This window comes from Fukomys damarensis, unplaced genomic scaffold (assembly GCF_012274545.1).
Source record: "Fukomys damarensis isolate Sample0158 unplaced genomic scaffold, DMR_v1.0_HiC HiC_scaffold_15, whole genome shotgun sequence".
In the NCBI taxonomy this organism is placed as follows: domain Eukaryota; kingdom Metazoa; phylum Chordata; class Mammalia; order Rodentia; family Bathyergidae; genus Fukomys; species Fukomys damarensis.
The window spans coordinates 61,509,056-61,579,656 of NW_022900927.1; the positions used below are offsets into that span (position 1 = coordinate 61,509,056).

Below are 70,601 nucleotides of genomic sequence, written 5' to 3' on the forward strand. Positions count from 1 at the left end.
AAAAAAAAAAAAAAAAAAATCAAAGAACGTAAACGGGAATTCTGTGGGGGCTGGGGATTTAGCTCCGTGGCGCCCCTGCCTAACTGGGAAGTGCAAGGTCCTGAGTTCGAATGCCAGTACCAGAGAAATAAAAAGGAGTACTGTGAAATGCAATGCTATATCGCTTTCCTCTACTCAGTTACACATTTCGCTCCTTACGCGCATCCACTCTTTAATCGGATTTTTATAAAAAGATGATGGAGCACGAACATTCCGAGCGTTTTCCTTTGAACTTGAGCCACGCGTGCAGCCGATGGTCCGGACAGTCTAGGGCCTCTGTTTATCGATGTCGCAGTGTGTCCTGCAGACATCGCCTCCCGCAGGCCAGAGGTTGTCCTTGTTTCATTCGCTTTTTGTTTCAGGCCTGTCCTGCTCTCCCCGGAGTCCATGGTAGCAATTCTTTAACAAGTCCCTGGCTTGAGGGAAAAATTCTCCAGCGTTGTAGGTTAGGACACGGCAACTGTGCTGTCCTTAGGCGCTGCCTCTTTTTTCTTGGTTTGTTTTGTGTCCTCTTTTTGTTTTGAGACAGGGTCTCACGATGTAGTTTGGCCTGGCCGTGAACTACTGTGTAGCTCAGGCCGGCCTCGAACTCACAGCGATCCTCCTGCCTCAGCCTCCTGAGTGCTGGATCAGAGGTGTGCACCACCACGCCCAGCAAGATTAAACCACTGTGAGCTGTGCTGCTGTAAGCACGGGTCTGTGTGCACCACTGTGACAGAATGGCTTAGGCTCCGGAGAAGACACCAGCAGCGGAAGGGCTGGCTCCAGTTTCAGCTTGGTGAGGAATCCACATCCAGGCCTCCAGTGGCCGTGTGCCAACCTCCCTGGCTTTCCCCGCCGCACCTAGGCCTGTGTGCGTGCAGACACGCGTCCGTCCCACCAGAAACAGACTCAGCAAACCCCGCCCGAGGTCAGGATGGCACAGCTGGCTGGGAAAACCCTCCCGTGTGGCAGGGAGAGACATACACAAGGGTCCAAGTGGCTGACTTTGTCCCTTAGCTGCACAAACCAAAAGTTGTCCCCAGAGCTAGAATTTGGTCACCTGGAGCCGGGCGTGTTGCACACCTGTCACCCCAGCACTCGGGAGGCTGAGGCAGGAGGGTCGCTGTGAGTTCAAGGGAGGAATGGGGGTGAGGAGCCAGGGATCCTCTGTGCTGTCTGCCACGTCAGCACAGCTGTGGTCTGAAGCACGGACCCAGCAGTTCCTGAGTGTCACGAGTTGCTCTGGGACCCATGGGACCCCCAGTCCAGGGAGGGAGGCGCCCTCATGTGGTGCAATTAACTTCCACCTTTTTTGTTTTCTATGCCAGGAATTGAACTCAGGGCCTTCACACTGAGTTACATCTCCAGCCTTTTAACATACTAAAAAAATATGAGAGAGGGCCTCATTACGTCACTAAGTTGCCCAGGCTGGCCTTGAATCTGCGATCCTCCTGGCTCAGCCTCCCAGAGTGCCGGGATGACGGCGGGTGCGCCGGCACATGAGCTTTACTTCATGCTTCGCAACGACTGCTTAGCTAAGACGAACAAACGTCAGGGCAAAATAAGAGACGGATAAGAAGACACAGATCTTTTGCAAAAGGGCAGGGACCAAGGGATAGAGGGAGGGAAGGGAGGTTTCTCCGGAGTCTGAAGGGGTCCGAGTCTCCAAGCCGGCAGTTTGCAGGAGCGGACGGCAGGGGGCGCTGGGGGACCGCAGAAAGGGAAACCGAGTCTGCAGCACCGCGCCGCCCTTCCCGGCCTGCCGCCGACTGGAAAGCTGCTGGGACCAAGGCCTTTGATTGTGAGACAAACGCGGGACACAGCCAGATTAGAGGCATCTTCCGCCTTTTCCCTTAGGGATGGAGACTCACAGAAAGCAGCTGCTTTCCCGTTCACAAAGGGCTTGCACACGCTCTGGGCAGCCACACTTCCGGCAAGTTCTTACTGAGCCTGGGGGCGGTGAGGAAGTTCTTCAACAGCGCTCTGGTTCTCAGGAAAAAAAAAAACCAGTCAAGCGTACTGGCGCGCACCTGCAATCCCAGTGCTCGGGAAGCTGAGGCAGGAGGATCGCTGGGGGTTCAAGGCCAGCCTGAATCACCTAGAGAGAAAATTTAAGTAAGCAAAGGAAATTTTACACGGGCTCTAAACGTTTTTTCTTCACAAGAATATGTAAATCAGCCAGGCCTAGCGGTACATTCACTCTGGGAGGCTGAGGCAGGAGGGTTGCAAATTGAAGCCCTGCCTGGGCAACTTAGCAAGATCCTGTCTCAAAACGGCAGTGACGCGGGGAGTGGCTCCGTGTGCAGGTCCTGGGTTCAGGCTCGAGGACCCCCAGCAACAGAGGGCCGGAAATGTCTTCCACCTGGAGAACCCTGGAGCGACTTCCTCTTCCACTAGTGCTGGGGGAGACGTAATACAGACTCATCTGCCCCAGCCGCCTCCCACGGGGGAGAGAACGACGGTCGCATTACCACCCGGAGTCCGGGCTTGCAGTACATACGGTCGCTGCCTGGGGGATCTGGCCATGTGCAGTGGGCCCTCGACGAACGCAGTTCAGCCTCCAGGGCTGGTTTTAACTCAAGTCAGTGAAGGCTCAGGCTCCTCTCCACAGCCTTCAGAGTCTCTCTCCTGCACACAGCAGATCTCCGCGTCCTCACAGAGTCGCCGGCCCAGGGCTTCTCAGGGAGCCCCACACAGGAAGAGGATGCAGCCATGGTCCTCCCAGAGCTCTTTAAGGGTTAAACCTGTACCTGAGACCGTCTGGAAGCACAAGTGGCCAACATTCTGTCCTAGCTCACGGCTTTGGTGGTAGGTTTAAAAAAAATTTCTGGTTGTAACCCAAGTCACTCATACATCAGGCTGGTTGTAACTTGAGGTCACTGCACACAACGCACCTTCATCCTCTCCCTCCCTGGCCCTCCCTCCATCCCCCACCCCCTTCCCTTTTGTCGAAGGTCTCTCCACTTCCAGTCCCTGCTCTGGCTGCTTCCCGCCGGGTGGCACTGTGCACGGCGAGACAGGGTCTCGCTATGTAACCCAGGTCGATCCTCCCGCCTCAGCCTCCTGAGTGCTGGGATTTCATGTGTGCGCTTCCCAAGCCTCTTAGGGAAGAGTCTTCTTAACGCAACAACCTCACTAAGAAACTTTCATGTTTACTAGAAATAAAGCCTGGGCCGTTCACGGATCACCCACGTCCAAGTCCTGCCACGAGGGGCTGCTTTCTGAGCGCCGTCCTGGTCACAGGAAAAGCACATTCATGCGTCATCTCAGCGTCTCTCGCATCTACCCCAGCTCTTCTGCCTCTGTTCAGGCGGCGTTGGGGTCTCCTGGCTCCCAGACCTCTCCTCAGCTGAGTGGCTTCCTTCTTCACAGAGGCACACGCCTGTGACCCCAGCACACTCAGGAGGCTGAGGCAGGAAAGCCGTCCCGAGTTGGAGGCCAGCCTGGGGTGTGTAGTGAGTTCAAGGGCAGCCTGAGCTCTACAGGAGGTTGCTGGCTGGCTTCGTCACTTTGCTCTCAGCGGGACAAAGTGAGCGGGAGGAATTTATTCGGGCTCCCGGTGGAGGTGGGTTCAGTCCCGGCTCAGCGGCTCCGGGAAGCGCCCGCCGGAGGAGCGCGCTCACCGCTGCTGTGCAGAGAGGCAGCACAGGGCTCTGCCGCCCGGCTGCGATCGCCCACAGAGGCACGGGGGCTCCAGGCGAGGTGTGCAGGCCCGCAGGAAAAGCGCGGCCCCTGTGTGATGTGGGGAGCGTCCGGGCGGAGAGCCAGCCCTGCCGGAGAGAGAACCCCGGAGGCGAGCCCTTGGCATAGGCCTGTGCCTCCCTGAGCAAACCCGGATCTTCTGAACAGGAGGAGGAAGACGGCTGTTGCTGCTTCGGGGAGACGCGTGCTTTCACCGCCGTGAGTTCCTTTCTCACAGGCTGGCGGACGGGCTGGGCGACACCAGGGGAATGCGGGTGCCCACCCCTGCAGGAAGTGTGGCAGCCGCCTGCCTTCTGTGGCTCTGCCCCTGGGTCTCTAGAACGGGGCCGGGCATGTAGCTCAGCGGCACCGCGCCTGCCTGGCAAGCGTGAGGCCCCGAGTTCAATTCACAGTACAAAAGGAAAAAAAAAAAAAGAATGGAAGCTCCAGGGCCACCAGAGGCAGAGTGGCCCAAGGGGCGGAACCTGAAGACCGTCCTGGTGAGAGGGTCCTGGCCTGAGTGACGCTGGTGGCTGCATCTCCTCCTGCGAGCAGTAGGAGGCGCTGCGGCTTTGTAACTCGGATGGATTTCTGCGCCCTGGGCAAACCTCTTGTCCTCTTCCTCAAATTGAAGGAGCTCCCTGAGAGGGCTGGGTCTGCAATCTCCTGGCCAAATTTGAACCCATGAACTTGAGGTACCAAGGATAAAGAAACCTAGCATTTCCCAGTGAAGGGCCACATGGCCCATCTAACTGCTGGGTATTTGCCAGACACTTGGCTAAAAACTACAAGGGGGGGTTTTGCCACTTATAACCCTGACAATAAAGTAAGCGCCCTTTAGGCCTCCACAGCTTAGTGGGGCTGTGTGAACTGTTCACGATGACAGAGTGGTGCGGCCCAGGGCAGGGAGCAGCGCATCCAGACCGGAAGCCCACCAGACCGGAAGTCCGCGGTGTGTTGACTGCACCGGAAGTGAGGCCTGCAGCCTCCCTGGTGCTGCTCCTCCCAGTGCTCCTGCTGTCCAGCTTGGCGCTGGGCCCTACAGCAGGCTCCAGTCGTGCGAAAGCAGGGCTGTGCGCGTAGCAGCAATGGGTACCGAAGTGCGCTGTGAAACCGCGAGGTCCTGCTCCAGCTCAGGGAAGGAAACCATGACCTTGGGCGGTTTGCGCTTTTGACATTTCGCATTCAAAACAACCATCTCCAGGCCTCCAAAAACAAAAAATAAAGTAAAACAAGCGGCGTTTGTTTTCTGATCCAGATGAATCGCGGTGACATTCTGTCACGTGGTATCAGACCCCTCTGTACTCACTGCTGCCAGTACTATTACTCGGTAGACGAGGGAGCAAGAAATCCCGCTGGGCTTCAGAGACTGAAGTGGGTTCCCAGCACCAAAATGATTTTGGATTATCTATTTGGCATAGACCCTGAAACATTCTCAAGTGAGTGTTTGGCAGGACAGTATGGCGAGCCATTATGGTGAGCCTTGACACAGGCCTAGCCATGATTGAACTTCGAGTCACCTCGCTGGCACGGACGTGCTCTCGCCCATAGCCACGGGCGAGTTCAGCTGGTAGCAGATGTAACCCATAATGGTGGTTATTGTTTCCCTCTGGAATGTGTGGGCGGTACCCTCGCTCCCGTGTAGCCCTCGCTCCCAAGCAGCTGGAGAGTATAAAAGGGAGAGGTTCTGTAATAAAGCAAGCAAGGAACATGAGAAGAAAAGTGCCTCCCGTCTCTCTGTCCTCGTCCTTTCCGGTTTAGGACCTGCTGGCAGGATCCTGACGTCGCGGCTCGCGACAGGACAGGATACTGAAAGAGAAAATAACCAGCACGCACACACGCGCACACGCGTACACACGCACATACACGTGGGCACACACAACCTGGCAGCCTCAAAGCCTCTTCCACATAATGGATTCCTTATCGATCACATGGGTGGAATTGTGAAAGAAGACAAAGCACTAGAAGGAATCTTATTTCTTTAAACAAAATATTTTTTTAAAAGTTATTCCTTTGAGAAGTCAATTTTTCTAAAGGGACTAGGAAAACCAAAACCTAACATAATAAAACTCTTAAAAGTGTGTGTAAGCAGCACAATAGGAGACCAGGATGAATGTTGCTAGGCAAACCCATGAAGCCAGGGAGAGAGCTCGTCTGTGCTCTGCCAGGTGACACAAAGGGACAGACACAGAGAGTCACACTGCAGGTGTCAGTGCATGGCAAAGGGGCGGGAAGTGTGCACATGCGACTGGGGAAGAACTTTCTAGAATGAAGAACTATTTCTAGGGCCAGGGATGTAGCTCAGTGGTTCCACAGTCTGCCTTGCAAGGGCAAGGGCCCAAGTTCAATCCCTAGTACAAAAAAACCCAAACTATTCCTATCATATTCTTACCGCCTATGAATGAAACCTGTCTGTATTATCCTCAAATTAATTGTTCAAATTATGGCACCCCGGCCAATAATCCACCAGGAGTTCCTTCGTTCACAACTTTTCCTGATCCTTGGAGCGTCTCCATTTATAAAGCTGTTCCGAGACAGCTTCTTCCGTCACAGAGGCTGGATCATCTTGGGACTCGGGAGGGGTGGACGCCCCGGGCCAGGACAGCGAGGTTTCTGTCTCAGGGGGCGCTCAGAAGACGGAGGAGGCAGGAGGGGTCTGAGCACTCCTAGACTGGGGGGCTTGAGCCCTGGATGCAGATCTACTGCGAGTGGTTGAGGGGCCTCAGAGTCACCGACCTCACCCAGCAAAATGGCAGAAATTCAGCGGAAATGTACACAGGCCGGAAGTGCAGCCCCTCTTGTGGGGGTTCAAGGTGGTAGTTTAGAGAAAAATAAAAGGGAATTATTTCCCAGAGAAGAGACATAGGCTAAAAATAACCATCCCTGAAAGATTTATCTGGATTTCTTGGTGCTAAGTCTGGTAATTTTCTTAGCGGAATGCAGTACTGTGAGGATGTTTCTTAGTGATCCTCGCGGGGGCGCTGGGGAGAGGTAGAGCTGCTCTACCACTGAAAGCTGTTTAAAGACACTCGGGACTTCTGGAGGCCCCGAACTGAGGTGCGTGGCAGGTGGGGCTGGGGAAGAAGAGAAGAAGGAAAGAGAATGAGCTTTGCCATCCGAGTGCCGGGTGAAGCCTCCTTCAGTAAGGCCTGGGTTGCTGTCCACCTGGTCGTCCTGAGAGCTCATCATGCTCATCGGTGGGGCTTTGGGAAGGCTGCGGATTCTGAGAGTTCACAGCTGACTGGGTTAGGAGGCTGTCGTCCTGAGAGCTCATCATGCTCATCGGTGGGGCTTTGGGAAGGCTGCGGATTCTGAGAGTTCACAGCTGACTGGTGGTTAGGAGGCGGGGCCGAGGGGAGGGCGGGGCCGAGGGAAGGGCGGGGCCTGGAAGGGTTTATCTTCCTCTCCGGCTCCATCCTCCCTCTGCTCCCCGGGCCCGCGCAGTGAGCCTCTGTCCTCCGGCCGGCCGCCCCGGCTCCCTGCCTTGGAGCCAACCGACTGAGGACAGAAAGCCCTAAAACTGAGCTAAGTAAACCTGTCCTCTTGGAGCCGTGGGAGTGTGATACTGTGCCTCAGCAATGAGGGAAGTCAGCCAGATGGGCAATGAGATGAGCAGCACACTACCTACGGCGTAAATAAATGCCACGCTGGCCCTAAGCACTTACCGTTCTGTCCTCTTCGTCACGTTTGCTCCTCAGAGTAGTCCCACGGGGTAGGCACCGTCACTGACGCCACTTCACGGGGAAAGAGCAAATATCAGCGAGGCGGGATGCTGCGCCCGCTGCCCAGTCCACCCGGGGCGGGAAGGGACGTAAGTGCCAGCTGTAAGGGAGACGGGCCCTGGGCCACACGTGTGTGCCCGCGCACGCACACGCACGCACACGCACGCATACATGCGCACACGCACGCACACGCACACGCGCACTCCTGCAGCATCACGCACCACCGAGGGAAGATCTGCACGCCTAGAGCCGGGGTCCTGACCGTCCCTGACCCGGGGCGGGAAGGGACGTAAGTGCCAGCTGTAAGGGAGACGGGCCCTGGGCCACACGTGTGTGCCCGCGCACGCACACGCACGCACACGCACGCATACATGCGCACACGCACGCACACGCACACGCGCACTCCTGCAGCATCACGCACCACCGAGGGAAGATCTGCACGCCTAGAGCCGGGGTCCTGACCGTCCCTGAGACCCACGTGCTGCAAGCTTCGTCCCCAGGGTGGCGTCACGGGGCAGGGGCTCCCGCGGGGTTTCCGAGGTCCCCGGGGGAGGGGCAGTGCTCCCTTCCTCTTCTGCTTTTCGCTTCCTGTGCTCCGCGCTGATGCGCTGACCGCCACAGGACCCTGGGAGCCCAGCACACCTTTCTCTGTTGTCAGTGTCTGAGTATTTTGTTACAGTGGTGAAAAGCTAACACTGGTGCAAAAGCAAGGACTCTTTAGAGACCACAAACTGAGAAACGTTCTCATGTTCATGGCCGTCTCCCCGTGTAATGCAACATGTTTTGATTATTTTTTAAACATATTTTTTGGTTTTTTTTGAGATAGGGTCTTGCTATGTATTCCAGGCTGATCGTCAGTTCACTATGAAGCCCAGAGTGGTCTGTGGTGATCTTCCTGCCTCAGCTTCCTGAGTTCTAGGACTATAGAAAAGCGCCATAACCACACTGACATATTATTTCTTTTTTAAAAATTACTAAATTTTATTTTATTTTATCCCATTCCCCCAAGACCCCTCCCATCCCTATATACAAAAGCTGTTTCCATTTTTCCTCGTTTCACTTTTTTTGTGTCCCTTCCTTCCTTCCCCCTCCTCCGTTCCCCTTCCCATTTGCACACTTTCTTCCCGTTTCCCAACATCCATTATCCATCTCAGTCTTATTTCCACTTTCAGTGTCTCACACCAGAGAAACAATGTGGTATTCACACCTGTGTGTCCGATTTATTTCACTTAGAGAATGGTCTCAAGACCACTTAGCATAAATGTCTGATGTACCAGGGATCGAACTCAGGACCTTGTGCTTACAAGGCAGGCATGGTGCCCCTGAAGCCCACCCTTCTTCATGGCAGAGTCATACTCCATGGTATAAAAAACACATTCTGTGTCCATTCACTGGTTGATGGGCACTTGGGCTGTTTCCAAGCTACAGCTATTACAAACTGTGACTGGCACATGATTTCTTGAACTATCACAAAAAGTAGATCTGCTAAAGTTAAAGGTCTTTCTGATTTTTAAATTTCAAACTTGTGGTATATTCATGAAAACTGAGGCTCTCTCTCTCCCGTGTGTGTGTGTGTGTGCGCCTGTGTGCATGTGTGTGTGCAGGCTGAGGCAGGGCAGGGCGGGGCGAGACGAGAGCCTCGAACAGGTCCCGGGCACAGACTCGCCCGCCTGCGTGAGAGGCCGGACGGAGCAGGAGCCTCAGTGCAGGCCTCAGGGAGGAGGAGACAGGTTCACCTGGCTCTGAAGTCTGCGTAGGACTGAAATAAGAGACTGAGAAAGAAGACGCAGGGAAAACATGAACAAGGGTGTCCGTAAACAGCAGCAAGGGCCGGAGGAGGTGGGGAGGAGGGTGTAATAATGAGGCTGACGATCGGATGATGGGAGCCGTCCCGGCACCGCCTGCAGAGGAGCCTCAGCCCCACTGGGAAGCCGAGGACGGAGGTGGAGGCCGTGGAGGCCCAGGCCCAGCGGTGCTGCTCAGCTTGGAAGAGGACAGATGAGCTTGGGACAGCAGGGTCCCCGCGGCCTTCTCGGTGCTGTCTGTGGGGTCCTCACCGGGCCCCCATTGCCTCTGTCCTCGCAGAACCTCCGGGGAAGGCAGGGAGTTGGAGGTTGTTCTGAACTCTGCTGAGCGACACCAACGTCAGGTTCTTTTCCCAGGACGGCAGTGCCTGTCTTTCCATTTGCGAAATCCATTCTCTTTCTTCGCATCTTAAGGAAAGCCAGGGTGACTGTTGTCATTTTTTTTCATGTAAATTACCAATATTTCGAGCCCTGTCAGGGGGATGAAATAAAAGCAGACGCGTCCCTCTAAGCTGGCCTCAGTAACAACACATTGGGAAACAGTGTTTTCAAGTCTTGTTAAACCTATTTCAAGGAGGTGAATGTTTGCTGCCCACAAACAAGGACAGAGTGTGGCCTCTTTACCGTGTATGTAGAATTTGGTGCCGAGGAGCCCCCGGCCAGAGAGCTGAGGACCCAAAGTGAGCCTGCAGCCCGTCGGAGTCCCTGCCTGGCAGGCCCTGTGCCCACCTGCAAAGCTGACTGGGGCGGTGGCCACCATCTTTGTGTCCCCCGGTCCAAATCCTGCAGTTCGCTTTGCCCCATGAGCTCCCCTTACCTCCTAGACCGTCTCCGCCCTGTGGATCTGGGCTGGGCGTGGGATTTGCTTTGGCTGGAAGAGCTGATGGTGGGTTTCCAGGTCTCAGGAGACTGTGAGCTTCTGCCTGGCCTACTGGAAATCTACAGGCGCCACGTGGTCAAGCCCGGCTGCCTTAGTCCACTTCTGCCGCTGTCCAAGATGCCCAGGACTCTGTTTAAGAGACAGGGACTTTGTCTCCAGTTCTGGAGGCCGGGAAGTCCCAGTCGGTGGGGTTAGGCTCTTATCCTTCCAAGCTGGTGTCTTCCACACCACTTCCTCTGGGAGGGACGAGTGCTGTGTCCTCCTGTGGTGGCAAAATCCTCCCCTACTGGGTCATCAAGGTATTCAGGAAGGCCTCGGCCTCCTCGCCTGACCATCACTCCAGGCTCCTTCTCTTAATACCTCCTGATGACCAAGTTTCCGCGCAGGACCTGGGGTGGAGGGGACACAGGCTGACCAGGGAACCAGGCCAGCCTGATAAAGGGTGCGAGAAGACGCCAGTTACTCCCACAAAGCCGTCCTGGGCCGGCTGTTCACTAGCCAACCCCACGTCTGCACAACCCAGCCCTAGTCATCAGAGCTCAGAGAGAGGCGAGACCAGTCAGCTGCAAAGAAGGACGAAGCTGAGTCCTCTGAGGAAAACGGATGCACCCTGAGGCCACGGTGCTCCGTGAAATAAAGCAGACGCACGAGCTTGATACCACTCGGCTTCTCTTCTGTGAGAGACCCAGAGTGTAGATAAGGAGCAAAACAAAAGAGGGACCATAGGAAACAGAGGTAGATCTTTCTCAGATGGGAAGGGGAACAGAAGAGGGAGGGGAGGGAACAGGAGGGAGGGGAGGACGACAGGAAAAGAACTGAAATGTGCTAAGTCCGTGCAGCTACTCCCCACGAGGGACGGAAACTGTATGGTGAACGTGCACTTCCCCACTTCCCTGTGGTCTTGTGACCAATAATATAGACTTGCCGTCTTACACAGAGTTTAGCGAGCCTCTTTTCTTTCTAAAGGGACTGGTCACGAGCCGTCCAGGCTCCTCAGGAGCGTCGCAGCTCTTCAGGGCTGAAGCAGTCACAGACGACACACAAAGGACACATGGCTGTGTCCAGGTAAAACAGGCATCTGCCGCGAGGCTATAGTTTGCTGGCTTCTGTTACGGGTGTGTATTGCCACACCCAGATATTTTAGTGCAAAATTGTGACGGCAAACCCGGTGTCTGATTTACAGCTCACACTACTTTGATCAATTTCGGGGCTCAGAGAGGAATGTACCAACAGCAACAAGGGTAACCAGGCACTGGCACTTCACACGGGACACTGCACAGAAAGTGCTCAGTTGGGGCTCAGCACAGAGTCCTCGTGTAACCGGCTCATTGGGCACCGGCTAGACTACATTTCCCAGCATTCCTTGCAGTCAGGCCACGTGGCTATGTCCTGGGCCTTGGCACTGGTTAAGGATGTTGTATATATGAGTTTGGCCTGTAAGATTCCTTTTGCTTAATCTGTATTCTCTCTATTTCATCTGTGCTAAATAAGGAGAGGGTCCTGCCGAGCTAGAGGAGGAGGAACCACAGGCTGCAAGGAGCCAGGGCCTGTGCTGCTGAGGCTAGGGAAGGGAACGTGTGACGTCCGAGATGCCCTCATGTGCTGCAAACATGGACTAACAAGAAATAAAACAAGAATAAAGAAGACGCAGAGTTGGAAGGGTCTAGTGTACATAAACCAATCATTTTCATCAACCCAAAATGGATCTTTATTATTCAAATTTTGATATGCCTTCAGAAAAAGTCTAAAATTTGGTTGAATTATGCAAAAGATTTAAAGACATTAAAATAATATGCTTGTTTTGCCTACATTTCTAAAATTCTAAAAATTCCAACAATAAAGTCCCTCATACCACATAAATATACACTGAAGATTAATCTTTTACAGTGTCAGGTGATTCAGTTATTTTATATAGTGATGATAAAACTTCTGTGTTTTCTCACAAAGAAAATTAAGTGTAATTTTTACTATGTTTAAATAACTTACATTTTAAAATTGTTTCAAGGTTTCCACTGGAGCAGAGAAAATTCTTGACAAGCGGATTCAGAAGTAAAGGTTACTTTCTGTACCTTTCTTTATTGCCCAGAAAAATGATCTTTCAGACCATGAGTAGCCCCCACGCTCGTGAGCTTCCTGGACACACACATCAAGGACCGTGTCCCAGAAAGCGGTAGTCATGACCGTCAAGATAAAAAACCGTTTTTCAGTTCTGAAGCCACACAGCGGAGGAGCCTGCGTCCACCAGTGACTCTCCGTGTCTCCCTGACCTCTGACCTCCAAGGGAGACAGAGCCCCGTTCTGCAGCGGAGGGTGGGGAGAACAACGGCGGGGAAGATCCTGTTTCCAGGTAGGCGGTGCTGCCCGAAGCAGCTGGTGTCACCATGAAGGGACAGCCACTGACAGACAGAGGGCTGCGGACATCAGACACCAGCACAGCAAGGCTGGCTCAGCACAAAGCCAAACTGTGGTAGAAGTTCAGTTTGTTATGTGAAGTAGGGAAGTGTTTACACTGAGCAGGTCCTTCTGCTGATGATTATGTCTGTTTACAATATGTAGATCCGTACGTACTTCTGTCTGGGTAGGCACTCAAATGTAAACAGATGGAAACTCTAATTTGGCCGGATGATCCTGGAAGGACGTTCTCAAACTGAAAGTAGGACGGGTTGGTCAGCATAAAAGGACCGCGGTGGGCAGAGATGCTGGTAACTGAATAGAAGGCGGCCCAGGCAGTCACACAGCCAACGAAGAGAGGAAGTGGACACTGTACGTGAAAGTACAGATTACTCGAGGGCCTGAAGAGATACTTAGCCTACAAAAATGAAATCTCTCATTAAAAATGAAACCTCTAGAATTAAAGCTCACAGTAAAAAATACAAATATTTTAAACCATGACAACGGAATGGATCAAACCCGAGAGATTAGGTCCTTCAGGCGTGGAAAACCTAATGATCATTTCTACAAAGGACATCAGGCCGAACTGATCATTTTACAGTGCAGAAAGCGGCTCAGAGCTCCAGTGCTCGGAGAGGCACACACTGGGAAGCCTGGGCCTGTGCTGTACCACTCCTGGCTTACGGCCAGGGCGCCCACCCTTTTCCCTCCAGCTCCTGGAGTCCAGCTTTAGGGGAGCCTGGGTCCCGAGAGTGAAGACTTCCCACCCCAAACAGCGCCATGGACCGGGCCAGAGCTGAGCAAATGCTCTCTGAAGAGATTCTAGAACTTGTTTCAAACATTCCTGACACTTACATGTGTTTTTTGTTTAGTTTGATTTGGTTTTTTGTACCGGAAATCAAACTCAGGGCCTTGCACTTGTCAGGCAGGTGCTGTGCTGCTGAGCCACATTCCCGGCCCCTTTCTTTGGTTTGTTTTTTTGAGCCAGAGTCTCGCTTTGAACCCATATGGAGCCCAGGCTGAACTTGAACTCATGGTGATCCTCCTGCCTCAGCCTCCCGAATGCTGGTATGGCAGGTGTGCGCCACGACACCCAGTTTGTCCTCACACATTGAACACAGGTTCTGTGCTGCTTGCTGTGCACAGCCAGCACCTTCACCCCACTCCCGCAGACATTCCGTGCGTCTGCCTGGTTAACGCATACATTTCACAGGTGCCGACTCACACCAGCTCTAGGAACACAGGGGAACCAGTGCCGTGTGGTACCCATATTTACTAGGATACTTTTCCAGGGCTGGGGACTGAATGCAGGGCTGCACATGTGCCAGGCCAGTGCTCTACCAGTGACCTACGCCTCCACCCTGGTGCGCACGATCTCCAACACTGAAGCCTACGGCACTCTTGGATCCCTGCCCTCATCTCCCCACAGGTAAAGCGCATCATCGTATGAAGGCTGCCAGGGAGAGTTGGGATCCCGCACAATAAGCCGCTCCATCCCAGGACCGCGTCCAGGAACGCTAATGTGATTAGCCTGCTCAAGTGCTAGGTGTCAGAACTGTGCTGCACACAGGCCTTCAGCACCGTGCTGGCCCCTGGGAGGTTCTCAAAATAGCCTTGAATTGAAAGCCAGAGGAATAGCCTAGTAGGGCTACACAGAGTCCGGAAATGGCTGGGAGTGGGGGCTGTTGGTAGTGATACTGCTGGATCCTGGTTTGGACAATAATAGGTTCAGAAGGCTGGATTTGCTCTGTGCTGATATGAAAACAGCAAGCAATGATGTAAGTCTTAAATACCTGTTCCACAGCAGTAACTTCTGCAGAATTAGACTCCAGCTGTAACATTTATTGTGCAATATAATTAACCCATCTGCTCAAGCCATTGGGCTGCACAGCCGATGGAACACACATCTGAGGATAAAAAACTAGAACAGTCCTCAGTTTCAAGTGAATTTCAAGCGAATTCAAAAACAAAGTAAGAGAAATGACAAAATTTCTCCATTCTTTCCCACCATATGGGTTCTTTTCAGGTTTAATAATAGCAGCAGCCAGGCATGGCGGTGCACGCCTATAATCCCAGCACTTGGGAGGCTGAGGCTGGAGGATTGCTGAAAGTTCAAGGCCAACCTGGGCTCCATAGTGACTTCAAAGCCAGCCTGAACTGCATAGTGAGACCCTGTCTGGAAAAAAAAAAAAAAGGAAAGAATAATATTATAAATCAAGCCACTTTGAGGTTAAATACAAAAAACTGAGCAAAATTTAGAGACATTTTGAAAAAGCAAAGATTTACTCTGGTGTTGTGAGGCTTTTAGTGTAAGACACAAAACAGCAAGAACGCATTTGTTCTGTCAAGAAAGCATAAATATTGTTACTTTTTTCCCTGAATTTTTGAGACAGGGTCTCACTATGTAGCCCAGGTTGGCCTTGAACTTGTGGCAATCGTCCTGCCTCAGCCTCCTGAGTGCTGGGATCACAGGTGTGTACTACCACACCCAGCTCTAAAATATTGACTTGCTATGAGGTCAGCTGGACCTCAGCTGGACCCCAGCTCGGCACTGTTAAAAAGATTCTGAAATTCCCAGAGAAGTACAAATCAATTTCAGCTATATAAGTTCACATATAGATTTGCTGTATTTTCTTCTCACCAAGGAGTTGGGAACAAAATATTTTTCTGAAAGCGAATGCATGCAGGTCACCTCGGACTGCACGATGAATGCTTGAACGGCTTCCAGAACTGGGCTTGGAAAAGTTCGGGGTCTGCGCAGCCTGTCAATACATTTCATTATTTGGCCAGAGAACCACGCGGAGTGACAGATCGGAATTCCGAAGGCAGCTTGTATCACATTTCTGTTCCCTCAGAGCGCCCTGGACGGCTGGCTGTTTTCGCCTTTTCTTGCCCTTTTGGCAAGAGCTCATTTCTCAGATTATATTAAAAGTCCGTTCTTTCTATGAAAGCTTAGCACGAGCTAAGTGACTGTGACTTTAAGCCCAAGTCAGTACGTGCAGTGGGGTCTCGAGGGGCTCCGCTCACGCGGCCTGTGCGCGGCTCTCTGCTGCCATTTCCCTGCTGCTCACGTGGCTCGGACGAAGAAGTGGGCGGGACGTGGATTTTCTGGGTTTTGTGAGGGTCCGTGAGAGACGCTGCACCCTCCCCACGGCTAACGCCGGAGGACGGGGATGTTTTCTGTGAGGTTTAGGACTTTGACCTCCAACGCCTCCCCGGAAGACGCTAGCGCGGTCAGCCCAAGGGACGTCCGAGGGGCAGATGGACAGAGTGGAGCGGCCAGGAGCGAAGGCTTTGGCGTGGGGTGGAGTGGATTCAAATCCTGCTTTTCTCATTAAAGGCTGGTTGATTTGGGGATATTTCTCTGAAGCTACTTTGCAGCCTTTGTTTCCTCATCTGCTCGATACAAGTTTTGTAAAGATTAGAGAAAATAAGGTCTAGGAGGCACCTGACAAGGAGGGCCAGACACACGCTTGGGCTGGTGCTGTTTCAGAAAGGAGGTGGCTTTCCTTTCCTTCCTGGGGTGCATCAGCTCAGGGTCCGAACTGCTCCAGTGAGCCCTGAACCCTGAAATAGTTTGACCCCCGAGCTGTCCTCCACAGCAGCCCCAACTAAACACCACGCCAAGCTTTTGTATGATTCTTCGGAATTATTTGTTTTTACCTCAATAGCTTTATAGTTCCACAGTTGTGCCCCCTTTTGAGTGACCTTGTTATTATGATGAATGACCTCGTTACTTTCAAAATCAGGCTGAAGTTTTTGGTGACTAATATCTTTTCTCCCCATACGCTGCCAGTAGGGCTGTTTTCTGCCCAAGCAACATATTAATAAATGTAACCTTGAGATTTTTATTGTCCTGTGAATGCTGACTTTGGTTCTCCGTGACACAAAGCAGCCCATTCAAGAGGACACAGGTATTGGGTTTACAATGAACAGATCTGGGAATGTTGTTGTTGGTTTTCAATTTGTTAAAAAAAAAAAAAAGAAAAAAGGAGGAGGCGAAGAACGACCTACCAGTTGCAAAAATCTAAGCCAAATCAGACAAAGTTTTCCTGGAGAAACGATTTCGCTCTAGTCCAGTGTAATAACTACATTTGCTCTGCTTTTAACCGTTTACCGGTCTTTCATTTAACCCCGGACGGAGCCTGTCTCCGGGCAGGTGTGGGGTAGGCGGTAGCAAGGCGCTTCGCCCCAGGCGCGGAGCTGACAGCCCAGCGGAGGTTCCCGGCCTGGCGGGCGTTTCTGTCCTCGCCGCTGGCCTGGGCAGGTGTGGGGTAGGCGGTAGCAAGGCGCTTCGCCCCAGGCGCGGAGCTGACAGCCCAGCGGAGGTTCCCGGCCTGGCGGGCGTTTCTGTCCTCGCCGCTGGCCCTGAGTCTCCCGGCGCCCGGCGGGTGTCCCCGCTTCTTCGGGGATCGCCCTGGGTGAGCCTCCTAGCCCGCCGCTGTCACACAAGTTTTCTGGGAAAATGATGCGACGCAAGACGGATTTCAGCTTCGGGGTGTTTGGTAAACACGCGGGATGGACGCCTGTGCCCCCTGAAGCTCTCAGGTCGAAGCCCTTCCGGGACCCAGCCGGCGGGATAGCTGCAGGATGAGGTGCGGGCCCAGGGCCCAGGCCGTGAGGGCCCCGCTGCTGTCCCGACCGCCGGCTCCACCCGAGCCTCCTGCAGTTACTTCCGATTCCTGCTTTTCTGTGCAGAAAACAAAACTGTGGATATCAGCTTTTCAGACAGATTAGAAATTCAGTCAAATGGTCACCGTGTGTTTACAAAGTACAAGATGGCTCTAAAGAGAGCGCTCTGTGTGGCCTGCTTGTTTTTATATCGCACCAGCACAATGCAGGAGCTCAATAAATGTGTTAAGACTAGCACATGGTGCACACCTGTAATGCCAGCCCTCCGGAGGCTGAGGCAGGAGGCTCGCACCGAGTTCAAGGTCAGCCTGAATTACATAGCGAGACCCTGCCTCAAAAAACCCTCACACACATAAATAAATAATTTCTTGAATGACAAAATGAGCTTTATCTCAGCAGCAATGAGATACACACAACACGACACCCCCACAAAAAAAAGCTTAAACGTAAACTACATTTAAGGACTCAAAACAGACATAAAAGTAAGTGTGTTCAAGGATCCAAGCATTATTTCCTGCTGGAAAATCCCAAAGGACTTCGTGGGAGAGGTAGCTGTTTTAACTTGGACTTGAAGGATGGAACAAACTGTAGTTCACTGAGCAAGGAGTTAGGGAGGAAAGAAGCAAAGTACCTAGGCCAGATGCCGAGCTGGACATGCAGGGCGGGTCTGGGAGCGGAGGCCCATGGCGTGGGGCAGGGGCGGGGGCGGGGGAGGGAGGAAGAGAGGTCAGGGAAGACCCTCTGTCAGCTCAGCGCACGGGTGGCCGTCCGTCTCCAAGGAAGGAATCTGGTCGCGGTTTACGGTTTACGGTTTACGGGTGACGGGAGGAAGGAGGGTTTTCTAGGTGGGAGGTGGCCGCCAGGAGCTGAGCCCTGGAAAGACGACCCCGTGGACACTGGGAGGGAGGAGCCGAAGGGAGCAGGGCCTGAGGCCATCCTGCAGGACAGGCGGTGGTGGCACTTGGGCCTGAGCCGGACTGTCAGGGCGGACCTGCGGGGTGGGGCAGCGGCCCCCTGCTGCGCCCCCGCGTCCCTGCCCGCGTAGCAGTGCTGTCTGCCGGGCTGCTGTGCTCACCGCCCGCAGCTTCCTTCAGCAGACAACCGTGTTCCTGGGGCCCCCGACTTCCTGCAGCTTCTCACTGCCTGGCCTCCCCCGCCTTCCTCTGACCCCCGCCCTCGCAGTCTCGTGCCTGCGACACCAGCGCTGTGCCCAGGGCCCCACGGTCTGCCGCCAGCTGGGCAGCCGCTCTGCAGCTTGTTTTTTGCTGAGTGACCACCCCAGGTGAGTCCGTAGCACTCACCCACTGGAAGGCTTGAGAGGTACTGGGCTTGTTCCGAACGCTCTTCTATTAGAAACTCAGGCCTTTTCGTTGGGTGTGGTGGTGCCTGTCCGGGAGGCTGAGACAGGAGGGTGGCAAGTTTGAGTCCCGATATGGCAATTTAGTTACTTAGCAAGACCCTGTATCAAAAATTAAAAAAAAAATTAAGACAGGTGTGGAGGTGCACACCTCCCAGTACTGGAGAGGCTGAGGCAGGAGGATCACCACAAGTTCAAGGCCAGCCTGGGCTACAGAGTGAGTTCAAGGACAGCCTGGATGGAATACAGAGTGAGCTTCCATCTCAGAGATAACCAAATAAATAATTAAAAAATAAAAATAGGGATGGGGATGTAGCTCAATGTGAAGTCCCTAGGTTCAATCCCTAATAACCACCAAAAGAAAGAAAAAGATACAGAGAGAAAGAGACTACAGTGATTTTTTTCAGCTTAGCAGGCACCATCTGGAGTAAGAGAGGAGCAGGCCCCTACTCTGGATCCCTTGGGGTGGCTGAGCCGGATCTTACACAAACCAAGGGGCAGCAGGAGGGAAAAGTGCATTCTAGGAAGAGGGAAGGAAGCTGGCCTGATCGAAATGACACAGCGAAGGCAGGAGAGAGCAAGAGGCCGCTGCTACGAGGCAGGACACAGGAAGAGGAAAGAGCTATAGCTTGGACAGGCACTGTTGCGAGCAGAGGCCAAACAGGCTCCCAGGCCCTGATCACTGCGCTCCCCACAGACCCCAGGCCAGGGCCACCCCGGGAGGGTCGCGGGATTCATGCAGAGCGCAGAACTGTTCTACCCAAAGCTGCCGGCCACTAGGCACGCCTGATGAGCACTTAAAATGTGACCGGCACAAATTCCAATTGCTGTGAGGGTCTGACACACAGAATCTCAAAGACAGTTTGAGAAAAAGTATCAAGTTGGGCGTGGTGTTGGCATACAGTTGTCGTCTCTACATCTTGGGAGGCTGAGTCAGGAGGATCATAGGTTCAAGTGCAAGTTGGGCAAACTAGCATCCTAATGAGCCCTTGTCTCAAAATAAAAAGAAAAATAAAGCTGGGCGTGGTGGCGCACACCTGTAATCCCAGCTCTCGGGAGGCTGAGGCAGGAGGATCACTGGGAGTTCAAGACCAGCCTGGGCTACGTAGTGAATTCCAGGTCAGACTCAACTACATAGTGAGATCCTGTCTCAAAAAAACCAAAAAAACCAAAAAAAAAACCAAACAAAACAAAACAAAAAAAAACAACCACACACACACACACACACACACACACACACACACACACAAAAGAAAAGAAAATTAAGAAGGGCTGGGGCTGTAGCTCAGTGTGAAGGACCTGGGTTTGGTCCCCAGTACTGGAAAAAGAAGAGTGTCAAATATTAGTTTTTGTACTGGTTACGTGTGGAAATACTATTTTAGATACACTAGATAAAGTAAAATGTATTATTAAAATAAACTTTATTTCTTTTTACTTTTAATATTATGGCAACTGTGACACTTAGAATAATTTGTATGGCTCATATTTTCATTTTACTGAACAGAACTGCTTCAGAAAGTCCATGTTATTTTCTGTTGCAATAATAAAACAGCTCCACCTCCTCTGGTCTTTCTGAATTTTCTTCCTTATAGGGAGCTTGCCCACATGTGCACTAGAAGAAATTCAAGCAGTAATAAACAGGTTGATGCCTCTTTATCTGTCCGCTGGGGTTGTTTATCTGCCTTTCAGAGTTTCCATGGAGATCCGGTGCGATTGCAGGCTTGTTTTAATAACCAGTGTTCTGTACTGTTTGCAAATTATCAAAATTAGTGGGACAAAAACATTTAAAAGGGTTCAGTATTTGAGGCCGTTAAAAAGCAAGGGAGACAAAGAGGGGAGAAGGTCTCACATTAATAACTTTTCCTATCAGGCCAGCAGACTCTTCACAGACCCAACCTTTGTAAAGAGAGCTATTGCAGAACACTCCTTTCCCGCAGAGGGCTGGGAGCCAGTCTCTCCACGACAAAGGCAAACAGCAACCCAAGTTCTCCAGGAGGAGGACTTGAGGGGTCACTGTGCTTTCACTTTTGGTGAACAGCAAGTAACCGTTCAGAAAGGGCCTTCCAGGACCCAGGGGAACGGCTTCCAATTTGTTTTTTCTCGTGTCCCAGTGGAAATCATAAGCTTTGGTTGCAACACCGACTTATAGCTTAATTTGCCCTAATTTGGTGAACTGAACTGCTTCACACCAACGACCTCCTAGGGGTCTACAACTCTGTAGAGTGTGCGGGTGTGAGCGCTAACGGACGGGAAAGAGGCGCCAAGGCTGCTGCCCTCCAAACGGAAGTGATTATACAAGGAAAATAAACTTCACCACGGGTCAGAGAGACGGTCAAGTATTTTCCTGTTTTACAAGGCTCTTTTGCATTTAGGAAGCAAGTAAGTTTGCTCTTGAATAGAGGCAGTCTCTCTCTCTTTTTGAAACACAGAGCCTTACCGCCTTTGGAGTGCAAGCAAGCCAAAAACATATTTACCAGAAGCTAAATTCTGTGTGTGACGCCCCGCGGGGAGAGCTGCAGCCCCAAGCCCTGCCACTTGCTGGGAGTCTGCGGTTTCAGGGCCCTTGGGAGCAGTTGCCAGGCGGGGATGGGCCATCTGAGGGATCAGCAGACAGCAGAGCTTTTGGAAGGACAGGCGGTTCATAAACACCTGCCGCCAGTGTAGGGCGCAGAACAAGGTGAACCTGGAGGAGAGGACAGGACAGGACGGGCCGAGGGGGCTCCATCTGCGAGCTCAGTGCATGGGCTGTTCCCTCAGGGCCGTCGCTCCAGGAGGAGAAACTTACTTGACTTTGATTTGTCCTATTTTCCCTCCATGCTGAGTGTCGTCACCTTGTCCACTGAGATCTCTTGTCCTCATAATTACGGTCAGCATGGAAAAAGCTCTGCCCTGAAATTATAACTATTAGTGCAGATAAAAGGAGTGGGCAACGGATTACACTTGGCCCTTCCTCCCCCATGGGAAAGGTGACATCAGCGGGCACTTGGGGAATTTGCACCTAGGAATCAAACTAGATTTCTGCTTAATAAATTGACTGCGGGGCCTGTGTTGCTGCCACTGTCACTGCTTTATGGGTTGGGCTGGGCTGCACAATACAAAGTAATTACACTCTTACTTCAAAGAAAGAAATTCCAAAAGACCCCTTTCTTTTGTACTCAGCTTCCTTATTCTAGAGGGAGAAGGTTCCCAGTACTGTGAAAATGGACAGATAAATAATGAAAGGCTGAGGAGAGGTGTACACTTCTAGAAATACGTGGCTATTGTGACATAAGAAACACACCGCGACTTGAGCACCGACTTAGAAGAAAATGTTCTGATATTAGCCCATTGTGACCCAGAACAATGCGGAAGAGGAAGTTATCTTCACATCGACTCCACAGTGAGGGCGAATAAGCAGACGTGTTATGGGCTGGGGAAAGGGTTCAGGGGGGTTGTCTCCGAGTTCTGGGTTTCCTGAAAAAAGAATTGAGCAGGACACTCCAAAGCGTAATAAGAGTAAGATTTGTTTTAAAGAGAGTAATGAGAGTAAGCAAGGGAAGTGAAAGCTTGCTCCCCAGGGCGAGTGGATCAGTAAGGAGACCTCATATCGCCACTGGGGAAGTCACTAGGTCTCCTAAACCCTGGGATTGTGGGCGGGTCTATAGGTGGGGATTGACAGCCGCATAGCCCAATAGGGTCTCTGACCCCGCCCACCACCGGAAAGTGTCATGGCACCCAAAGCCCATTGAAGGAGTCAAACTCCCCAGGAAAATGACGTTGGATGCAGGCCAGGGTCATGTACTTCTAGGTTTGTGCATTCCCTGGGGTCTTGCGGAGGCAGTCATCTTTATGCGTTGGTTTTCTGGTATTGTGACATAGTTGTCCTTGCTGTGTCTGGTTTCTCGATTCCTTGTCCCACAGCTTCCAGCTGTTTACTTCTCCTCACTCTAACTTCTAACTCAGATCCATTATTCTCGTTCGTCCAAAACTCGAAAGAAGTACCCTAAAACGTTTCCTAACACACCATTCTACCAGGTCTGAAGAACCTTGCTCATGGTAAGCCCTCGGACTATCTGCAAAGTACTCCACTTATACTTGTAGTATTTATCGTGACGTTTAAACAATTATAGGCTCATGTGATTGATTCTGGTCACTAGATTGTGGATCCCTCCTGCTATGGTTTAGATCCACAATGTCCCCCACAAGGTCCCTCGTGTGTTCAGAGGCGGGGTTTTTGGAAAGCGAGTAGATCACAGGGGAACTGTAGCACCAGTGATTCCTCTACTGGTGCAGACAATGGGGCCCTCGGTGCAGTGCTGGTGTCACAGGGACGAGACTTGGAGGGCGTGGGTCAGAAGAAGGCTGGGGAGGCCAGGCAGTGTGTGCATAAGAGGGCAGTGTGTGAAGCTTCAGGAAGACGGGTGTCTGCTGAAGGAAGCTGCGGGCGGTGAGCAGAGCAGCCCGGGAGACGGACACGACTGCTACAGTGGGCAGTGACGCGGGGCACAGCTGCCCACATCTCACCACAGCTTGTCTTGGGTGCTGGACGTGGAGCTGCAGTTTCATGGCTGCCCTGCTGGGTTTTGGTCTTGCTTTGGTCCCATTCCCTTTGATCTCCCTATTTCTCTTTTTAAATGAGAATGTTTACCCTGTGCCCTTGTATAAGGGCAATTTTTAATGTTCTTTCTGATTCTCAGAGGTACACAGCTAGGAGTGTGCCGTGAGTCTCAGAGGAGGCGTTGGATTTTTCAGCAATGCTGGGATTCTTACAACTTTGGCAATTCTTACGAGATGGACTAAATGCATTTTGTGTAAAGAGATGGACATGCATTTTTAAGGGGCCAGGGGTTCAATCATATGGTTTAGGTAGACAGCATCCCCTCAAAGGCTCATGTGTATAGAGGTAGGGTTTTTGCAAAAGGCGTAAAAAGTTAATTCACTGAAATCATTGCAAAAAAACTTCCAAGTCTAGCTATTGGGTCACAGGTGCTGTAAACCGTGGGTGGGTTAATCCTCTGGTAAGGGCAGAGCTGAGTGAGCTGTTAGCAGTCGGGGTCTGGTTGGAAGAGGTGGGCACTGGGGCGTGGCCTTGCAGGGTGCATCTTCCTCCTGGGCTCCTCCTTTCTCTCTGCTTTCTGGCCACCTGGACGTAAGTAGACTTCCTCTGCTAGACCTTTCCACCACGTCCTTCCTGCCTGGGAGCCTGCTGACCACGAGCTGAAAACACGAGCCAAAATAAACCTCTTCTCCTTTAAGTTGTGGGTGCTGGGTGTTTCGTCCCAGCAGTGAGGATGTGCCTAGGCGCTCTCTTTTCCGTCATGACCCCGACAGCATAGTAATGGTACGAGAACAGAGACAGAGAGCACCGGAGTGGAATGGGAAACCCCGAAGTAAATCTACATACATAGGGTCAACCGAGAGACACACGGAGGCAAGGACAGCATCTTCAGTAAATGGCTCTGGGAAGCTCAACAGCCACGTGCAGAAGAATGAAACCCCACCTGTATCCTTCCTCAGTTGCAAAAGTCAACTCGAGTGGATTAAAGATTTAAATGAGGGCCAGACAGCACGAGACCGCTAGAGGGTATCAGAGGGGAGATGCTTCAGGATATTTGTCTGGGCAAAGATTCTTCTGAGTTAAACTTCAAAAGCACAATCAACAAAGGCAAGTGAGGCAAGTGGGATTCTATTAAATGAAGAAGCTTCTGCAAGAAAACAGTGAACAGTGAAGGGCATCTGCAGAACAGGAGGAGATAAATATTCGCAAACCACCTGCCTCGCGGGGGACTAATATCCAGAGCGTATAAGCAATGCAAATAACCCAACAACAAAAACACCCAAGTAATCTGATTAAGAAACAGGCAAATGATCCGAATGGACATTTCTCAAAAGGCTCACAAATGGCCAGCAAGCATACAAAACCTGCTCGGCAGGACTAACCACCAGGGAAACGCAATTCCAAACCACAGTAAGACCCGCAGCGGCCCAGAGAGCCGTCCCAGTCCCTCCCCAGTGTTGGGGGGCGGGGGGCGGCCTCCCCAAGAGCAGCACAGTCTGGAGGGCCCGGGACAGAAGCTGCTTAACCAGGGCTGCAGGGGCTGGCAGACAGCCTGGGAGGCCCGCAAGCTTCTCTGGCGGTCGGGGCCGCCGGATGCCCAAATGGTAACCCAGGGAACACCCCGGACAGTGCTTCCCTCCGCGGGCCTCACCGGTTCTCTCCTGCTGCCACCTCACCTCCCCGGGAACGACAGCCCCGGGTCCTCCCTCAAGTCCCCACTTTTGGCAGACCTAAACTGAGGAGCACTTAGTCACTCTGCTCGGTGCGGAGATCCAGCACCTGACGCCGCTCCAGGACAGGTTTATCTTGGCTCACGGTGCGCAGTTTTCAGGGAACAGTGGGCTGGCGGAGGGACTGCTCGCGGCAGGGCTGGCAGGAAGCAGAGCCAGGGGGCGGGGCCAGGGAGGGAGGCACCGCCACACCACGCCCAGAGTCACGCCCCCCTGACCAGGCCCCACCTCCCGACAGCACCCCACCATCTGAGCACTGCACGGGTCCTGCCTCTGGGTGGGTTTTGGGGGCGACACCCAGAGATAATCCATCACAAATACCATTAAACAAATGCATGTATGTATTGGTACCGGGGATGGAACTCAGGACCTTGCGCCTCTCAAGGCAGGCGGCAGAACCACTGAGCTAAACCCCTGGTCCCCCATTTATGTATCTTTCCACCCAAGTACTTCATAGGTTTTCTAGACTAAGTAGGAAGACTTACTTGCACGGTGGGGTGAGGAGAACATTTTAACTGCAAATCCAATTTTCCTTAAGTGATATAAGGCAGTTGATGACGATTAACTCTTGCTTATTCTCAACTACACTGGAAATACCTTCAACATTTCTATTTAATAATAAATATAATGAAGACATCTGACTTTGATAATATAGGAAGCACAAATCAAGTGTTAGAAAAGCTGTGCATGCTAATAAAGACTTCCAGGAAGTCCTTGTACCCATAATAGACGTGTTTTGGCCCGGGATTTAGCTTAGTGTGGCCGTCTGCCTCAAAATCGCAAAGTCCTGAGTTCAATCCCGGTACATAAAACAAAAACAAAAAACAAACCAACAAAACAAAACAAAACAAAACACACACACTTGATCAAACAGATATGTGTTTCAAGGTGTCACAGAAAATTTCCATCATTATTTTCTGCCAGGAATTTAAAGAGTTCTTGACAGAAATGTACATAACTGCTGGGTGTGGCACACTCGGGAGGCTGAGGCAGGAAGATCACCTCAAGTTCAAGGCCAGCCTGGGCTACATAGTGAGACCCTGTCTCAAAAAACAAAACCAAACAAAGAAGTACATAATATTTTTCACATTAAAGCAATCAAAAGTTGTGTAATTCATTTATTTTTGCGATGGGTCTCTTTGATTTCCGAACTCACACGAGCTCCACTCGGGGAGCCACTCCGTGCCCGAATACCCCATAGTAGCGCTGAGGCACTCACTGCAGCCCAGGTTCTTCTGTTTTCATTTCAGAACACTTACTTCGGTAACAAGAGCACTGGCAGGTTATAAACGCTTTATTCGTAAGACCGGAAGCCTGGCGCTGGGTACGTAGCCACTCGAAGTCTCAGGACGGAGCTGAGGTTTCTGGAGGAGGTGAGCGCCCCTTTACACGCGCGTGCGAGGCTCAGTCGCTGAAGGAGGACGCGCTGTCCGAGCTGTCCCCCGCAGCCCTCTCGCTGCCGCCGTCCGGCACCGCCGCGTCTTTTTTTTGCTGGGTTCCAGGAAGCCGGCGCCCTTCACGAAGGGCTCTTCCTGCGGTGGCCGAGCCTCCCGTCCCGCCTCTGCTTCTCCTCGCCACACAGACCCAGCTCCAGGCCGAGGCTGCGGGACCGGGTGACGCCACGCTGCCTGTGTACACAGGGCTGAGAAAGGCGAGCCGGAAAAGGAAGGAAAAGGAAAGCCCGCCCGTCAGGAGCGCTGCAGAGAGGCAGGGAGACGGAAGAGAGTTCCCAACTGCCGGGTGCGGGGGGCACACCTTATGTAATCTCAGCACTGGGGGGCCGAAGCAGGAGGATCTCTGAGTTCGAGACCAGCCTGGGCTACATGAGTTCAAGGTCAGCCTGAACAACATAGCGTGACCCTGTCTCAAAAAGCCTACAAACATACATCATACATACATAAAAGAAAGAAACTGGCGGGAAACTGAGCAGGGAAAAAAAGTGGTTAGCCAAAGAAGGTTTTCAATATTAGAATGTTCTCACTTCCAAGTTTTATCTCCAGATGAACATAAAAAGTATGAGTTGGTAAAGATACCACCCAATGGTTTCCCAGGCACAGCGAGGAGACGCGGTAAGGTCAGGCTCTGCATGGTGCCGTAAGGAGCCAGACTGGAGGGCAACGCGGCCATCACACCACGGCTGGACGGGCCCCAGGGTGGCCATAAATCACCACCCAGCACGACCGCAGTACCGCCCAGCCCCCAGTCCCAGGGTGGCCATAAATCACCACCCAGCACGACCGCAGTACCGCCCAGCCCCCAGCCACTCCTGCCAAGAAGGTAAACTGAGCAAGCAAAGCACAGCCGGGGGAAATGCAGAGGATGACAAAATTAAAGACAATTTCTGCCTTAGTAAAGAGGCAGGACACTCACTAAGCAGAACTATTACTTAGAATGTAGCCTACGAGCTACCTTTAGTTACTCAGACCGTGGCTTCCATCTTGCCGAGTGTCTGGCTCGACAACGCGCTGCTTCCTGTCTCCGGAATGGCCTCCTAGGCACTGGGCCCCGAGTCCCGCTTCTCTCACCACAGGCATCGTCCTGCCTCCCCCGTCACAGCCCAGGGTGCGGTGCTGCCTCCCTCTCTCTAGGAAACACTGCTGTCCGAGCATGTGTGTACGGCTTCCACCTGAATGCTTCCGAGGCTCACCTGCACCTGCAGGCTCCCGGCAGCCCCGCTGAGCTCATGAGGACCTGCTAGCTGGGTCCACACTGCTCTCTCACATCCTCACCCCGCCCACTGTCTGTCGTGTTTGCTCATTCTGCTACCGCGGCAAAATGCAGGTGGCGTAACAGTTACCAGCTTCACTACTTTTTCCTTTGTGTGTGTGTGTGTGTGTGTGTGTGTGCATGTGTACGCACTGCCTTGTGTTTGTGCACACGCTGGGGAGTGCACCCCCACGGAACTCAATGCCCAGACCCGCTGTCGTGGTTTAAAGTGCACAACCCACCGTGCTGAGCACATTCAGCAGTGCCAGGCAGACGGTGTACAAGCGTCACCACCCTCCGCCCAGGGCTCCTGTCCTGCAAACTGCAACTCCACCTGTCAAACAATATCCCCCTCTCCGGGGCCTTGCAGCCACTGTTCCTTCTATGGCCATGAGCCGGGATACCACAGATGCCGGAGCCAAGTGGAGTCACGCACTATTTCTCCCTCTGTGACAGGCTTATTTCAGTTAGTACTGTGCCCCACAGCTTCACCCTTGTTGTAGCATGCGTCAAAGTCTCCCTCCTTTTCAAGGCTACATACTATTCCTTTCCTCTGCCAATGACCGTCGTGCTCCCACGCTTTGGTGATTTCTGAATAATGTTGCTCTGAACACGAGTGTACAAAGATCTCTCTGAGATCTCACCTGTGGTCCTTTGGGATGCACCTCAAAGAGGAGTAAATTGCTAGATGACATCATATCCTATTTTTAATTTTCTGAGGAACAACCACACCACACAGCAGATGCCTCGTTTATATTCCTGTAGACAGTGCGCAGGGTTCTGATTTCCAGTACTGGTTTTGTCTACCCTCACCCATTTTCAAATAAATTTAAGGCTACTTGAAACAGAAATTGCTAGGAGAACAGAAAGTATACAGTAGTTCTCTTGGGTACCCAAAGGAGAGAAACCACAAGAATCAAATGAGGTCTATGGGGAAGCACTTGCCTTACAGCAATGTTTACAGCGATAATAAAACTCAGAGCAAACCACTGCTTCTAGCCAGACCTGGCTCTGCTGCAGGGACACAGAAACATGGGTCTTTCCACTCCGATCAAAATGCTCTTCCTCCATCCTGCCCACCCACCCACGAATCTTTCATTTTTACTTGTTATCTGGGGAAAGAAGCTGTAAGACATTTTTCAAAAGATTGCAACTTTAAACTATCAGCCTACAGCCAGCCTCTGTAAATCCAAAGAATAAGCACTCTCCTGCTGAACCGTGGAGAGCCACTTTGTAATAGTGTGGTGTCTTACTACTCTAAATATGTCAGGAAAGGGCTGGGGATTTAGCTCAGTGGTTCCACCACCTGCTTTCTAAGCACAAGGTCCTGAGTTCAGAGCTTGATCCTCGACATGGTGGTGGTGGGGGGACTCACTAAAACAGTTTATCAGCAAAATACATAAAGTATGTAAAACTCTAACTATATTCGCAATGTTTCATGTAGTTTTAAAAAAATCCCAATCTTTAGTGATTATAATAAAGACATTAGATTGGTAGCCCAAGATTATCACTAAAATTCTTAATTCTTAGCTCATTACTAAGTCTGCAACTGTCTTAAAAAACGGAATTTTTAAATTAGCTGCTAGGCTGACCTCAGCCAAAAATGAGTCAAAATTCAGAAAGAAAAGAGTATAAGATTAAAATACATACAAATCAATTTGTCTTTTAAAAAACTTACAAAAGACTGATATTTAATATAGTACTGTACTCAGTGAATATTGATTTCACTCAATATTAAAGGTTTAAAAACTATAAATTGCCCCCAATATGTCAATATAAAGTGTTTTGTTAAAAATTTTTTAAAAAATCTTTTCTTCATTCCAGTATTAGATACATTGAATATATTCTTCTAAACTTTCTCCCGGAGAAATAAAAATTTCATCAATTTTTGGCTATTTAATATCCAAGTACAATATTAACTTGCAAAAAATAAATACACCTGAAAATATGGAGAAAAAGACTCAACATTTCATCTTACATCTTTCACCTGCTTTCCAAGTAACAAGCTCTTGGCTGCATTTCTCAGTGTGTTGTTATAAAGAAAACATTTTTCCCACTTAAATACCGACTCGTTCCCCTTCCGTGGGAATCAACGCAGAGGGTGAAAGGCCTTCCACCCTGACTGCTGGTAACTTCGAGCCGGGAGCTCAGGCTGGGTCTCAGCAGCACGCTTTCCCTGGGAGCCTCATCAGCAGGCCCTCAAAGCCTCGTCTGTCCGACCTCCGTCCGTCCGTCCGTCCCTCCCTCCCTTTCGTGCATGCAGACTACGCAAACACGAATGGGTGTGACACCGAGCACCGCATCTCCAGCGGGCAGACCCGGAAGTGGCCTGATGACCAGGGACAACTGTGACGTCGGGATTTCGAAGGCCGAAGGCTCCAAAGTTTGTAAACTCGGGACTTGAAATTCTCCCTTTCTGGATCTCGGGACTGAGGCAGAGGTTACACGGGACACTGCCCTCCGGGAATCAGCCTCTACAGGAACCGAATCCGTTCTTTTTAGCGTACCATTAGCACATGTTAACCGTGACACTGACTCTCCTCCCGCCTACGTGATCAAGGAAGGTTAGGTCCTCACAGCTCTCCCTTCCCCTGGGCGAGTTTAGGTCACATGACCCAGGCCTGGCCAATCACACGCAGGGCCCTGAAATTGGGGCGGGACCCCAGAGCGCCCAAAAGGCACACGGGGCCAATCGGAATATTTCTCTAGAAATGAGCTACGGGTTGGGCAGAAAAAAGCAGCTCTCTTTCACTTCGCAAGAACAAAAGTATCCAGGCCTTGCTGGGGGCTTCACTCCCTGGCTACAGAGCGGCTACTTGTCAGCAGGAAGACAGACATGGTTTTTACCCCAGGAAGGAGAGCCGGGATGAAGCGGGAGGAAAGGTGGATGTGAGCCAGGCCAAGACGGGGCCAGGACGCGGTCCCACAGCAGCTCCTCCGCGCGGAGCCAGGAGCTCCTTTCTGCCGAAACTAGTCTGAGTCGGTTTCCGCAGCCCTGAGCATGAAGCGACCCCTCAAACACGGATATTGCTGGTTCAGTTTCTTTCCATCAAAGGAAGATTTATATCTGTTATTAAAACCATAGGCACTTCGAGGACAAAAAACCAAATAATTATTCTTTGGGGAAATATCTAATTATGTAGATAAAGTACTTGGAAATATTTTTCTTTATATTAAAGCAGTTAAAACAGATTAATACTGAAAACGCTGGTAAGACTACAGGGTGCAGTAATTATCAGTCGGGTACTTTTCCACGTCTTCAGTGTCATACGCAGAGTCACGGGGTCCCACAACCCTTGTCTGTTAGTGGTCAGAGCTCTACGCGGTGCAACAGGATGTATACTTAAGGCGAGAGCAGAACAGTAAGGTTCCTGAAGACGAGCAGATCACATGAAACCTCTGGGGTTGTAAAAGCTGTAGCAGTCTGCGGTGTGGAGCACACAGGCCTTGGGCAGAGCTCCTCCTCAGTTTCTCGTCCATCTCCAGCGTGTAGCAAGGTCTCCAAACATGTCCTGTTCACGAGTTCTTGGTCTTATTTTTACTTGCCCTGCACTTTCTAGCTAGTGTCTGCCAGCAGGAATGAGCCAGCTGTGGAACTCCCCACGCAAACTCTGGCCCAGTGTGGGGGTACAGTAGGACGCTGGTCGGTGAGGAGAGGGCAGGAGCGGTGGACAGGCCCTGCAGAACGAGCCTCCCTTCTTTCTGGCACCTTCCGTGTAGCACGGAGACGTCCCGCCCACGCGGTGACAGGCAGGCTGAGGTGGAGCAGTGGAGGGGGTCTCCGCAGCCTGCCCGGCCGGCTCCGTCCGGTCTGGGGACCAGCTGGAACTCCAGTACAGGTTTTCTTTAGCCAAATCAACATGCTACACACTGCACCCTCCCAATAAAACTAAAGGTGTGACCAACTGAATTTCAGCTTCAGAATTCTGTTCTTTACCGCAGTTAAAGATACGGATTTTGTTTGAGAAAACAGAATATAGTGTCATGCAGGTGAAATTTGTCCTTGTTGGAAACGTAACCGTGTACAGGCCGCCGTGGGAGGATAAACAAGCTGTGCTGGAAGGCCGCGTAAACCAGTTTAGAGCTGCTGCGCTGCGTGTCCCTCTGTCAAAGCGCTCCTAAGCCACAGCTGACATTCACTGGACATTTCCGGCTCCATCAGAGCTGCAGCGCTTGTCTCTGGGCTGACCCAGCCTCAGCCATTCTGTGAGAGGCGAAAGCACCTCGGTTCCCTGTTACTGATGAGGGCAGGAAGCCGACAGGCCGAGGGGCCGGACATCAAGCCAGGTTCGTGCTAGAAGGCGGCCAGGCAGAATCCAACCCCGGCAAGGGGACCACCGTCTTCAGGCTGCTCTGAGCCTAGGCTGTCATGGGTTCTGTCTCTGACCAGCCAGCAGTGTGGACGCCAATTAACTTAGCTCAGAGTCACCAAAGTAGTCATTACCAGGAAGTAACAGCAACTAACTCTGGGACACAGATGTAAGAGTGCACAACAGGATAAGGGAGGAAAAGTTTTTTCCTGGTAAGAAAATCTAGGTGTTGATTGAAAGAAATTTCAAAACATGATTTACCCATTTTGCATTTTCGAATGGAAACGTAAAGATTAAACTTTGGACCAAAGTGAATTAAACTTTTCCAACAGTTAAGTTTTCCTTAAATTTCTGAGTATGAGAGGAACAAGGGTGTTCTATATCTTCTTTGTTTCAAAAAGATTTTCAGAGGGGGGCTCTGAGGGTCTCCTTGTGCAGTCCAGGCCACGCTTGAACTCATGATGTATGGCAGGCAGACCTTGAATTTGTGATCTTCCTGCCTCAGCCTCTTGAGTGCTGGGATTCTAGGCATGCTGAAACTAATTTTTACAAACAAAACAAGACTAATTCTTGGTCCCAGAAGAACTACTGTTACTTTAAAAAATAAAAGACTTGGCCTTTTAAAATCACCACTTAGGAGTATCAAATAATATTTAGTAATTATCAAGCATCTTCTTCAGTTTTCTAGCATTTGATGTCAGTTTCTAGGAACACTGCCAGGCTCCTTCCCTTTACCGTGCGCACTGTCTTTGCGCTTTTAGCTTCCAAATATATGCACACAAATCAATCAGACAGCCATGCATTTGCGGGTCACCGTGTATCCTGCGGTAACCTTGGCTGTGTGAGGTGCTGTGCCAGCGGATCTAGGATTTTTTCTACCAATCAGCAGTCTGTTCCTACTTGACGCAGTAAAAAGCAGGGACATGTTTAGACTTTTAAAAGCAGAAAGGAGACAACACTCTCCTGCAAGTTCCGGACGAGGCTTCCCGTGCACCCGAGACCTCGATGCAAACGCAGCCGCCCCGGGCTGGCTGTGGCTGCCCCGCCCTTTCATCACCTCACTCCCCTCCCGAAGCCGGGCTCCCCAGCTCCACGTGAACCTGGTCCCGAGGCACCAGAGTCCTCTGAGAACAAGGTCATCAGATGCAGCACCACGTGCTGGAACCGCCCACCCTGCCCGTCCTGGTGTCCCCGGCTGTGCTGCTGAGGTAGCGGGTCACCAGCGAGCGCTGCCGGCTCTGCCGGAAGACTGTGCGCCGTTCCCGGAACTCCGCCCTAGACTGGGCACCACCTCTCGGGATGCTTCTCAGCGTTCACAGACCGTGACGCACGCTTGGACCTACCCGGGAGATCAGGGCGATGGGCGCTCGAGAGTCACCGTCACCTGAGGGCTTCTGAAAGCGGTGATGCTGAAAGGATTCTTGGAGGATGAGAAACTGGCCAGGCGGTGAGATGCGGGCAGGGGTTCTAGAGTCAGCAGCAAAAACATTCAAAGACACCCAAGGGAGCAGGAAGCTGATACCCACGGAGGACTGCACGCAGTCTGCTGTGGCTGCAGGACACGGGCACACGTGAGCTCCAGAGGGCCCGGGGCTGATGCAGTGCGCGTGACGGTCAGGTGTCAGGATACGTGTGAAGCCGGAAGGAGGAACGAGGCGTGAACACATCCACCCGGCTTTAGCGCACGGCTTGGAGAACGAATCAGAGCTCCTGTAATAATCCAGGCCAGAAACGCAACGTGTGCGAAGGCCTGTGGCGAGGTAGGAGAGCTGCTCCCACACTCAGTGAGAAAATCACTGACTGACGCAGGACGGGTCTGAAAGAGGGCGGGAGCAAGGGTGATTTCTGGTTTGTGAGCATGAATCACTGGTTGAGTTATGGGACTGAGGCTGGGCCTGCAGGCTGAGGCTGGCCACCCTACGCATGTGCCCTTCTAGGGCACCGACTTTGCATTCCTTATGTTTTCTCTAGAGAGAGACAGCGCCACTGTAAAGCCCACCTTAGCCCTCTGGGAGTCTACCGTGTATTTCCCCAAGAAACAGAGGTCAAAGGCAAATGCAAATACATCCCAGTGAGTACCAGCACCGGACGAACTCAGTGTTCGACACACATTAAAATACATGTCACAAGTCCCTGGTTTTCGGTGTCAGACACAATTTCCAGAACCAGCGTCAAATACTCCAGAGATGCTCAGCTCCAAGTTCCCAGCCAGGCCAGTCGCCCCAACCACCTGGAGGCTCGCTCATGCACGCCTGTGCGGGAGCTCTGGTCCTGCTCACGCGGCAACGTTCTTATCCTACTCTGCGTGTTGGAGGATACACTACAAGAACACCCTTCCACGGGTTCACCTCCCTTTGTGAAGTGCCAAGGGCTGACAGATAATACGAAGCACGGTCCTAGTTTGGCAGGAACGCCTGGACCACTCCGGGACCCACTGGAACCCGATGGAAAAGCCTCTGGACGAGCATCGAAGGCACTCGCAAGATAGAACAGTGTGGAGGAATCCGTTAGCACTCGTTTTGTCCAGGGTGAGCCACGGAGCCAGATTTGCTAGGAATGGAATGAATTATCATCAAAGTTCTAAGCTACTATTTTTTAGCATTTCTCAAAAAGTACTGTAAAAAACTCACACTAACTGGCATCTAGCTTCACAACCATCAACATGGACCTAGGATAAGTTTCTGCTCTTTTGATTTCTCAATCTGGCTTACCAGGTCAGGACAGAATAAATTTCCTACACACAGAAACCTAAAGTGAAATGTCGGTAGATGATACAGTGCTCCTTTGAAAAAGGTAGCATGGAAAAAAAAAAAAAAAAGACTGCCATGAAATTCTGGCTCCTTTGGATACTTAGATTCATCACTGATCTCTTGAAACTGCTCCTAAACTGTGGAAGAGCTGGTGTTAGTGGCACAGAACATTTCTGAAATGTAGACATTATTTATGAAGACGGCTTTGTCAAATACAAAGTACTACAAAGGAGAAAAGAGACTGTGAAGTGTTTTTATTATAACTGATATATTCAATACCTTGACAAGAATAGAGTTAGAAAAATTACTTACTCAAGCAGATCTGGGTCCAGTCCTTCTGATATCATTTTGTTTCTGATCGCCACCACCGGAACACCCTGAGTAAGAGACGTAAGATAGGAATTCAGAATTAGCAAGGCCGCCTTCCCGGCTCCAATTACCCCCAACACAAGGCTTTAGGTGCCTCGTTACTGAAAATCGTTCTTACTTTGCTTTTATGTTAATAAGTGCAAAGCACTGAAATAATCTGTAAAGTTCCACTGTACACTGACTTAATGGAATTACTGTTATCCAATACCACACAGGTCCAAATTCAACTCTTCAAGGCTATTCACTATTAATTCTGCTGTACAGAAAGCAGAGGTCATTTTCTCTCTCTTACACTCCTAAAGAAAACACTGGTAACTCAAATAATTAAAACACTAGCTGGAGCAACACAATGAACAATTAGCTATATAAATGAATGTCCCTTCAAATAAATATAAAGATTCCAGAGCTAATTCTAACAGACTTCTAGCCACGTTAATGTTCTTTTAATAAGCAAATGGTCCTGCTCCACTTGGATACCACTTGGGCACAGGGATCAAACCGAGTTAAAGGGCCCGCACTGAGCAGCTTACACCTTCCCAACCCCAGTACCAACACGAAGCCTGACAACTGGAGCAGGGTCCTGAGCTGCAAAAATATTCAGTGTGAGAATTTTACATTCAAGGTAAGAGCATGAAAACATTAAGGATTCATGAGGTAGAAATCAAATTTACCTGAAAACTCATTTGATACACAAATGATAGATACGGCCTGCGGTGCCCGTCAGCACCCCTCTTTGCACTGTCTCCATGGGTGCGGAGACCCGAACATGATGGCTTTGATTACATCATCCCGACCCCTAGGAGGGGTCCTCAGATCAGACGTCCTGCTCACCTCCTCACATCTCACCCCCACATCTCATCTCTGAACCTCCTCAGATATCCTGACCCCTCACCTCTGAGGGCAGAGGGGGAGCAGGGCCAGTCAGGTCGCACTGTGCTGCGCCTTCTCTCACAGCACGAGGGCAGGGCGGCTCCTGAGGGGGACGCTGTTCAGACACCCCTGAGGCTCCTCTGCAGTTGCCCCTCGCGTGTTTGCCGGCCGCAGGGACCCTCAGGGGTGGCTAGCGGCAAGTCCTATCGTCCGTGGTGGAACTCTGCTCCCACAACCCTGCACCTCAGTGTCCAATGTCACGGTGACAACAGAGGCCTGTGCTGGGGCAACGTTAGATTCAGGCCATCAGAGTGCTTGGGGACACAGTCACCCCAGAGGTGATCTCTAAGCTGACTCTTTGAGATGGGCTAGGAGTTCACTTAAAGAGAAAAACACACACTCAGAAATGTACAGGTCTCTAAATCATTTGTCATATGTAATACACATCTCATTTTTTTAAAGAATAAGTACATAATTTGTCCAGCTATTCCTCTCCCCAACAATTTCAGGTTTTATTTTACATTCCCTACTGAAATCTGAGTTTAAGTCCAGGCAAGCATAAGAACAAACATGAAAGCCTTCAAGGTTAAAGACCTTATGTTTCTTACAGAAAAGACTACAGAAATACTACAGATCTTGCCAAATTAAGATAGGTCATCACTAACCATAGCCTTCGTTTTTCTAAATCAGAAAATTTTACTTCACCAGAGTTCATCCTTATTTACTTTTTTAAAAATGCTCAGGAAAAGACGATTCTAGGAGGAGAGACCCTCACTTCTGGCAGTGACGTCAGGGGCCACTCGGGGACAGGTCCCAAAGCGAGGCGGCTGTGCGCAGGCCCCGCTCCGTACCTATCGTCGGGACTGTGGTGCTTCCTACTATGGCTTAGCAACATTTAGCCTATGAAAGTTCAGATAAAAAGAGATCCTTCAGTGCATTCTAAATATGAGATGGATTAGAACCATGCACGGAAACACAGAACCCTCTTCCCGGGCCACACCCCTGAGAGCGCTACTGTTCCAGGAGGCGACTTTAATGTGAATTATAATAGGCTTCGAGGACAAAGAAACAGGAAGCTAAAACTCTGGTCCAGGGCCGGGGATTCAGCTCAGTGGTTCTAGCACCTGCCTCACAAGCGCAAGGACCCAAGTTCCATCCCACACATACACACGCGCGCGCGCACACACACACACACACACACACACACAAAGACCAAATGAGTTGAGAGGTGGACAGGATCACCTGCATGGAGGATGGGTGGGACTGAGATCTGTGGTTTAGACCGAGCAGCCAGTCTTCCAGTCCGGCTCTCTGTACTTCAACTTTGTGAGGTGAATTCAACTGTAACTTTGCCTTTTGACTTTCTACAGCGCTAGTTTACTTATTTATTTATTTATTTAGGTACTGGGGATTGAACTTGGGTCCCGGGCCCTGCAGCGCTATTTTCAATATAGGTGACATTTATAAATTTATACTTGAGATACATTTTTTAGAGAAGATGTTATACATGATAGATAACTGTTTGCTGAACACAGGAGGAAAAAAAAGGCTCAATGCTCTTTTTCCTTCCAAAGCTTTCAATGAAAAGCTACAAAACTGACTTAAATTTCTCTTCTTCACTGTGACATGTTAATTGAAATGATTTGTGGGTCAAAAAGAGGCTCACAAATCTTGACTAGCACTATACACCGTGGTTTCTATGAAAATTGCAGTAAATTATCTCTGTTCCAAGGATGAGTTCTGACGTAAAAAATACTGTCAGTTCTGCCTAAAGATGAAGGAACAGCTTGCATGAAAAATGGGCAAAGTGATACCAGCCAGGATCAGGGCCGCAGGAGCCCGCTAGGTCCATTACTGTAATTACTGTAATTCATTCATAAAATAAATGCACTTGGGCAGTTCTGTCTGTGCCTTTTAGGAATAAGGAACAGAGGGTACTCTGAATGCCTATGAAGAAAAACCTTACGCGAGTTATGTCAGAAACGCAGGGTCTACTGTTAGGGACGGACCGCTTACAACACAGCTGCGTCAGGTTTCCTTCCTCCCTGCTAATTACACTTGTCTCCTAGCAAACACCCAACCTTAATGACCGAAGGTGCACAGGTGTTCCCTCAATTCTATTTCTTGATTTTAGAGTAATTGGAAGACTCATTTCCTTCCCTTCATTATAACGCAAAAGCAGTAACCAGGATTTTAAAGGTTTGCACTGGGAGGCCCATCATGAGTATGTATCCTGATTCTTGGTTTTGGAAACATGCGTTACTGTGAATTTTCCAAATTTTACACTTTTACTTTCTAGGAATTCAAAGAATTTTTTTTGTTTTGTTTTGTTTTGTTTTTGAGACAGGGTCTCACTATGTAGTGAGACTGACCTGGAACTCACTATGTAGCCCAGGCTGGTTTCGAACTCACAGGGATCCTCCTGCCTCAGTCTCCCAAGTGCTGGGATTATAGGCGTGAGCCACCACACCCGGCTAATTCAAAGAATTTTTACTGAGATCACTTTAGGGCTGGGGACTTAGCTCAGTGGCCTTGTGCCTGCCTTGCAAGCACAAGGTCCTGAGTTTGAGCCTTGGTGGAAAAAAAAAAAAAAAAAAAGAAAGAAATTGCTTTGGAATTTGCTACTCAAGCTAAGCATGAAGTAAGTTCAGATGTTCTGCTGCTCAGGTTTTGAAAACATTACTGCATTTATCATTCTAGAGGATTTAAAGAAATACCTTCAAACAGCAATAAAAGTGGTTTTAAAAAAATGGCCAGGCCCCAGTGGTGCATGCCTGTGAACCTAGCACTAGAGAGGCTGAGGCAGGAGGATTCCTGCTAGTCTGAGGTCCATCTGGGCTACATAGTGAGTTCAAGGCCAGCCTGAACTGCACAGTGAGATCTTGTCTCAAAAGAAAAGTGATAAAGCATACAATTCTTAGTAATAATTGATTATAAAGATGATTGTACTAGTTTAAATCACAGAATAGTCAGTTCTGAGTTAATTTTCCAAAAGTGATAATGTTCCCAAAAAGTATATTATGATTCTCTTATTAAGTTCTTGAAGAAATACACTTAACACACTTTTTATACTTAAGACTGATTTGATGAATTTAGCATACTAAATTTATCATTACTTTCTAAAGATTAGTTTGCATTTTCAATTCTCATGTTTCACTTACTCTCCCTCGAAATTATTTTTAATTAAAATTAATGCCCACTCATCTGAGTATAAAAGAACAAAGAACTCAAGTGTACCGCGGCCAAATATCCATCTGCAGCTCTAATGGAGACTGGCATGGGTGTACGGACACTGGTCTGTTGGTGTGTGACTGTTCTTAAATGTGACTCAGAATTCCAAACGTTCCTGTGGGTCACAACTCCAAATACATTTCCCAGAGACTTTTTCAATAGAAATAATTACAGTGAGGACCAGTGCCTGGAGCAAGCTGCTTCCAACGAACTCCCGTATGAGGGGATGCCATCTACGGACAGCTGCGATGGAGGATGTGACGTCAGTGTCCAACTATTCTGAGCTGTAAGACCACGGTGACACCAGTGAAGAAAAATAAATGGAGAATAAAGGCAGACACATAAAATATTACTGAATAGATCCTGACAACAAAATCACTTAGCAGTGCCCTCTCACTTCCTGTCATTATTACACATCAGGAAAAGCAAGAAACGTAGAACCTGAACTAGCAAGTCACTGGTTACTGCTAGCAAACATATACAGTATGAGTTTTCTTTTTTCAGCCAGGTGTGGTGGCACACACCTGTAATCATAGTACTTAGGAGGCTGAGGCAGGAGGATCAGCATAAATGCAAGACCAGGCTGGGCTACACACTGAGTTCAAGGCCAGCCTCAACTAGGTGATAAGACCCTGTCTCAAAAAAACAAAACAAACAGAAAATTTTAAAAAAGAATAAATATCTAAAAGGGCAAATACATACTTTAACACATTTCCTGAGCTCCCCAATGTTCTAGGTAACACACAGAAGGTTCTAAGGGCAGCCAGAAAGATGGGAAGAGTCATACTCCGAAAAACTGACATAGCAATTCCGCACCCATGGTCCCCTTAGAGGCCAGCTCCCTCAGTAACTCGGGCAGTTCTCTGCCACAAGTGTGACAGAAACGTGTGTTTCTCGGTCCTCTGGCTATGCGGCCACGGCAGGGCATGGGTAACACTGCACCCGAGCTCCACCTGGCCGGACTCACGGGACCATTCAGCCGCCTCGGCTGGCCTGTGTGTCTTCCTTTACCTCGTGGACAAAACACTTCCAGAGTCAGCTAAACTACACTGTCAGTTAAATGACAAATGTTCCCTTGCATCTTTATCTGCATTCATACGTGAGGGGAATCAAGTCATCGGACAAGGAGTGTAAAGCTAAACACTGAACAAAATTGTGCCTGCAACCCCAGCACTCTGTCCCCGCTTCCGGCAGCACATGGACTGAAGTCCCAGCGAGTGCTCTGGGAGGCAGGAGGATTGCAAGTTTGGTCCCAGCCTGGGCAACTTAGTAACTTACCCCGACTCTGTCTCAAATAAACAAATAAAACAGGGGCTGGGGATTTTGCTCAGTGAAGCCCCTGCTTCACTCCTCAGTGCTAAAAAACCAAAAAGCAAAAGACACAAAGTTCACGTATTCAGAAAACACTGATTCTGATACACACACAAATGAAATACGCGCTGTCGCCTTCACATGCGGCTCCACTGCGCCTGCACAGACGCTCTTCGCGGCTGCCTGGTGTCCGACTCCTCCTGCAGATGGGTGACAAGGACCTAACCCGGGACGGCAGAGAGCTGGCTTCTCCCAAAGAGGTCGTCTCCAATTGCAAATTCCTCCCTCGGTAACCACGCCTAGAGGGACAGGCAGGAGCGCAGCCACTCTGCCCTAGGTAACAGAGGTCAGCAGATCCCCGCCCAGGCCGGCAGCCACCGTCCGCGACAGGAGCCCGGAGCCCGGGACCGCCAGAACCAGTGTTCGATTGCATCCCCAGCAGCCCAAAGAAAACAGCTTAAAAAAGCCCGGGTGTCTGAAGAGACTTTCGCCAAATTGGTTTTTCAAAAATACAAGTCATTAGCTCCTTAATGTGGAAGTCAGACTTTTCCAATGCCCGATTTATTACTGGCAAAGGCGTCCTTGAGCTCTGCCAGTCACCAGGGGGAAGCGCTGGACGAGGGGTCGGGGTGCACAATTCCAGGCAAGGTCGGGGAGCAGTGCGCACTGCTGTGACAACCGAGACAGAATCCGTGTTCGCTGGCCGTGCTGGGGACACACGGGCTCACTCACGAAAACGCTTGGGCAAAAACTGCTGAAAAAGGGGAAACACAAATCAGAAAAGGCTGGCAAGTGTTCCACGTCTGAGGCTCCATTAATAGACCGTCAGTCTAGAAGGGCCTTCTGGTCTTATATTACACATGAGGGAACCGGGTCCTTGAGAGGTGACCTGACCCGAACACGCTCACGCGGGGCTGTGAGAAGCAAAGGAGTCCGGGAGGGCGCCCGCACTGTCTCCCGAGCCACCACGGCTTTCCGGAAGCCTAAACCCTCCGGACAGTGACCCAGGTGTACCAGAAAGGCATGGACCCCAGAGGCACAGTGGCCCGTACTGCTCAGCAAACTGGTAACTGTGATACCAGTGAAAGACTGTCCGTTCCCGCTCACAGGGGTTCACAGTCGTTAGACTAAATTATGAGGCTCTAAAATAGATTTACAGGTATGTGACAGATGAGGCAGGGCCACTATAAAAGCAACACACTCCAGGAGGCAGCCAGGATGAAGGAAGCTGAAAAAGAAGATTGTCATCCTGACAGCGAGGATGCCGAACATTTACGCGTGTATTCATAACGCGTGGGACTTTCTGGGTCTTCCCGTCTGATCGCTCTATGGGTGGTCTGCAAACTGCAGCGCGTTATTTTAGAGAAAACATTGAGAAATGCTTTTCTACCGTTTGTCTCAGTAGAGAAGATGAAGGGTCCTACAAGCAACCCAGGATGGAAATGGGAGATGGCCCAGGGGCTCGGCAGTCCCCAGATGCTGCTGAGTGCAGAACATGACACGGGGAAGGAACGCAGCAGAGGGCTAGGGCCGGACCGAGAGGCCGCGCAGCGGATAACAATACAAACAGGCACAGCGCTGTCTGTGGGAGGCGTGAGACTTGTGGTCGTGTTGATCCCCTTCGGGGTGTACGGAGGTGATTTTCAGGATGGTAGGTATAGGTTTTCACTCTTTGGCATAAATATATTAGCTTTTTCCTTATGGGCGGGTGTTTCGAGACCAGGCTGTCTTCCTTTTTGTTACCACAAACATTTCCTGAACAGCAGAATACAGGCTTCTAGATCCCCGCTTTAAGGAGCTACAGTAATGCATCCGAGAGCATGTCTCAGCAGAAGCAGAACTTCACATTCTGCCGGTATTAGTCTCTCTACTTTAACACCCAAATTAAATGGTAAGTGTTGGATAAGCAAGAGAACTGCCACCACTCTCTGAAGCGAAGAAAAAGTGGGTATTTTAATCAAACTGACAATCTTTCCAGGAAAGTGAAATTTTTCAGGGGTGTTGAGAAGGCGATTTGTAATGAAGACCCCTCTAGAATTAGCTGGAGTTAAGCCGCTCCTGAGGGCCTGCGGTCACCTGTGTTTCTCTTTCCATCTCTACTCCCTGGAACCCTGCTTGTCCTCAGGAAATGCGTCAACAGATGACCGGGAGACTTGACACAGGAAACCTAAAGGGACAGTGCCCTGGAGTACAGACACTCACAGGGCCGAGCACGTCCCAAATCAGCGGTGAGGTGGAATGGGTCGCAGCGGGTCTCAGCAGGTCCTCTTCCGTGAGGACTTTCTCACCTCGGCCACGCTGTCATCTGTTCTTCCGGTTCGGATTCGAACAGTCATGCATGACAGACCTAACAGACAGGGTGCTTACTGCTATAGGGTCTGTCTTAATCCACAGAATACGACGAGCAGATGCAACCTTGAGGGAAAGTCGCACTGCTCTGCTCCTCGCTGAGTCCTACCAAATATTTCAAATTAGTAACACAAAGGAACAGAAACATATCTGTACGATCTCAGGTGACATAAGCTGGGAAGGAGACCTGCAGCGCAGGGTTACACAGCCCACTGAAAACACTGAGAGGGAACCTCTACGGGCCAGGTACGAAAGGGAACTGCGCTTAACGAGACACTGTTCCGCACAGGCTCCCCTCCGACCAGGAGGCAGAATGCATAGGGCGATCACAGACGGAGGTCTCAAGGGACAAACTCCGTAACGAGTTGCAGAAGCGCAGCAGAGGTCAGTGGAGGAAGATGGTCCCCGCCAGCCTTACGTGTTCCTGCGGCCAAATCTGGGAGGGTTCGGAGACGCAATGGTCAGAAGGGACGGATGAGCAGAACGCGGGCATGGGTAAGGAAGAGGAGGGAAGGGTGGTTCAGAGACGGAGAGGCGGGAGCTTCCGCGGGGAAGGGGTGTGGTTTTGGGTGATGAGAGGATGGAACTCAGGACAGGGAGATGAAAGAAAAGTTGGGCAATAAGACTCTGGGCTTCAGGCTGGCACAATAAACTAAAAACAGGGAAGTGAGATTTAACCAGATGAACTTCCAGTTTTGAGGGGCAGTGTAAAACACGGCTCTCCTTTCTTCTTGAAAATCACCCCGCAGACTACCGCTGCACACGAGCCACAACCCGTAACAATGAACAGCAAGGCCAGCGCCCAAGATGCAGGGCGGTGGCGGGCGGAGAGCAGGAAAGGAGCTTCACACAGCAAAGTGCTGGGCAGAAAGCAGGAATGGGCTGGAGTTTGGGCCTAGGGCCACGGGAGGATTAGGGTCATGTGTTTTGTAACAGTCACATTTATTCTCTTAACTATTTAAAAGAAAAGTTTTGATAGTATTATTATATAGTTTAGAATACAGGTCATTATCAGAATATCTCTTCGGTCTAGGCCCCTGCGGGTGAAACCAGGGCACGGGTGCTGCAGCTCTGAAAGGTTTGCCATCACTGGTCTAGGCCACAAGTCCCAACACTGGAGGCCGTGCGAGTGACAGACGGCCTGGCTTCCCGACAGATGGCTGACTTGGCCCAGCGGGACCACATCAGAATGGCTGCACCTTCACACTTAGGAGTGGCCGATTTCTGAAATGCTCCACTTAAGAGCGTTGTGGTGGAGGGTGCCCGTGGCTCACCGAGAGCAGAGGGTGAAACCGTGGGTGAGGGGACAGACCGCGTGACACTTGCCCAAGGCGCCATCTTCCCTGACCAGACTCACTGAGCAGACTTCCCTGTCTTCTAGAGAGGATTTTATGGATCACTTTAAAGGTTCTCTTTGGAAGATTCCGTTTTCCAACCTATCTTTCAAGCTTCTGCTTTCTTGGGTTGTAGCCTTAAGACTGTACTTGTTATGGTGCACATTCATGTGGACTCTCCTTTATTAACTAAGGAACTTTATGTATTTTTACCCAAAGTCTACTTTTCTCGGAAACTTGCAGCCAGGGCACTAACTGCCGAAGGAGGGTTACAAAAGTGACAAGTGCTCTTCCGCTGAGTGGGGAAAGTTCATGCAGATTCTCTTCCCGCACTGCTACCCTGCAGCTTCTGAGTTAGACAACGTGCTCCTTATGGGTGTCAAAGATCAGCGTCCGCTCTTAAGTTATTTTGGTGAGAAATATGCCAGGGACAGTAGAACAATTCTGGTTTCTAGTCTTCCTTATTAGTGCTGCTTTGGCCCGATGACAGAATATTCCAATTGTTCATGTTTTGATTAACATAAAAATGACATACAGCTAGCTTTTTTCCCCCTGTAGTAGGACTGTGTACACGACAAGAAACTAACTTCTAACTTCTGCTATTATACTTAACAGGAAATGCCATAATTTTGGAGAAAAATACGAATTCTGAAGTTATGTAACAGTAAAAGCACTATCTTACATGGCAACAAGACTTACATTCTTTTCTATAAACAAATCACTGACAGATGACAGCAGAATAAAGGAGATTTTTGAAGAACATTATTTGTGCTAGTGTACGAGAATTCATTTCCAGTCACATGATTTACCATATGCACAGCACGCTTCCATTTCTCTTTCAAACATCCAAGATTTACAACTTGGGCAGGGCAAAAAAAAAAAAGTTACACAGATCGACGGTAATTTAGTGTATTATTTTTCTTTTTTCTTTCTTTTTTTTTGGTACTGGGGATTGAACTTGGGACCTTGAACTTTCGAGACAGGCGGCGGAACCACTGAGCTAAATCTAAATCCCGGGCGTAGTGTACTTATTTTTAAGGAGAAAACTTTGACCTGTGGTTACTTTTTATCAGGGTATTGATTCAAAACAGGAAAGAAGAGATAGAAAACTTGGTCACTCCGTTTAGCAGTTTTCTCAGACTGGAAACGTTTACACGAGGCTGCACACAGACAGGACAGCCTGAGCCAACTTACCACATGAACCATCTTGAGATATCTGGCGTATCTGGGGTCCTCGGCCACAGTCACGGTACTTTCTGACAAAGCTTCACTTTCCTGGGCTCCAGAGTCCTGTGCATTGCTGGGCTGTAGAGAATATTTTGCGTAAATCTTCAGACAGTTCCCAAAAGGGGTCCGTCGTGTTACTTAGATGCTTCTCTTTATAATTACAAGGCAATAGATATCAGAGGTCATATTTCTAAATTTAAATACCAGTACTTCAATTATGGGATATACAGTTTTAAATATCTGTGGACAGTTAAATATGACACCAGAGGAAGTTACACTGGAACACCAAGAACACCGTTCCTTAAAATGCAAATATATTCATGGCATTAAAATTTTAAATTTTGTTTTGCTTATATCCAGGATGACAAAACATGTGGTATATGTGGATCTATTACTTTAATAAAACTTTTAATAAAGCCAGTGAAACTATTTGCTCAATTGCACAACTCTAACAGACAGAGAATGGGTTTCCTGTGTAGCTACCGTCTACGCTACTGAACTCCTTTTTGTTTGTTTTTTGGGGGTGAGGGGGTTTGAGACAGGGTCTCACTATGTAGTTGAGACTGATGTGGAACTCCCTATGTAGCCCAGGCTGGTCTGGAACTCACAGAGATCCTCCTGCCTCAGCCTCCCAGTGCTGGGGTTATAGGTGTGCGCCACCATGCCTGGCTTTGAGCTCCTCCTGCATTACACCATCTTACTCTAAGCAGACATGGCCACTCTCACTTTTTAGGAAGCACTGCGTAGCTTTTCAAATGAAACTATTTAGTTTTGTACATTTTAGCCACTGACAGAAGTACTATTAATGGTAATACTATCCAAGAGCAGTTAAGATTAATCACCAAACACTTCTTACAAATACACTGGGGATGATGTTTTTTCTAGATGAAAATGCACCTATTATACAGGCAGCTCTCTCTCTGCATGGAACCATGTTAGCTGAGGTGCAAAGCTAAGACCACTTATACACAGCATTTCATTTTTTTCTATCAAACTCGACTTTCAGAATAAATTTACTTTTGGGAATATCAGTATCTTCACATGTTAAGAGGGATTCCTTTAACAAGTAAAATAAATTTTATATCTATCCATCTAAAATGCAGATAAATTAATAGATATCCTCAAAATTTTATGGTCTTTAGGACATGAATGTGAGTCACATTAAAGGTTTTCCTCAGATTTTTCAAACATAAGCTAAATCTGTCAAAAACTCTGAAGCAAATAAAACATCCCCAAATCTTTCTGGTTTCTCACACTGTACTGTTAATGTTATACCAGTGAGTACACTCCCACACGAATATATACATATAATTAAGTGCAAACAGTCTAAAACACTGTTCATTCAATTAAAAAAATACAAACAAGCTCTAAGTGTGTTTCTAGAAGATTTACGGCCGCAAAGTCACAGAGCAGCAGGACGTGTGGAGCGAGGGCGACACCCCAGCCTTGCAGGGCTCAGGGCCACGGGAGCTCACGTCCCCGGTGACCGACCTGTGAAAGCCTCGCTCGTCTCTCAACTGCCCTTCATTTCACTCCCAAGGTAACCCTAGCGGGGTAATTGGACGTCTCACTGAGAAGAACGAACGATCTGAACCGTGAAATTAAAGCTGCAGGAAAACCAGGATACAGACTTTCAGTTTCTGATTCACATATAGATCAGTGGCAGTGACAAATGGGTGATTTTTTTAATGCAAAAATATCTGAGAATTGTCCGTAGCATCAATGGAAACTCTGCAAAGCAAAAGGTACGCTCGTTTCATAATATTTTACATACCACATACCAAGAACAAGGAAGAAGGAATGCGTAATAATGCGCTGAACAGTTATTTTATTAAAGCTGAGTGACAAAACTTTATTACAATTTTTAAGTGGAGGAAGCCAACAGAGCTTGGTAAATCCTCTGAATGAATTAATGCCCAATTTTAGAATAAAACTGTCGGAGATACAACAGGTGAATCTGAATTTGCAAAATAAATTAAGAAATTCAGGAGGGCAGGGGTATGGGGAACAAATAAGAACCAAGACATATCATGCGAAGGTTCGAGATCCTAACGATGAGTGTAACTGTATTGTTTGCTTTAAACGGACCAATAAATTTCATGGGGGGAAAAAGAAATTTAGCTGTGACTTCTAATAATCTCTTTGAATCTTAACTGGGTGAGGATCAACACAACTGCCTAAAAGTTCTAAAATACATTGCACTCAAAACACTTGAAAATTAATATTCTAAGACAGATTCATCTAAAACATTTACATAAACCTATATATAAGCACTATATATGAGCACTGTATAAAGAATAATCTTGAGGTAAAAAGAAAATTCTTTTTTTCTTTGGAGACAGGGTCTCGCTATGCAGCCCAGGCTGGCCTCACACTCACAGCGAACCCCTGCCTCAGCTTGGAAATACCTTTGTAATATCCTTCACAGATCCCTCGTTTTAGGAGAAGGTGGTAATGATCACCATCTTGCTACGAAAGTGTTACCCTTTTCTTTAACTTCCTCCTTCCAAGCTGTCCCTTAGCTTACTTGGGCTCAGCCCAGAACGCGCCCGTGTCTCCGGAGCCTGAGGACATACCTGGGCCTGCTCCGGAGCGGCTTCAGAATGGGACCTGTGTGTGACGCTGCTGACGCTCGACGGAGACGCTTCCAACGTCACCTCATCGAGGCCGGGGATGGACGACAGCTGAAGAGAGGAAAGGAGAGGGCGCTCGTGTCAGAGGAGACGAGCAAGTCTGGAGCCCGAACGCTCTGGACAGGTTTGTGACAGCTCATCTTTAATTCTCTGTCATAAGCAAAACTGGAAAGACATTCGCAAGTAAAATACTCTTAATGTTTTTCTCAAATATAATTTAGCTATTAACTACTCTCCCGAAAATTATTTTTAAAACACAGCGAATGCTGGTGACAGGTCAGACCCCGGCCCTGGCTCTGCACTCAGCTCTCCCTCCTTTCTCAGCCCCTCTGCGAGTCCACCTTATCACCGATGGTGCAGGGGGATATTTTTTTAAAAAAAATATTTTTCAGTTGTTGTAAAAAGATGTTTACTTAGAATACTTTACTTTTCAAAAGTGCTCAGCAGCACACACTTTAAGTTTTCATTATCTGGGATGTGCAGAAAACTCTCACTGTCCATCAAGGGTACGTGGTGCCGGGCGGCGCTGGGCCTGTGGTGATTCCCGCGACTCGGGGCACCAGCAGCCCGGGAGTTCAGAGCCTACCTGGGCAACACAGTGCAACCCTGTGTGTAAAGGTGTGGAAAAGGTGTGTAACTGGTACTACAGACGGATGGTTTCTCATACCTAAAAACGGCACATCCTCGGCCCGTCCACCTGAAAGTTAAGGACTCGGGTTGGACTGGCCGGGCCTGTGCACACCCTGTCTTCCACTCTATCCTGACACCCAGTGACACCTGCCTGTCAGATACCTGGCTAACTTCAGAGCTGAACCCTGCAGCCGTGGGACAAAATAACGTTAACGCACCTCGGACCGTGGGCTCTGACTCCACGAGGACGCCCCACACGTTCCACAGGACGCAGGTGCACGACAGAGCTAACGGGCACCGAGGTAGGAGATCTCCAGGGCAGCGCTCACCGCGAGCTGCTGACCGATCCTCCTCGGCACAGAGGCTGGGCCCAAGCCTGCGGGCCGGAGAGACTGCTGGGAGAACAGCCAGTGTGCAAGGCCAGGGAGCCCCGTCTCCCCCCAGAGCGGGCGTCAGAAAAGCACAGCTGCACCAGTCCAGAGGAGACGCAGCCCTGCAAGCCTAAAGCTGCTACTCTCATTTCTTCCTTCTCGTAAGTACTGAAGAACGAGGATTTTAGGGTCATTTAAAAAATTTAAGTTAATTTACTCGATATAAAAAAAGGCACATTTTTATGGATTGTCTTTTCTTTGCTAAAAGGATTGAATCACAGAAGTGTAGTGTTTCCTTTATGAACGGGGGAAAAACAAATGTACAAATGAGGGGAAGAATAAAACAAAGTTAAAACATGTTACTGGTATTTGCCAGACTTTAGGTCTTCCACAAGCGGCCTTCTGCTTTTCATAGTCAGCGCTCGCCACCTCCGACACCGCACCGACACTGCCCTTGGCCCTGAAGGTGTTCGCAGAGTAAAGCAGTGGAGCCTGCCTGAAAGGCGGCTCTGCACAGCTGCAGTTTTAGGTGATCGTGACATTACGCAGCTAGTAAGCGGCCACTACTCTAACAGCCACGGATGGAAGGGACTGAGCGCTCGGGGTGACTCGTTACGCCCTCTGTGTTTCGGTGTGCATGGTTCACAATAAACACTATTTCCCTGTAATTATATTAAATCCTTAAGGACACCATACTGTACCACTTCACAGATGCGCGAGTTAAATTTAATTCATTTCCAAGTGCAGCTGAAGTAGGACTGAGGGTGTTGTACGTATATCAAAGTTCACACTATAAATGTTTTAAAAATACAAACCTTTGCATCTAAAATGTTGAGAGTTGTTTCAATTTGTTGGATACGAAGAGAGAGGTTTGCCAGTTTCTGTAGAAGAAAAATTAGAGCCATGAGGATAAAGCACTCAGTTAAAACTGTCAAAAACAACACGCAGGGCAGACTTAACAATAATACAAACTGTTAAGTATCTGTCATTTTCTAATAGCCTGTCTTGTTTATATGAGCAAGAATGGGAGCTCAAGCATTCTCTTTACTAGAATGTTCCACGGTTATTAATAAAATATCACCAGTTTTTAAAAATTTAGTTTTAGTTCAGCAAACTCATTACCAGAGCAATCATTAATGGGGCGACAACAGCTCAGCCAGAACAGCCTTCCGTGCTGCCGCTGGGAGAGGAGCTGCGACCTCAGGCTCAGTCCTGCTCCTGACAACGGAAGGCACCGGCCGGCCTGCCACGGGAGCTGCCTGCAAGTCACTGAGCTAACTGCACAGGCACACACACGTGCCCCAAATTCTAACTTCCCCGGTTTGAAGAGTAAAGGGGATGACACTGGAGGATGGCCAATTCACTTTGGAAAGAATTTAGAGAAAGAAGGAGAGTACATAAAAAGCAGAGAAGCAACCTAGCACCAGAATTCAAGTCAAACTGGAACAAAGAGCTTCCAGGCTCCTTACCTGCTCTAATTACAAGTACCCGCACACACATACACGTCTCCCCACTCTCTGAGTTACTTTTCTCGTTGCTCAAACAAAAAGACACGGAAAGGTTTATTTGACTCAGTTGGTAGAGGTTGCAGCCCATGGCTGGCTGGCTCCAGGGCAGGGTGGCGTGGCAGAGAAGAAACAGTTCATGGTGGGCACAAGAAAAGCAAGGAAGAGACCTTCGCAGCTTCTTTCTGTCCTTTTCATAGTTTATCTAGGCTACTGGGATCGGGGCGGTGTCAAACCAATCAGTGGACTGATTTAGTAATCACATCCTTAACGCAGCATCTCACACTCTAGATCCAGCCTGATGAGGCTTTAGGGAGACATCTGGACATAACCCCAACATCATTCATCCCTGGACCCCCAAAGACTCATGCACATTCCTTTATGAAAAGAAAAAAAGGCATTTAGTCTATCTCCAAGAATTGCCCAAGTCCTCACAGTTTCAGCATTGCCAGAAAGTCCAAGTCTAAATGAAATTTAAGGCAAACTCTTAGCTGCAAGCCCTTGTACAAATGAAAAGAAAGTTGAACACTTCCAACATTCAGTGGCACAAGGTAGACATTTCCATCCCAAAAAGTACAAACAGGGAGATACAAAGGAATGGGACCACAGCAAGCCCAAAATCCAGCAGGACAAATGTGAAGTCCTGCAGCTCCATGTGCAGAATCCAAGGCAATCTGTGTAAGACGTGAGCTCCAAAGGGTTTGGGTGGCTCCGCCCCTAAGGCCCTCTTCCAGCGGCTGAAGGCCCCATGGCTTCTCTCTTGAGCCAGCTCTGCTCCCTCCTTGCAGTCTTCCTCAGACGGTCACACGCCTGGCTTCTCCAACCTTCCGCGGTCTCCAAGGCACCTCCCTCTTCACACGCACACGTCACACACTGCTCTCTCAGGGGCCCCCTGCCTGGCCTCCCAGGCCTTCTTCTCAAATCTGGGTGGCAGCCTCCTGACCCAACGCTTGCATTCTGCACGCACCTAAAAGCAGCGGCGTGTGGATGACGCCGAGGTCTGTCCCCGGCTGGAGCAGTGGCCGGGCTTCCTCCTCTCTTAGCTGCGGGGGCTGAGGGCCTCTGAACCAACTTCCAAGAAACAACTTCTCCAGGCTGCCACCATTCTGGAACATGGTGCTCTGGGGCTCTCTTCTCAAAACAAAGTCTTTCATCTTTGCAACTCTGAGGCCTCAAAGGCTCAAGTCAGGCTGGTTTTTGTGATGGCCTCAGTTCATCTTTTCTGGTGTCTTCTGATATACTTGGCTTTTTCTTGCTAGTCTGTTCAGCGACCAATTTCTGTGTCCCATTTTTGCAGGTCATAGCTTTACTGGAGCTTCCTTTCTGGCTAAACTCATAACATTTTGAATCACTCTGCTGGGCTCTTAACTCTTGATTCTCACAGATCTGGCTGAAAGCCCCCAACAGTAGCTGTGTCACTGCCTCAACATTAGCCTGCCTTGAAATTTCTTCTGCCAGATTAATTAGTCCACTGCCCTTAAAAGTTTCTGGACATGAACAAGATGCAGACAAGCTTTTCTGCCAAGGCATAACACACACTGGCATCCAACAGCCCATGCAGTCTTATTCCCAGCAGAAACCTCCCAAGCCGGGTCTTTTTTGGCAGGATTTCTGTCAGCCTTCTGGTCTTGTGAGCTTTGACCAGAATCTCCCATCATGGTCCGCCTAAGGCGCTCCAGCTGCACTTTTTTGGCCTCAAGCCTTCCCACAAGCCATTCCCAAAGGCTCTGGAACTATGCCGTCAGGTACAGTCACAGCAACGACCCCGCATCTCTGGTACCACACTCAGTCCGCCCATCTGCAGACAGAAATCTGACCAGGTGAAAAGCCCTTCCCAAGGCTAAGGAAAGTGGGTGACAGGTGAGAGCTAGGAAGGCCATGTGTGAGAGCGCAAGAGCTCGGCTTTCATGTCCCCAGGTAGAGCAACATGGAGAGAAGCCGCGTCCACTGGGGCCAGGGAGGGAGGGAGCCTGACTACCCCTGAGCACGCAGGTGACGCAGGTGACACTGGGCACTGTGTGAGCCTCCATGCTCCACTCCAGCCCCCAGCACTGGGCCAGGCGCTGCCACCTTGGCCTCTCTGGGTAACCCAGCACCCAGGGCGGACTCAGGGCCAGACCAGGCATCAGCTGCCCAGGCCCACAGCCACGCTCCACATGACCAGGAGACCTCGGTGCCAGCCTAGACCAGGGTCCAAGCTCCAGGCCAGTGCCAAGGACCAGGCCTGACCCCCAGACTCAGGCTCTAGGGCTGTCACCGTGAGCTCGGGGCTGTCCTGGGCTACACAGTGAAACTCCGTCTCAAATAAACAATCCAAATCAATAAATTAAACAAAAAGGGCTGGAGGTATAGCTGCTCAGGGCAAAGGTCTTGGGTTCAATCCCCAGGACAATAAATAAATAAATAAATACTGCAAAACGTTGACAACAGAGACTCAAGACACAAGTAAATGAAAAGATGTGGATATAAAGTGGAAGAATTAATATTCTCTAATTGTCTAGATGCTCATGAGGCTGAATCAGGAGGGTCTCAGGTTCAAGGCCAGCCTAGGCAACTTAGTGAAATTTTTTTTGAAAATAAAACACGAGGGCCGGGGATTTAGTTCAGCGGTTCGGTGGCCTGCCTCGCAAGCGCCAAGGACCCGAGTTCGATCCCCGGTACCACAAAAAAAAGAAAGAAAATAAAATACGAAAGGGCTGGGGATGCAGCTCTGAGGTAGAGCTGTGCAAAGCCCTGGGCCTCACCCCCAATATGGAAAAAGAAACAGAAAGGAACAGCAAAGGAAAAGCCCATGCGACCCAGAGTGACCTGCGGGTTCAGTGCACTCCCTATCAAAATCCCAATGGCATTTCTCAAAGAAATAGAAAAAACAATCACAAAATCCAGAAGGAACTACAAAAATTTAAAAGAATCAGCAAAGCAATCTTGAGCAAAACAGCACAGCCGGAGGCCCCACAGTGACGGCCAGCAGGCTCCAGGCAAAGGCGCCAGGAGCAGGCGGTGCGGGAGGAGCAGTCTCGTAGGAAACACTGGGAAGTGGGCATCCACACGCAGGCAAATGAGGCCCTCACCTCACCCAGACGAAAAGGCAGCTCTAGATCGGTCACGGGCTTCAATGTTAGGGTCCGAACCAGAACTACCAGGAAAAAAGAACCACGGGGGCCAGCTCTGATACCGGCGGGGGCCTCGTTTCCGGTGTGACCCCAGATGCACGCCAGCACCTGTAAAGGCAGACAAACGAGGCGCCATCAAACCGGACAGCAGGCGCGGCGAGGCTGGGCGGAAGTGTGTGCAGATCACGCAGCAGCCAAAGGACAACACCTGACACGCACGAGGACCCGAAGGGCTCACAGCAAGATGAGTGGCCGCGTCCTGACACCGGCATCAGCCTGCAGGCGTTTTTGCTACTGCTTCTTGCTTTGTTTATGGCACTGCAGAGGGACCCAGGTTCTCACTCGTGCTAGGCAAGTGGCCTGCCCAAACTACAGCCCCACCCATTCCTGGGTGAACCACCTAACAGACAAAACAATGCTCCAGAGTTCTAATCGTGGTGGAAAAGGCCCAAATCACCTCTTAGGTGTCAGAATGACCACTACTGAAAAGATAAAAATAACAAGGAATCCTTGTACACTGCTGGTATAAGTTAGTACCGTGCATCCTTGTTGAAAAAAAATATGGAGATGCCTCAAAAATAAAGCATAGAGGTATGATTATAAAAGGCTGTATGACTCAGCCTTTTCACAGCTGGGTCTGTACCCAAGGACATGACAAAGGTAGGGAGGAGAGACGGCTGCAACTCCATATTCACCACAGCATTATTCACAAGAGCCAAAGATGGAATCAACCTAAGTGTCATCACCCAACGAAAGGATAGAGAAAATGAGGTGCATGTACACTGTGGAATACTATGCAGCCACAAAAAAGATGGAACGTCATGATGTCTGAGCGACAACACGGATGGATATGGACGATATTATGTTGAATGAAATAAGCCAGGCACAGAGACACATGTATCACATGATTTCCCTTATATGTGGAAAAGAAAAAATAGAACTCATAGAGCAAAACGGTGCTTACCTGAGGTTGGCATGAGGATAGGAAGACAGGGCACATTTCAGGCAACGGATACGAAATTTCAGTGAAACACAAGAAGTAAGTTCAATGTAACCTGCGCATCAGGGTGACCAAGGCAATGACAATACAGTGCATCCCTGAACACTGCTGGGAACAGCTTTTAAGGTGAGAGTTCTTATCACAGTCATACGTGAAATAAGCCACACATTAGTTTGACATAAGCCACTCCATGATATGTAAAATTATGAACGGATCATATTGTGCACCATAAAAATCATACAATTTGACAGCTAAGACAAATACTGTATTCTTAAAAAGGAGAAAAGGCAAGACTATCTTTAAAACTTCACATTCTTCAGCGCCTGCCTTGCAAGTGCAAGGGCCTGAGTTTGATCCCTGGCACCAAAAAAAAAAAAAAAATTCATGAGTTTTTCGGTCAGCAAATTTTTCTTTAGGGCTGAAAGGAGGACTAGGGAACAGCGATGCAGCGAAAATAGTTGCGGGGAGGCTGAGAGAGGAACACAAAGGGGTTGGAGGCCAGCTGCAAGGCTTCTGTCATTTATAGGTGAGGGTGGTGATTTACCGACCTAGTGCTCCAGGCTCTCGGCCCTTTCCTAGGTGGGCGGACTTGTTCTTATTTCTTAGCCCACTGATGAGGAACCGTTTGCTTCCTTCTGCTACCATCACAGGTCACCCTTTCTCCAAATATTCTCCACCCTACGGAGTACATGGGGGGGGGGGATGTTGGTTTACCCCTTGCTTCATTTAAAAATGCGCATTAGTGAGTGTCTGCAGTGCGTGATGACTGTGTTCTTTGTGAAGCTTACTGACTGGCTTTTCTTCAGTCGGTCCTACTTCCTGCTGGGAGAAGGAGTCTTAGGATAAAAGTCGCTGGACGCGGGCACCTGATGCGTGGGGTCTGGCCACCGAACTGAGCCCGACTACCACTGGTCACCTCTTACGCTCGCTGGGCTCAGTGACAGGACAGAAGAGATTCTGACTACTTTGGAAAACAACACTGGGTGCCCCGTCCCACGATTTATCAGTGACACCCAGCACAACCTTACTTGCCAAAGCCACGGCACACAGTGCTCAGAATGCTCAATCCACTACACCTGGGAATTATCTAAAGGTTCCAACATTTCCTCTTCTTTCTTTCTCCTAAGTTCAGTTTCACCTTGTGTTTCTCATTGTCTTCCTAGGCTTTCAAATTTTAAAACATTTTATTTATTTAATTGCAATAGTAGGGACCCAACCCAGGGTTTTTTTGGCTTTCTAAAAGACAAGGGAGGGCTCGTTGGATATGATGGGTAATCCTTAACTGGGTACTTAATCCTCACAAGTCACTTGCAAAAAGAAGTTTTATTTCTGTGATGATATCTGATATCAGACTTATGTTTTAGGTCCCATCCCTTTACCATCTTTATTTTCTTTTGTTTTTGTGTCTGTCTGTCTTTCTTTCTTTCTTTCTTTTTTGACACAAGGTCTCGCTGTGTAGTTCAGGCTGTCCATGAACTCACTATGTAGCCCAGGCTGGCCTCAATCTCGCAGCGATCCTCCTGCTTCAGCCTCCTGAATGCTGGGACTACAAGCATGAACCGCCATGCTCAGTCTCTTTCCCATTTCGAATCAAAGAATATAAAATAACTTAAATGCCAAATGTAAATCTTTCCGGAGGAGAATAACACATTTCAAAGTAAAAAGTGCCCTCCGCTGTGACACTTTCCTTGGTTCTCCTCGATCCCCTGGTCCCCGCGGATGAGGCGCAGTCCCAGGCGTGGACGCAGGGGCCCGATCCCTGGCGCTCTGCAGGTTCTCCTGCCGACCGGGCCCGGGACCTACCTCCTCGCACACCGTAGAAAAGCGGTTGAGGAACTGCACGGTGTGCACCACAAACTGGTTTAGAAATGCCACCGTCCTTTTCTGCTGAATCGCCGGCACCTGCGTCGTGTAAAACAAACAGGGTTGGCGCGGGGACCCGGGCGCCCTCCCGTCCTCCTCCCCGCTGGCCGGAAGCTCAGCTCCCTCTCACGAACCTTAGTCAGGTCTAGGCCCGACCCCATGAGCGGGAGCCCGTCCTCATCCATCTCCGGCGCGGGCGGGGCACCCCAGCTCCCCACACACCCCGCCCCGGCGAAGCCCGCCCAACCCGGAAGCGGAGCCCGAAGCCCCACCCCGAGACTGTCCTACCGGAAGGAAGCGCCGCCGTTCGCCAAACATTGGGCGGCTTCCGGAGGGCTCGCCCCTTCGCTCCGCATGCTGGGATTTGTAGTTCGGGATTCGGTTTGTGACGTCTGCCTCCTGGGCTTCAGAGCTAGGAACACGTCTGGTGTTGGAGCGGTGAAACCAAAACATGTGGGGAAGGAAAGGAAAAGAAAGAAAAAAGGAAAAACAAAGTCAGGACGTGCATCGGTTTGAAGTTTTCCCTGCCTAGTACTATTTTATGACTAGCTCGGCCATTTACTTAACAGCTGTTTTTAATTTTACTGTCCTACTAAGCGCCAGACAAGCTGCCGGGTCTGGTGGGAAATACAGAAACTGGTCAGACCGAGCGGGCTGCCCTGCAGAGGTGTGTGCTCAGAAGGGATAAGGGCTGTTTATTTTGTACTGGGGATCGAACCCAGGGCCTTCACACAACCACGTCCCGACTTTTTAATGTATTTTTTATTCTGTTTTGTTCAATTCTGACAAGATCTCACTAAGTCATTCACCTAGTTGCCTAAGCTGGGCTCGAATTTGCACTCTTCCTGTCTCAGCCTCCCAGAGTGCTAAGATTACAGGTGTGTGACACCATGGCCATGTGTTTCTCATACATTAAAATTTAAAAAAAATTTTTTTTGTTTTTTTGAGTCAGGGTCTCGCTGTGTAGTTCCATCTGGCTTAGACTCACTATGTAGCCCAGGCTGGCCTCAAACTCGAGGCAATCCTCCTGCCTCAGCCTCCTGAATGTCGGGATTACAGGTGTGCACCACCGCGCCTGTCTCTCCTATCTTTAAAGCATGAGGTTAACACTACAGTTGAGACACAAAGGCGGGGCAGTGACCTGGAAAGATGTTTGTATCTGGAGTTTGAAGTCTTAGCCTGGATTCTGAATGGGCAGTTTGCCAGCTGTGTAAGGAGACCGCCTGAATGAAGTTGGACCCCTCCTGTTACCAAGCAAGATACTCAGCCCTGGACAGAGAAGGGGACAGTCTCTGCCTCCGAGAAATGTATGATGCAGGGAAAATTTGCCTCATGTTGATGCTGTCTACACAAACATGCAAATAAAACACTGAAAGCTCTGCGCATGCACCCAGGCACGCGCGCGCGCGCACACACACACACACACACACACACACACACTCACACACACAGTGGCCCAGGCAGCCACGCAGGTGGGGAAGCCAGAACAGGTAGACTTTTAACAGTGTAGGGTGCGGCTTTGTGCAGGGGCCCCAGAGCATGAGGCAGGCCAGAGGGGAAGCTGTGTGGAAGCAAAAAACAGCCTGAGGGAGGAGACCTGAGGCAGGAGGAGACAGAAAGCTCGTTTGAGGTGTGCCATCCTACATTCGATGCTACAGTGCATGTTTCTCTACACACGATCCTTACAAATACTTGAGTGCTTCTGGGGTTTTAAAAATTTGTACTTTGTTTGTGTTTGTTGTTTTGTTTTGTGGTATTAGAGATTGAACTCAAGGCATTGGCACTATCCTGTATCCTCAGCCCACTTTTTACTTTTTATATATTTTGAAAAAGGGAAGCCACTAAGTCGCCAGGGTTGAACTTGAAATCCTCCTGCCTCAGCTTCCTAGAGTGCCTCTTAAAATGCCCATCTCAGAGATTAATCTCAGAAAAACCAAATCAGCACCTCTGTGGAATAAGCCTAGAAGTTTGCATTTTAACCAGCCCCATCACTCAGGGCAATACTGAACCAAAAAGGAGACATTTTGGAAGATTCTAGGCAGAGTAAGTGACAGGACACAGATTTGATAAAAGGTGGTGCAGTGCCTGGCACACAGATATATAATAAATGTGAAAGAATTTGAGGGTGGAATTTGTACACATAAAAGTGGGAGGTCAAAGTGAGGAGGGTAGACGAGGGATAGTTTTAAGTCTATCTCCATGTCTAGGACACTTGTATATTTTTGAACATTTCATTGTTAGCTTTTGACAAACACTTGCTGGGCTTCTAACATTTTCGAGGTACAGGCTCACTTCAGAGATCCAGGCCGTAGTGATATAGCGAATGTCATAGTAAAGCAAATTATATGAATTACCTGCTGTTAGAGTACATGCAAAATTGCGTTTATACTTTTGAGGCTGACCTGGGCTACACAGTGAGTACAAGGCCAGCCTGCTGGACCATATAGTGAGATCCTGTCTCAGAAAAACCAAAACAAACACAAATATAAAAGGTTATTGCTAAGAAATGCTAATAAACAGAGTTGTCAGTAGTCACAGGCATTTACCTAGGGGAGAGCGCCCCACCTCGGTGGCTACTGACTGATCTGGGCTGTGTGCTTGCTGAGGGCTGGGCTGGCTGCGGCAGTTTCTTAAAAAATAAAATTTTATGCACCTTCTCATGAAAAGCATCTTCTTAGCATGCAAGCTGTTTTGTTTTGTTTTTTGAGACAGAGTGTTACTGTGCAGTTCAGGCTGGCCTTGAACTATGTAGCCCAGGTTAGTCTAGAACTCACGGTGACCCTCCTGCATCGGCCTCCCACAAACTGGGATGACAGGCGTGCACCACCTCGCCTGGCTTTGCGGTGTTTGATGGCCTCTTGCCCACTGCGGAGCTTCACGCAGCACCGCAGCCAGTCCTTCCAGACCTGCTGTGGCCGTCTCAGCTCGGTCACAGGGCACTGCGATCCCGCTGGTGTTATTCCAGTGGTGTGCGTGGGTTCTCCACCCGCGTGGGTCCCCTCTCAAGGAGCACGTCTCTGTTTTTCCACCAGAAGCGCACTACATCCTGAGACGGAACAGTTCAGCCACTGCTTCTGCTCCGGCCCTAATCCCAGTGGTCATTTCTACCACAGCCCCAGCCTCTTGATCACTAACTCTCCTTCCGCCCCTGGTTAACAAGGACGTTGGCATTGACGGTTTCCAGTTGCACGAAATAAAAGGTAGAGAGTAGAAAGTAAGGGGACAGGTCTTTTTCCAAGGGGGAGGAGAGATCAAGAGATGGAGGAGCGGGAAAGGGGATGAAAGCAGAATGAAGATGAGGGAGTTGTGTGGACCAGCTCCACATGAGGCAAACGTATACCGACAAACAGCACTGAAATACATACAAAACCAGCGGCCACAGGCAGCTTCTGACAGGAGCCAGCTCGTCCTCTGCTGCTTCACGCCGGATTTGGGCTTCTCGGCTCTGCAAGCCTGTGGCGGCCCCTCGTGCTAGTGACCTCTTCCCGAACCTGGGAGGACAGGGTTGCTGGCGTTGCGTGGGACGATGCCTCACGGGTTTGCTTGTCTGCTCCGCCCGCTTGGGTGACATCTCCTTCCCCGGGTCGCTGGGAAGCGCGTCTGATTTCCCACAACTTTTCTGTTGCATTCAGGGTAGGGGTGCCGGGCCTGGCTTGAGCCTCCTCAGCTTTCCTTCCTCGTGAAGCTTAATCACTGTTAGCTTGTGACACGGGGCTGTCGTGGGGCACTGGTTGGTTTAATTCCAGAATCATTTTTTCAGGAGGCCCAGGAGAGGAGAGAAGACATGGATGTGTGCAGGGTAGAGCGGTCAGGACACGGACATGTTTATGCGCATGGTTTCCCACCTTGGATTGGGGTTTGAGACCCCGAGACACAACAGTGACATCAAGGATGACAAGTCGCAGAGCACCGCGACACAGCGCGGTCACAGAGCCTGGAGACACTGCCCGAACGCCCGTGTGACCACGTCAAAGTGGACATGCGACACCGGGAAACCCAGGTCTGGGACCACTCGGCCACGGCTGTCACCGACTTCAGTCACGAGCAGAAACCGACACAGCACCGCCACAGATCCAGAAACAAAATGAGAGCCGGCGGCCTGGACTGCACTGGCCATGGCGCTAAGATAAGCGCGGTGACGGTTCTGGGCACCCGTCCTGCGCTGTTTTGTTCTTGATGAGGTCCATACGACAATTTTTCCATTCCTCTGGGGCAAGGATGATTCTTTTCTTCCTCAATTTTGCTCTTCAGCGAAAACTCATGAATGAGATTAATACGCAGTTTTGAGTGCTTACTATAACCCAGGCCCAGGGCTGTCGTCGGGAAGCCTCCGTCCCATCTCCTACCCACCCATCCCACCGATGTCCTGCTCCACATAAAGCAGGCGCCTTCCCTTGTGAAGGTGAACGGCTAACAAGTAAAGCAGCGGGTATTATTCAGTTGCTTAGAGTCCAGATCAGAAGGCAGAAAGTGGGAAGGATTCTGGCTTTCCCTGGGGGTGAGGTGGGAACCCTGGAGAGCTGCGGGGAGGCCTCAGCTTTCAAGGCACCACGGGATGCAACACTCAGCGCCCTCGGCCTAGGATGGACGCCTGAGTATTTTTGTGACGGGGCGCACCACGGGCCGCGACTCAGCTGACTTTACTCTGCCAGTGCCCAGAGCGTGCCAGACCTGACCACCTGCTGTGCCCGGGCCAGGGCTTCTCCCCGCGTGACAGGGCAGTGCCACTGCTCCCATCACCCTGCCCCTCCACACGTACTTTTCTGCGGGATGTTATTCCTGAAGTCTTCGAACAGCCAGTGCCTTCTGGTGGCCCTGGGAAAATGGGACTTTGGTTTCTTAGTATTTCCCGTTTTTGCCATGGATGTGAAGGGCTTCCTCCACCTTTCCAGACTCTAACCATCCCGTGCTCAGTGTTTCCCGATCTAAGAGGGCAAAGCCATCCTTCTGCACAATGCTCCTGATATAAGGGAAGAGATGCAGCTGCCAAACCTGCTAATATCCGAAACACAAGTTCGTGGTGCCTAAAATGGAAGAATGAATGCTAGGAACAACAGAGGTTAAGAGTAGGAAGAATTTATTGAGGGTAAGAAAGCCAATGTCTAAGAGAGACAGAAGGGGGAGCAGAAGGTGGGCTACCCGCCCACCCCACCTCTCAAAGATGTTTTACACGGCCAAGCCATGTGGTGAGGTGAGTACCAAGTGGGACAAAACTGCAAGACCCGATGGAAAATGACAAGGTGGGCATGAGGAGGGGCAAAACCATGACCAACCAGTAAGATTACAGTACAGGCACCTGGGCAATATGGATTAAATGAGGGCCAAACGCGGGAGCAAGTCACGTAGAAAATATACAAGGATTTTCAGTCAGGGTGGGGTCAGGGACATTTCCTGGAAAGGCTGGGTCAAGACCTTGGCGCCCACCCAGGTGACTGTTGCCTACTTAGAGTATCAGTCACTGCTACTCATCCCCAGGGGAAGCACAAGGGTGTGGTAGTTTCTCCTCTCGCCATTCTGGCCCTCAGTGTCTGTGCCCTCACTGTCCTCCATGTTGGCATCGTGAGGGCAGCCCTGCCTGCCTGCCTAGGAGAAGTCCGGTTACCTCACCTGGCTGCAATACCGCAGCTGCTCTGTGTGCCTCATCCCAGCGCGCCCTGGGCCCGCCCATCATTACCGGCGCTGTGCTTCCCAGCAGTGCCCACTCAGGCTTCTGTGCCATGACCTTTGGGCCGAGCGCCCCTTGGCGCACTTCTGTCTTCCAGGAACTCTCCACTTAGGCTGGGTATGCGGTCAGCCTTCCTGGAAACAATTCCCAACCACTCCTCCTCTGCAGAGCCAGGGGCTCCCAGCCCGAGGAAGACAGAAGTCACTGGTCACACGTGAGTAGCAGATATATTTACTTACACGGCACAGGGCTCCTAGAAACATGAACTTCTCAACTGGCTGCAGAACAACAACAACAACAAAATATATATTTTTAAGTGGTTTGGTTCCTTCAGGACACAACTGCAGTAGGAGTGGTTCCAAGTTCACACAAGCGGGAGTGGAAGTTTCCTCCGCACCCGACCCTGCTTACGGCTCACCACTCACACCAGTGACTGAGCTCCCAGGAGTACAGAACAATCCATAGATAAGTCTGCCTGAAGGGCCACAAATCCTCGGAAATATATCCCTCTCCTTTAGGCTTTCCGACATCTGTAAAGCGTCTCAGCAGATTTCTCCAGCTGTCACGAATTCTGGACGCAAAATCAGTAGATAATGAATAGGGTGGGGACCGCCGATGCCCCCTCTCTGTACGGCCAGGAAACTGTCTTAGGAGTTTTTCAATTATCTTTGCCTTTATAGCACTGGCCGGGAAATTGCTGCTCTTTAATGTTGCCTTGGGTGAGTTCCGAGGTGAGTTTCCGGATGGACCCCGCAGGCCCGATCAAGGCCCCCGCACTGCTACTCCTTTCCCACTCCCTCCCCTCGGGAGTGATGGAAATCCCAGGGCCGGTCACTTCCTGCCCACCTGGTCCAGCAGGTTAAGAAGGCTGTAAGCTGCTATCCAGCAGGCTGGGGCTAAAGGTCCCAGGAGACCTACAGACCCTGGAGCCTCCCTGTACTCCGGGTTCCTGCATGTGGAGGAGACCCCACCCTTTCCTAGTGAGGGGCCCACAGGCCACCCAGCACCCAGGCGACACCAGTCTGTTCAGGGCCTGCCCAGGCCGGCTCCTCGGCTGGAAAGGAACTGCTAGGGGCTGCCCCGGTCTAGTGTTTGGCTGTGAGCTGATGAAACGCAGGGGTATTTCTGGCTTGCGTGTGAAAGGCAGGCAGGGGCTCCAGCCTGGGGGGTCGGCACGCTGAGTCAAGCTGCCAAGGAGGTCATCACTACCTTCAGGACCGGCTTGCGCCGAGCAGCCTCGCCTGGGTCTGCAAGGCCGCAGGTGGCCGGGTAGGGTGGCTCATACCTGTACTCCGGGAGGCTGAGGCAGGAGGATACAAAGTTCCAGCTCAGCTGGGGCAACTTAGTGAAAGCTCATCTCCAAATAAATAAACAAATAAATAGGCTAGGGATGTGGCTCAGTGTGAAGACTCCAGGTTCGACCTCTGGTTGAAATAAAAATGAAAACAAAGAAAAAAGGCTCAGATGCTGGGACATCGAGAATACAGAAGAGGAGACTTAATGTGATCGGCCCTGTGACGCCAGCATGCAAATGGGTAAATACAGAATCTAGGAAAACCAGGAACGCTACCCTCAGTGTGAGTTTTAAAACAATGCCGAGGGATTCTGCGAAGCCTCGCTCCTGGCTCTGACGTTAGGAAGGAGCGGCCTGGCTGTGCAGCCGGGGAGGGTGCCCGAGTCTGCTGGGGTCTGCTGACTCCTGATCCCACCTACGCCTGTGCTTTAGGAATCCCGAACACCCTCTGCCTGTCGCAGGAACTGGGCCCCCAAGGAAGCCGTATGTCCTAACCTCCCAGCTGGGAAGAGGGAGCAGGAGGCCTCTTCGCTTTTCATTTTTTAGGCCCTTCCGTGCTCAAAGCGCCCACGGTACCCACGACAGCTCGCACAAGCTACTGCCATCTTTCCGTGCCAAGTTTTGTGTGATTGGAGACCAGAAGTCAGTATTCTTGGAGCTAGTTAGCAATCTGCTTACTTTTGAATTAAGGACTTATTATCGAAGTGAAAACTGAGAAGGAAAATGCACAGGAAGGAAACTGTCCCCTACAGTCACTCCTGGTGGCCAGCACATTGCCGTGCTTTGGTAGTTATGGTTCTGATCTCAGATTCACCAGGACCTGCTTCTCCCTGGGGGTGGAGGTAGAAATGAGGCAGACCTAGTATGAATCTTTGCTTAGCTTTAATAATACTCTGCCTTCTCCAAAGCGTAACCTGCTCTGCTTATTTATAAGAGGCAGTGAACGGTGCTACCGCGCCTGGCTGTTTCAGTGAACCACTTAGCACCTGGACTTCTTAAACTGGCCCGGTTACTTGGAATTACAGCCACCTGTGGTCACTAAAGGATGCTATGAGTTCGACACCAACATTTCCTCCTGAAGTCTTGTTTCTGGAGTCCAAAATTATGTTAGAGTTTTTGCTATGCCTTTTAAAAAATGACCAGGCTAGCCAGGCCCGTTGGCACCGGTAATCCAGCATTACAGAAGGCTGAGGCAGGAGGATTGTAAATTTAAGCTCAGGTTAGGCAGTTTGGTGTCTTAGCAAGACCCTGTCTCAAAATGCATAGCACAGAAGCACGGGGATGTGGCTCAGTGCAAAGGTCCTGGGTTCAACCCCTAGTACCACACAGTGGGGAAAAAAAAGACAAAGCCAGACGTTATGTGTCGCGAGCCGCGACGTCAGGATCCTGCCAGCAGGTCCTAAACCGGAAAGGACGAAGACAGAGAGACGGGAGGCACCTTTCTTCTCATGTTCCTTGCTTGCTTTATTACAGAACCTCTCCCTTTTATACTCTCCAGCTGCTTGGAAGCGAGGGCTGCACGGGAGCGAGGGAGCAAGGGTACCGCCCACACATTCTAGAGGGAAACAATAACCACCATTATGGGTTACATCTGCTACCAGCTGAACTCGCCCGTGGCTATGGGCGAGAGCATGTCCGTACCAGCGAGGTGACTCAAAGTTCAATCATGGCTAGGCCTGTGTCAAGGCTCACCATAATGGCTCGCCATAGTTATGAACCCCAAAGGAAGTGGTTCAGGGTATTCTGACGCGGAATCCCCGTCCCTTTTCTGTGTCCAGCGGACCAAGACCCAGGGCCTTGCGCATGTTAGTAAGCGCCTCCTACCGGGCTCCCGGCTCAGCCCAAGGCGCCCATGTGTACAGTCCTGGGACTTCCGAGTGGGACCTGCCAAGGCCACGCTGTCTGAACAGGCCCGGGGGCTTCCTTGGTGCACTACCTCAATCTGCTAAGTGTTCGGGTGGGAGCAGGCCGATGTCAGGACACCCCAGCTTACTGCCTGTCAGAAACGTGTGAGCAGGCCTGACTGGAAGGAGATACATCAGGAGATCATGGTTTCTCAGGAAGAGGTGGATTCTGACACTGCACTGTGAATAAGCTTTCAAGAGAAAGGCAATTGTCCCATATTCTCCCAGGTGCCCGGCATCCAAGGAGGGGGAGGAGATCGCACAGCTCAGAAAAGGATGTGATCCGTTCTGCTCCATAGGCTTGGGCTGTGGTGAGTTTGTGGGTGAACTCAGGACGGGGAAAGACCGCCACCACAGCCACACACACTGATGGGTCCCGTGCTTGCTCCAAGTGCAGTGCCAGGGAAACCTAGCCCAGGAACCCCGCAGACTACAAGGCAGGTCCATGTCCACGCGTGTCCTCAGGGAGCAGGGCGCATCACAGAGGGAAGCACGGCCACGGATTCGGGAGGGCCAGCCTGACGGAACATTTGGTGATGCATTCGAGATGCCAGAGAACTTAAATCTCAGAGAGGAAGGATCGATTTGGGGGACAGTTTGGCCATCAAAATGATCGTATAATAATTATAAGCACCTAGTTTTCATTATTGTTAGTGGAAGACAGAACAAAACGTTACATTAAAATGGCAGAAAGCAGGGCGTGGTGGTGCATGCCTGTAATCCCAGCACTCGGGGGTATTAAGAACTGTCCTTCCATAAATATCAAAATCTCCTTAAATGTTGAATAAATGTAGTCTTAATAATAACCACGGCAAGCAGGGCGTCATGCCTCATGCCTGTAATCCCAGCACTCGGGAGGCTGAGGCAGGAGGATCACTGTGAGTTTGAGACCAGCCTGGGCTACACAATGAGTTCCAGGTCAGTCTCAACCACATAGTGAGACCCTGTCTCAAAAAACAAAAAACCCAAAAGATGGCAGAAAGGTATTTGCTAAAATGTAAGATAACAGTCCAAGTGAAACTAAACATGAACTTGAAATGAAAGTCTTTTCTTACGATTATAGTCCAAGTATAAAGGAACCAATACGAACTTTTCGGGTTAGACCGTCTGCCCCGTCTTCATCACTGTAGTATAATTTATCATTAGTTGCTCCTGGCTTACTTTTGAGGTTAGCTGTCTGAGACTTATTTTCTTTGTGTGCCGTCTCAAAAACAGAGATTTCCTTAAAGAGTATTAGGAAAACTCTCACTTGAGATAGTTACAAAGATTATGCTCAATTCTGGCCGGAGTCAAAATCTTGTCTGGATCAGGCGTGATGGCAGGATAACAGCTGTGTTTGTAAGAAAGATCAAAGCTTTTACTTAACCACCATTAGGAGCAAAGAGACCAGTGGCATTTTCTGTCTTTACTACAAAGAAACAGACACGCCATGCCGTATATGTGGTGGGTGGGAATGATTATTTCACAGACCTGTAAGTTCACTGAGAAGCCTGGTGACTGGTCGCTTAGCACTGCCCACAGGGACCTTATAAGCTCGTGTGTGCCCTGTCCATTCAAGATTAGTGGAGAAGGCAAAGAATTCTAAGTTCAACTGCAACCAGTGGATCTTCAGGAATTCCCAGACCAATGTCACAATCCTACAGAAGAGCAACAACCGGTCCACTAGGGCGGTTCAAAGAACAGCCGAGAAGGCTGCAAGATCCATTACGTGTTGTGGGTTTTCCATGGAGACTGTTCATGCACGCCAAGGAACCGCGTGTTGAACGCGGGCGGGGACACACCATAAATGCGGCCGTGCTCCGAGTTTCTCTTGTGAAGTGAGATCTTCCAAGCTCATATCCTGCTTATTGTGCTATTATGTCTAGGTAACTATAAATGGCCGTTATATATTAAAATCTTGCTAATAAAAAATGTACGGTTAGAAGGGAAGTTAGCTGTTTTGAGATGCTTTTCAAATGCCCACTAAAATAAATGTCTCTGAACCAGCAAGGCGTCACGATGAAGGACAGAGTGTCCTCTGCCTGCCAGTGCCCGGGCACACAGGTGACTGGAGAGCGTGCTGCTTTGCGGGCTCCACCCGGCTCCCCGGGAAGGGACCTGGCAAGATGGCCATTCCCAGTCTGCGGGTCTCACTGGTGAGGAGAAGGCTGCGTGACAGTGGCTTGACTTACGGAGAGCCGTGGACATAGTCTGGAGCGACTACTTTTCCTGTCCCCAGAACCAGCACAATTCTGTCTCCCAAATCCCTCCTCAGCGTCTTGGGAGAAGATCACATTTTAGATAATCACAAAAAACAGACATGATTGTGCAAACCAGATTTCTATTTCTTCTCCATGGACAGGAGATTTAAAACAGCCTCAGGGACATTTCTAGGTCAGTGTCACTATGCGGCCACAAATTATCCAAGTAAGAAACAAAGTGGAGTCTGTGGGTGTGGGATTTTGTGTCTCGGCATGGGGAACTCTGAAATATTCACAACACACTAGCCAAATCCTAACAATAAAACGGGACTTAAGATCCTGTCATTTTGAAAGGAGAGGATATCGCATAGATTTGTGCTATCCTGACTTTTGCTTCAGCAATCTTAAACAGTACACATTTTAGCACATATGTAAGGCTTTTTTTCCTTCCACAATGTTTGTGAGTGAAGTAACCTTGAGGAAAATGTAATTTCAACAGAAGAAGAACCCTCCTAGACGTATTTATAAACAAAGATGGAAACCTAAAACCAGGAAACACAGCATGAATGAGCACTTGTGTCAGGCATGAGAAGTGGCCGACAGCTAATCCTCCTGTCTTGGTCCAACACAAGCATATTTCTAAGAACAGCTTACAAGGACAAGGACTGCCATCGTGTCTCTGAGAAACTGAAGACAGTGAAATGGAACGCTGGAGAAGCCTGCCTGTGTGACCGGGTGGAGCAGGGCGGGCCTCACGGCCCTAGGACGCTTCCCCGCACCGCAGTGGAGCTCTCAAGCGGACTCCCAGGCCCGTGCAGAGTGACGCCCCCTGCCTCTCCGGCACGACTGTACTCACCGGGCCCCACAAGCTGCTTCCCTGCAGGACCGGCGGCAGTCCGGCTGGCTCCATCAGGTGGTGCGTGTGTGCTGGGGAAGCGCCAGGGCGCCCAGCAGGCCCATCTTCCCGGTCGTCCCCGACGCCCCTCACTCTGGGTCCCACGCCACGTCTCCCAAGTATGAGACGACAAGGTTCACAAATACGGGGTAAGGGATGACTTCTCAATACAACCTGAAATGACACACTTTTTACAGGAGTCACGAGTGATAATGTGGCCCTTCTGGCCCATCTGATGCTTTTGGAGGGCTCTGTCCCTCAGAGACTGCTGGAAGGGACCACAGTGAGATCTCCTGCCCTTGGCTTCTCCCTGTAAGCCCAAAGCCTGCTTACGAAGGCGTTAGCCATCTCGCTGGACAGCTAGTTTACTGTATTAAATAACTGACGTGGCTAGGGTGAGGTGGTGCATGCCTGTAGTTCTGGCATGCAGGAGGCTGACAGGAAGATCACTACTGAGTTTGAGGCCAGCCTGACTACACAGGAAGTCCAAGACCAGCCTGAGCTACACAGTGAGACCCTATCTAAAAAACCCCAGAACAAACAAGGACGCAAACAAAAATAAGTAACTGATGTGGAAACTGCAATGCAGTATTTCACTCGTACTCCAAAGCGTATAGTTTACACCAAACATCTACATTATTACAAAATTTCACTGACTTGATTTTTAATTACCTGTAATATTTTACTATCCTTTAAAGATAATTTTTGATTCTGTAAGACACTTATAAAGTACTTTATGAATAGAGTAAAAATATTTACTGTCTTTATTAATAAGAAATAATCCCATATCCTCAAAACAATAAAACTATACAGGCCTGAAGTAAATCAGTGACAAACACATCTCTGGAAGGCGTGGAGGAGACGCCAGGTCTTTTCACTCGCCGCTAATCGCACGTCAGCCCTGCAGACAGTGGTCTCAACCCCCACCGCACAGGACTTGGTGCGGCAGCACAGCACGGCCTTGCAGGGACGGCACGTGCAGCGTGTACCCCTGCTCACCTGGCGGGGTCCTTCCTCCTCTTTCCGACTCCGTCACGGTGTCTCCGAAGCAGGGCGGGCTGATTTCCGCAGTGCAGCTTCTACCCGGCCCGTGCTTAGAGCAGTGGCGCCCACGAGAGCGAGAGCTGAAGCCGCGAAGGACGCAACCAGCCTTCTTCCCAAGGCCCCTCCGCCCCGCTCCAGACGCTCTAGGAGCCGAGACGCAGGGAGTCTAGGCAGCAAACGGGCACAGTGGGTCGCATTTTAAAGAAGGTGCAAGTCTTTTTTTGGTATTAGACTGGGTAACGCAGTACCGAGGACATCACCACGGCCGGCACGCACAGACCGCTAACAACATGTGTTCGTGGACGCGGATATACATCAGCCACTGCCACTCAAGCCGGAGTCGGAATGCGCTCTGAATAATCCTTTAACAAAACCAAAAGCGCAGTTTTCCCGTCCATCTCGTCTCTGCAGCCGAGCTGCAAAGTTAACTGTGCAATCACACGAAATGGCGTAAGTGTACGTATCTACACACAACAGAGCAGGAAAATAATTTTTCAAACCATCAACATTTTATTTAACAAAAGCAACAACTGAAATATTTCTAACATTTACAGTATATTTGGTTTAAACATAAGGGATTCTCCAAAATATGTACTAGAAATATGCATTTTAGGAATGAGAGTGCGCACGCCATCTGTGTCACACCTCGGTCACCCAGAAGGACAGCTTGCGGTCTCCTCCCATGGCGCACAGCGGGAGAGTCCGGTGCCAGGAGAGGCCGGAGCCGATGGCCACCGAGCCCTCGAGGATGGGCTGTGAAGACACGAGGGGAGTCAGAGCGGGGACCCTGAACGGCAAGCGGTGCACTGCCAGTCTAAGAGTGTGCTTCCCGCAGTAAGACGCACGCACTCGTGGCTAACTTGAAGGAAGGACACAGCCCCAGCAATGCGAATTGGGCCAATCGAGACTCACAACCAGGCAAGCAAAGTTAAATTAACATATTTTACTTATTTATTTTTGGTACTGGGGATCGAGCTCAGGACCTTGCAATTGTGAGGCGATGCAGTGCCCCTGAGCTAAATCCCTCGCCTAAGTTAATTAATTAATCAATTAATTTGTGGTACCGGGGATTGAACTCAGGTCCTTGCGCTTACAAGGCAGGTGGCGGAACCACTGAGTTAAATCTGCGGACCAATATATTTAAATAAAAGAGAAAACACATAAGCAATAGAAGAAATATACTTCTCACATGAAATCTGGCAAAGAAAAAAATGCTGCCACAGGTGACTTAAACATCAAAAATGTTGTCTCTTTCAATTTACACAGATACCAGATGTGTAAACTGTAGTAA

General features: G+C 50.0%; 2 protein-coding genes across 3 annotated transcripts in view; both read right to left on the bottom strand.

Annotated features, from left to right (window-relative positions):
* Positions 1 to 25,834: 25,834 nt before the first annotated feature.
* On the bottom strand, positions 25,835 to 56,593 carry Washc3 (WASH complex subunit 3). Its single transcript, XM_010631360.3, has 9 exons — positions 56,463 to 56,593; positions 56,269 to 56,367; positions 53,424 to 53,573; positions 49,663 to 49,728; positions 47,790 to 47,897; positions 45,181 to 45,291; positions 34,834 to 34,899; positions 27,822 to 27,827; positions 25,835 to 26,238 (listed from the first exon to the last, which is right to left on the bottom strand). The coding sequence occupies exons 1-9, from the start codon at positions 56,511 to 56,513 to the stop codon at positions 26,161 to 26,163; spliced, it is 735 nt and encodes a 244-aa protein (XP_010629662.1). The 5' UTR covers positions 56,514 to 56,593; the 3' UTR covers positions 25,835 to 26,160.
* Positions 56,594 to 69,059: 12,466 nt separating this feature from the next.
* Positions 69,060 to 70,601, bottom strand: part of Nup37 (nucleoporin 37) — a 28,938-nt gene continuing 27,396 nt past the window's right edge. For both annotated transcript variants that reach the window (XM_010631356.3, XM_010631357.3), the window contains exon 10: positions 69,060 to 70,063. In XM_010631356.3, coding sequence (XP_010629658.1) covers positions 69,950 to 70,063 — 114 coding nt within the window. In that variant the 3' untranslated portion in view covers positions 69,060 to 69,949. The remainder of the gene's footprint in view (positions 70,064 to 70,601) is intronic.

Excerpts from the sequence above, each read along its gene's own strand:
- Washc3 (XM_010631360.3), bottom strand. The coding sequence starts at position 56,513 with ATGGATGAGGACGGGCTCCCGCTCATGGGGTCGGGCCTAGACCTGACT. Across the intron at positions 56,368-56,462 it reads CGGGCCTAGACCTGACTAAG|GTGCCGGCGATTCAGCAGAA; the intron begins GTTCGTGAGAGG and ends TACACGACGCAG. Across the intron at positions 47,898-49,662 it reads TCAACATTTTAGATGCAAAG|CTGTCGTCCATCCCCGGCCT; the intron begins GTTTGTATTTTT and ends TCCTCTCTTCAG.